The 61,222-nt window shown below is 39.6% G+C and overlaps 2 long non-coding RNA genes across 2 annotated transcripts; both read left to right on the forward strand.

The window, feature by feature from the left end:
• Positions 1 to 14,134: 14,134 nt before the first annotated feature.
• LOC124169189 lies at positions 14,135 to 17,026 on the forward strand. The gene is made up of 2 exons (XR_006867050.1): positions 14,135 to 14,271; positions 14,756 to 17,026. It is a non-coding gene; the product is annotated as an uncharacterized LOC124169189 (long non-coding RNA).
• Positions 17,027 to 27,901: 10,875 nt separating this feature from the next.
• Positions 27,902 to 28,627, forward strand: LOC124169141. Its single transcript, XR_006867037.1, has 2 exons — positions 27,902 to 28,153; positions 28,300 to 28,627. It is a non-coding gene; the product is annotated as an uncharacterized LOC124169141 (long non-coding RNA).
• Positions 28,628 to 61,222: the final 32,595 nt, after the last annotated feature.

Here is a 61,222-nt window from a genome sequence, read left to right on the forward strand (position 1 = left end):
TCTCTTTCCCAGGAGAAAATACCAGAATAACAGTTACAGGAGAGACATACTTTTTAAGGAAAAAAGGTCCTTGCCAAAGAGGTTCCAGTTTCGCCATTTTCTTTTCACCTTTAGAACTGACAGGATGGTTTTTGCAGAGAACAAGATCTCCCACACAGAAAGTGATTTGGGAGTGAGATTTATCATAGGTTTCTTTTTGCCTGTTTCTAGCCTTTTTTAAATTAGCAATAACATGATTCAGGCAGGCTTGTCTGTCATTATGGTTGAGATCATTCTCGAATAAAGATTTTGGAATGTCCCACTGATTAATAAACGGATGCTTAAGTTCTCTGCCTAAAATTATTTTTGCAAGAGAATAACCACTGCTCTCACGAGATGCAGTATTCAGGGCAAAATTTAAGCCAGCCAACATAGTGTCCCAAGTATGGTGAGCATTATTGCAGAAAATGGCAAGTGCAGATTTTAGATTTCTATGCAATCTCTCTACCTGATTAGAACAGGGATAGTATGGAGAAACAAAAATTTGCTTAAGCCCCAGTTGCAAACACATCTTAACTGCATGAGATTTAAAAATGGATCCACCCAGGCCACGCAAGTTAACATCATCCAGGGCAAATATTCATGGCGTGAAGAGGCTATTGCTCAATCATTTAATATTAATGTTAAATATCATAAACCTACTCCCACAGATAATTCTAATGAATACCTCATTGTCCAAAAGGCAACAAAATTTGTGTTAACCATTTGGAACAGATGCAGATACTTATTAGAAAGCATGAAGAGGAAATTGAAAATCTTCTGTTTGAAATATGATCACTTCCGAACGTGATAATAAATGTGGACTGTATATTGTTTAAATCAATGTCGAGCCGGGCCTGTGGCATACCACTCACCACTGCTGTTGTTCCCGTCAGGGGTGCGACATGGCTCCTTCTCCTGGGGTTGCTCATACGCTTGCGAAGTTCACTGGACGACTGCCTATTCACTCCTATTCTCGGAGTGACAAACCAAAAACAAAACCAAAACGAAAACCCGACAATTCGTGGTATCGCCAACAGGTGGCGAGGCTCGACTTTTTCTGGGAAATTCACAACCAAACATTCCCCCGCCCTTGGAACAACGTTCCAAAGCAAAAAAAAAAACCAAAAGTAATTATCAATTAGATTAATATCGAATAGATAAACAATCATATATTACTTCACCTTTCGAATGTGATCATATAGTCCAACTTTAACTAAACTAACCTCAACTTTGGGTAAGGAGAGGGAAAGACAAAACAAAAAGGAAAGGATTGCTTATTCTTCACTCCAAGGGGGCCATCAAGGAGACTTAATAGGAATGGGTAGCCCTCGGAAAGGTTCACAAATACGAAACACTAAATTATCTACTACAGAACTAAACCTAACATTACAAAAAAAAACAAAACGAAATCCTGACCTCAAACGTTAATTACCCGATAGAGGTAATGGACACAAATCTTTTACTGACCATCTAAACACTCCCTGCTCGGTTTTAACCTCAGCAACCCTAACCAAGCCATCTGTCCCCAAGAAGCAACGGTTTATTCGGCCAAGTCTCCACCTACATGGGCTACGATTCGGTTCCTTCAATATAACTAAGTCACCCTCCTTGATATTACCACTTTTTGAGGTCCATTTTCCTCTCCTCTACAGAGTCATTAAGTACTCATTTTGCCATCGCTTCCAGAATGTCCCTACTACTTGTTGCAGCAAACTCCATCGTCTCCCCAATCCACTATTACTATGCTCCAGTTCTTCAGGAAGTGCGTAAATTGGTTCTTGTAGGAGAAAGTGGCCAGGAGTTAAAGCCTCAAAATCGTTAGGATCCGAACTAACTGGAGTAATAGGCCTTGAGTTTAATACAGCTTCTACCTGTACTAACACCGTGTAAAATTCTTCGTACGTCAGCACTTGACCGCCGAGTGATGCTCCCAAATGCCTTTTCACCGATTTTACCCCGGCTTCCCATAGTCCTCCCATATGAGGACTGCCCGGTGGTATGAATTTCCATGTGATTCCTCTTCCACCCAGATATCGTTCGGCTCTGTCATTGAAGTCAGTTGATGACGTTACTTTCCTCCAATTCGCCATCCTTCTCTGAGCCCCTACAAAATTAGTACCATTATCACTATGGATTTCTGTCACAGCGCCTCTACGAGCGATAAACCGCTTTAGCGCGGCTAAGAAGCAGTCTGTGCTTAAATCCGAAACAAGCTCTAAATGTATTGCCTTTGTTGCAAAGCAAACGAACAAGCAAATATATCCATTTAATATCTTAGAATTTCGGATTTTAGCCATTTTTAGAGCAAATGGCCCGCCATAGTCAACACCCGATATGCTGAAAGCATTCATTTTTTTCAATCTAGAGGGCGGTAGATTGCCCATAAACTGCTCTTTCGGTTTGGGGTTTGCACGAAAACATTTAATGCAGTGCAAAATTCTTCGACGAACAACGTCTCTAGCATTAATGATCCAAAATTTCGACTGGATAAGGCAGTGCAAATGAAGTGACCCAGGGTGTAGGTAGGTCTCATGATAATAATCGATAATCAAAGCCGTTAAATGATGAGAACTTGGAAGCAACATTGGATGCTTCTGGCTGAATGCAATTTTGGCATGCTTCAATCTGCCTCCAACCCTTAAGACACCTTCCTCATCGATGAATGGGTTCAATTTTCTTAAGCGACTTGGCACTTCTTTCCGTAATAAATCTAATTCCTTTTGAAACTCAATTCGCTGCACTAAGATTACCAACCGCACCTCAGCCTGGTCCAACTCTCCAGTAGTGAGATAACCAATATGTTTCTCGTTAGGGTGCTTACAATTATGAATGAATCGCAGCAAATATGCTGCTATCCTCTTCAGTCGTGAAAATGAGGAAAACATCAACAACCAAGTCAGCGTGTTTTCCTCTAGTGCCGTATGGAGATTAATTGTTCGAGCTTCCACTTCAAGGGCATCACGATCCGTTTGGCGAGATAGGCTGGGAGCCCTCGGCCATGCCTCCGATTGTTCACTTAGCCATAACGGGCCCGTCACCCAACCTGCGTCCTCGATCAATTGATGAGGAAGGGCTCCTCTCGATGCTATGTCACTAGGGTTAGAGTCTGATGGAACATACCGAAATTTGTTCGGAGATAATTTCTCTTGCACCATAGTGACTCTGTTTGCGATGAATGATTTCCAGCGGTGAGGAGATGACTTGATCCACTGAAGAGCAACCATTGAATCACTCCATACGACAACATCAGAAATTACGCAGTGAGGGAGCAATATATCTCTTGCGTAATCAATAAGGTTAGTAGCCAAAACCACACCTAATAATTCTAATCGAGGTAATGATATCCGCTTGATCGGTGCCACCTTAGACTTAGCTATCAGTAATGACGTGGCAACCGTCTGGTCGGAATTCACAATTCGTAAATAAACCACCGCCGCATATCCCCTCTCCGAACTATCCGCAAAGGCGTGCAACTGAAGGTCGATTGCCGAGTCTACTTTCAAGCAACGACATAATTCAAATTTCGAAATGAGTGGTAACTCAAGTCGGAATTGTTTCCATTTGACAACCACTTCTTCGGGAGGAGTGTCATCCCACTCAAGTCCGCAATGCCAAAGGTGCTGGATGAGCCATTTTCCATAAAATGTGACAGGGCTAATAAATCCATGTGGATCAAATAAGCGAGCCACCTTCGACAATATGGTTCTTTTCGTGATGACACCAAATCCAGCCTCAAACTTATACGAAAATTTATCCTTCCTAGGATTCCATGCCAAACCCAAAATTTCAGCGGCAGGTTGGTTTTCATGCTGAAAAGTAAAACACTCTGGCTTCAGAATGCAAAATTCTGAGGGTACATTCTCTAGCAGTTCCAACTGGTTACTCAACCATTTGCGCAACTCAAATCCTCCACGATCTAAAAGCTTCTTTAATTGGCTCTGCAATACTAATGCTTCGTCAATGGTTCGAACTGAAGAAACTATGTCGTCCATGTAAGTATTTTCTCGAATTATTCGAGATGCAAGCAGAAATTCTGCGCCTTCATCGCATACCAACTGATGAAGTGTCCGAATTGCCAAAAATGGAGCTGATTTCATTCCATAATTCACAGTGGTCAAGCAATATTCTTGGAGCTCTTCCTCGGGACTAAATCTCCAAAATATTCGTTGCATATCATAATCGGCCGGGTGCTCGACTTTTTCTGGGAAATTCACAACCAAAAAGCTTTCATTAATCATTACTATATTTTCTCATATGTATTCATGTTTTTCGGGGACATTAACTTAATTCACAGTTGGTGTTTTTATATTTTATTTAAATTATTAGTATTATGATTTAACCTTGTCATTGTTTTTCATGTTTACTGAAATTTTAATGGAAAAATCCTCATTATTTCCTTTCCCATGATTACTGATGATTTCCTACATTTTTCACCTTGCAAAGCAATCATCATGAGTCATAGCTATGATCACATGGGCCGTGAGTAAAATTTGAAGTTGAAGTGTGTATGGTAACTTTAGTAAAGTGCACTAAGCTTGGTCATGAAGCTGAAGATTATCGTCATACCTTTCCGATATTGCATACCAAAACATGACCATAACTGTAATATGATATTAATGTTCTCCAGCACAGTGAGAATGGTACCCTGTGGAACTTGAGACTCAGTCCTTGACTCCATCGCCGTGATGCTGTCAACAGAATGTATTTTTTATGATCATTATAAGCACTTCTCTAATCAAATATGAAGTTTCTTCATTTGCCTTTTACAGCTACATAAGAACAAGAGAAAGACTACCATATAAAATGCCTCCCTCCCCCTACCTCAGTCACCCTCAACTACCATTCCGAGGTCGATGCTGGAAGAGACGAAGGCCCTTTACGAAGGGCGGATTGAGGAATTGGAGGCAAAGCTCCAAGCTACACCACTGTCTGATGAACTTAAGGCCTTTCTCAATGATATGGAGGAGAGGATTGTTGCTCGGGTGATGTCAGCGATTGAAGAATCAAAAGGGAAGTGGAAGTGTTTCATAAAATTATTTCTGACGTTGCGATAACATATATTCTATGATTACTGAGTGAGATACATATGGGGTAAAGTTTTAAGCAGGGTGGTAAATGAGTACCTACATAATTGTGCTAGGGATTGAAGCATTTGAAAACAATCAATGAGATATATAGAAGACATTTTGCCCACGTTGATGTTATTAGTTAGTTTGCCTCTCATTGCTACATGGAAGTATTTTTTTATTCTCAGATTTTTCCTCCTAAAAACCATTTACAAATCATCATAGCTCTAATTCTTTGTATGTTCTTAGGTGATCGGTGGAACTGATGGGTCGAGTTTTACATTTTGCACTAAAATATATCTTTCATGTTACAATAGTATAAAACATCTGATCTTTACCTAACCTTTCATTTTTGAATGTCAATTTTTGCAGAAACATCAAAGGAGCCTGCCACCACGAGTGGAGGTGTAACAGCAGGCACATCTGAGCACACACCGGGGAAGAAGAGGTCCAAGGTAAGAAATCTATCATTGTAGGTCCACCATTGGCCACATCCTTAGAGCATTTGTATGAATTGGTGCACAATAATGTTGCACGAAATGAAAAACCTACTGCCTTTGTCAATCTTTAGAAATGGATTGGCTAATCCCATGCCTCAGACCTAGTGTATCAACGATAAGAGATTATTTTAATCCTACAGCTAGGGATATCGCAATAAGGTTTATTGTACTCTCAGAATATTATTGAATAAAAACAATGCACTATGGCATTACTACATATTTTCCAACATAAATGATAGAGTTTTGAATTTTGCCTATAAACATAACTTTAACTGCTTCAAAATACTTTATAAGCATTTGTATGAATTGGTACAAATTTATGTTGCACGAAATGAAATAACTTCCATTGCGTAAGTACTGGCAAGGTTTATATTGTAAGGATTGACATCAGGGCATCTATTAATATATCTGTTCACATTTAATCTTTTATTTACTTGTCGAAGGGCACCAGATATAACATTGAAGAGGGCAGCATTGCTGCCATGAATGAAACAAGTAAAAAGGCCAAATGGGCAAATGCCCTTCTAATTGGGACGCATGGGGAAGAAAAGGCCAAGAATTTGTCATTGTACCCACGCAGTGTAGGTAAAAAGAAAATGTCAAAGACGTTCATCGCATTTGCCAAAGGTAGCTGCTGCAGAGGAAGAAAAGCTGACCTGTGTAAACATGTCATGCTTAGTTCTCACTGGTGTTTTTACTTTTAGGATGAATATAGAAAATTCTTGTCGCGAAATGGCAGGGATATTAAATCTGAGGAAAGCAGGAAAGAACTAAGCTCTCTCCCGAGATACATGGCCGATAGGTCTTATGTCTTGGGAGGGACAGGCGCAGGAAAACAAGTCTAGAAAATACCTAGTCATACACAGCCACCTGGGGCCTTATTCAGGAACAAATCGGATATGTTGCCTTGACAATGATAAGCCGTCGAGGCGACAATGTCGAGGATCAGGAAATCGTGTTCTGTGCTATTCACGAAGCGAAAATTGAGGACTCGATGAATTCAGAAGGTGGGCGAAATTCACGCTTGTGACATCATGGATAATCGAGGGATTGATATTCGATGCTCTTCTTTTTCCCAAGACTTCTCGCTCGAACGTCAATTAGATTCTTAAAAGAGAAGTAAGTTTGAATGTTTTTTTCGCTGTGATTCAATGATTAGGGAAACCAATTGAAACACATTTTCATAGATTTTGGGTAAATGGTTAATTGTTTCAAATAAAATAAATTGGGTAGTTATTTTAAACTAGTATCGACATACATTTTTTCTAATATAATAAAATGATGCGTGTTATTCAACAATCTCACCCCAATGCTTGATAATTATTGCGAACTTAACCATAACATGGTGTATTACAAGCATAAAATTTTTCCTCAAATGCAAAGTAATATAGTAAGTTCTTCCAGCTTGAAGAGCTACATGCTGATTGCGACAATATGAAAGTTCATATTTGTCGGGCGATGAAGGTCGCAACTCAAAACAAAAAGCCACACTAAACACAGTAGGCAGTCTTAAGATCAGCTCATCAATTCAATCTCTCAGCCCTCGATAGAATATTGAACTCACTGCAAAATCACGACACTAACACTGTCAAGAATCACTAACTGTGAGAATGTCCAAAAGTCTTGGTGGAGGAAAGGTGACACAGAACACAATTGAATCTTAATAACTGGGGCCACCTCCACAGCTTATCTGGAAACGAGCCATCTCGGGGATTAATCCCCAGTTATCCTCCCGTCCTCTCCCTCCAAACACCCATAAATCCTCCACCTTATCCCATCTCACAACAACACAGCACACCAACACAAAATAACGTGAGTGATCAAAGCAGTAAGAAAAAGCATGTACAATACAATATTTCAGAATAAGTTTCAGATTACAAGCATAGAAATAGTTATTATTCATTATTCATAACAATATTATTAGGAATCAAATAGAAATACAACACCGAATCAAGCATCAAATAGTTTTTGAGAAAGCAAACATTAACATTCATTGAGAATAAAAAAATTAAAAAAAAAACCAATGATATTTCTCTCCTTTTAATTACTGGAATTAGGAATGTCACTATGATATGCCTTTAAATGAGAAACATGGCAGATTTTCTCTTTCCCAGGAGACAATACCAGAATAACAGTTACAGGAGAGACATACTTTTTAAGGAAAAAAGGTCCTTGCCAAAGAGGTTCCAGTTTCGCCATTTTCTGTTCACCTTTAGAACTGACAGGATGGTTTTTGCAGAGAACAAGAACTCCCACACAGAAAGTGATTTAGGAGTGAGATTTATCATAGGTTTCTTTTTGCCTGTTTCTAGACTTTTTTAAATTAGCAATAACATGATTCAGGCAGGCTTGTCTGTCATTATCGTTGAGATCATTCTCGAATAAAGATTTTGGAATGTCCGACTGATTAATAAACGGATGCTTAAGTTCTCTGCCGAAAATTATTTTGGCAGGAGAATAACCACTGCTCTCTTGAGATGCAGTGTTCAGGGTGAAATTTAAGTCAGCCAACATAGTGTCCCAAGTATGGTGAGCATTATTGCATAAAATAGCAAGTGCAGATTTTAGATTTCTATGCAATCTCTCCACCTAATTAGAACAGGGATAGTATGGAGAAACAAAAATTAGCTTGAACCCCAGTTGCAAACACATCTCCTTTACGGCATGAGATTTAAAAACTTGTGCATTATCAGAAACCAAATATTTTGGAAAACCGAATTTGCTGAACACTCTTTGAGTGAGTATTGAAACAACCGAACCAGCAGTAGCCTTACGAACTGGCTCAAGAAAACAGTATTTAGAAAAACCATCAGTAAGAGAAAGTACATATTGGTGTCCACCTTTAGTCAAAGGTAAAGGTCCCACAAAGTCAATATAAAGTCTTTCCCAAACTTCAGAAGGATTGTGCTAGGATAGCATGCCAGGAGGTGAAGCATTTCTGGGTTTACAAGTTTGATACAGATGGCATTTTCTGACCATGTCATAAACCTCTCTTTTCATGTCCTTCCACCAAAAATGTCTGCTAATCTTATCATAAGTTTTAGCCATGCCCAAGCGAGCAGATAGACTGGAGCAGTGAAAATATTGAAAAATTATAGGCCTCAAGACAGTAGGCAAAACAGCTCTTCCTCGCTTAGTTTTACAATTCCCATACCATAATAGCTGTCCTTTCAGAAAATAATTTTTGTCGTTCAAGGAATTATTATTCATCTGATTGAAAATATCCTTTAGAACGAGATCAGTTTGTTGGTGTTTTCTAATGTTGACAAATGACAAAGGCAATTTATGTAACACACAAGAATAAGGGACAGCTGATTCCTTATGAGTGTTTGATTCCACATCTGATTGACTATTTGTAGATGAGGATGGCTCAATGCCAGAAAGACAATCAGCCACAGAATTAGATGATCCTCGAACATGATGCACAGTGAATTTATAAGAGGATAATTTAAGCACCATCCTGCCTAATTTGCCCAACTGCTTAGGATGAGAGAAAAGCCAAGTCAAGGCACCATTACCAGAGTACAAGTGAAATGGTTTTATTTGTAAGTAAACACTGAATTTTTGAATTCCAAAATGAATTGAATGAGAAACTCCAATTCATAAGAAGAAAATTTACGTTCATGTTCCAAGAGTGCCATACTAGCAAAAGCCACAGGGACAAAATCACCATTTACTTTGAGATTCAGGACAGCACCAACAGCCAGATTACTGGCATCGACAAATAAATGAAATTACTCGTCAAATCGAGGGAAAGATAATACTGATGGATTGGTGAGAGCTTTCTTCAATTGACAGAAAGCCTCATTTTCAACAGCTGTCCATTGAAAAGGAACATTTTTACGTTTCAAGCGATTCAGTGGCATAGAAATTTCAGAATACCTTGGAATAAACTTGCAGTAAAACCCACAAAGTCCAATGAATCTGGCCACTTCCTTCACATTTCTGGGAACTGGGAATTGTTCAATTGGTCTCACTCTTTCAGGATCAACTTGCAACGTTCCATTTGTGATGAGATGGCCCAGAAAAGTGAGTGATTCCACACCAAGCTTAACCTTGTCGTCGCACACCGTCAAACCGGCACTGCGTAGTTTGTTGAGGACAGCATTAACATGAGATACATGGTCTTCAGCAGACTTGGAATAGATGCACAAGTCATCAATATATGGATAGACACAGGAATATTTCAAATCGCCCAATACTTCATTAATGAGACGAGTGAATATTTGAGGATAATTTACAAAACCAAATGGCAATCTATTATACTGACACACTCCGAACGGCGTCACAAAAGCAGTTAATTTCTTAGAATTCTCAGATAATGGTATTTGATGAAAGGCAGAATTGAGATAAATAACAGTGAAATATTTTGCACCAGCAAGATATTGGAATGCATGTTCAACAGAAGGTGTACGATAACAGTCTGATTTAACAACTTTGTTTAACTTACGGTAATCAACCACTAGTCTTTCAGATCCATCCCTTTTAGGCACTAGAAAAGCTGGCGAACACCAGTTTGAATTGGAAACCTCAATCACTTTCTTATCAAGTAGAGATTAGATGTGTTTCTTCATTAAATTTGCCTTTGGAGGTGACAACGAATAACGATGGGATCGAATCGGAGTTGAATCTAGCAGTTCCATTTCGTACGTCATAACAGATGTGACCCCCAATTCTTGAGAAATCACAGCAGGAAACTTTGACAATAAACCCTTCAACTTATCACACAACGTATTTTCAGTGGACAATAGCACATGTGATTCGGACGAGTTACTAACTGGCGCCGATTTAAACGCTTCGCAATTGTCCGTAAAAGAAAAAAACAAATTCGGGGCATTTTCAAAACTGACATTCGTCGCACGAATGATCATCTTTGAATTACAAATGAAATCCACACCCAGTAACACGGGAAACGGGATTTTAGCCAGATAAAACACGTGGTTCCAAGAAAACTTGCCTATTTGAACCTTGAGTGAGACAGAGGAATTAATATGAAAAGGCTGCCCCGACACCGTGATTAAATCGACGTCAACATTTTTACGAAAAATTTTCTCCGGCAACATTTCAGAGAAGCAAAGAAATCTTCATCACACAGTGAAACTGAACAGCCAGTGTCAATTAAAGCCTGGCATGGCATAGAATGAAGATTAATAGATAATATTGGCAATCGAGTCGAACACTTGTCACGGACACTCATCAAACTCACGGCAGGCTGAGAAAATCGTCGTCTTTTGCGACACTCGTTCACTTTGTGGCCAGGTTTATGACAGTAAGAACAATTTATAGGAAAAGAAACTTCCCTAGACGCACTGGAAGAGGCAACAGAAGACGTGTTCCTAGAGATACGATGGAAAGTGTTGGAATATTCAGCACAGTCCATTAAATGTTTAGAAGCCTGCGTGATAACCGAGTCCAATTCTTCAAAATTGTAGGGCTGATTTGAGAACATAATTGCAGATTTTGATAAAGGATTTAACCCTTGAATAATGAGTCGCACAATAGAAGACTCGGAATGCCGCAAACCCAACACCTGAGTGGCATTACGCACAGAACACACGAAATCGTGCGGCGTTTCGCGTGGAAATTGAAATCTCTTAACTTTCGTAGTGATCAAGCGATCAAACTCTCTGTCACTAACAATTCTAGCCCAAACTTTTTCTGTGATTTGAGGCCATGCGAGATTCAAGTTTAACATAGACAACCAAAAATGACGAGAGCTGGCAGGAAGTTTAGATACTACGAGGTACAATAACGTTGACAGAGGAACCAAAGACAAAGAAACGATTTCATTAACTTTTAACATGAAATCAAACCAATTCTTACTCCAGGCAAATTCAACTGCTGCGCCACTGCCCCTGAAGAACGGCCGCTCCGCAAAACATCATTCCCTGGTTTTGAGACAACAGCATACCAGCCAGAATTTTCCCCTCAACTTCTGGGTTGGAGACATCAGTCGAATCAGAGGGATATTCATTGGAACACATGGAGGGGAAGGAGATACTGGGGTGAGGTGTTGGAGGGAGAGAGAGTTGTGATAGGACAATGGTAAAACTTCTCACTCCAAAGTGCAATACTAAGGCCTTAGCACCGATTTCCCCTTGCTTGCCAAGGAGTAAGTATTCCTCCGCAGTAGTCCTATATAAGTCTTGCATTGCAGGTAGTGATGAGCGGAACTGTGATTTTCGGATCACTTCGTTACCTGTGACTGCTACTCATCAGTAACGGTGATTCTTAACTGTGATTGCGATCACCGAGGTGAATCACTCTTTAAAGTCATCGGTGATTTGTGGCGCTGCTATTCCTGCTACTTTGTCCAATTCCAAGGAATGAGCTCTTCTCAATAGGAACAAATAAACTTATAGAAAGTTGTAAAATTAGACAAAATATTTTTTTGAGGGAATAGTTCTGATTCCGAGTTTATATTACAACAATAAAGTAAATTTGATGTGGTAGAAGAATTGATAAGGGGCAATCATTTTTTGTACGTATTTATAATCAAACCATCATAATTCAAAGCTTCAGCTGTATATTTCGCACAGAATGTCTTATTTATCATTAAATATGAATAAGACGTCGTTATTTTACTGTTGGTAGCATCATGGTAGCTGCCGAAGCTAACTTCACCGTATTCACAGTCGCAGTGATTTCGAGTATTTGGTGATTTAGTCACCGGCAGTGATTTCGAGCATTCGGTGATTCAATCACCGGCAGTGATCGGCTACTTCTATTCAATCACAGGTGGCGATATATCGCATATCACTTGTTAGTAGCCAGCGCTATCATCACCGAATCCAGTGATTGAATCACCGAATCACCGATCACGGTGATTTCGAATATTGAATCACCGACAGTGACTGCTACTTTTCAGTAACGGTGATTCAATCACAGTTAGCGATATATCGCTCATCACTAATTGCAGGTAGGTTGGTTCGGGGCTGTTTCAGAGGCTGATTCCAGCGGCTGAGTTTCCAGAGGCAGGGTTTCCAGAGACAGGATTTTGCAGAGACAGGATTTTGCGAGAAAGGGCATTTTGCTACAGGGGCCTTTTGCGCGAAAAATCCTTTGCGCGAAAAGTTCTGCGGATAAGTTCGGAGGAAGTTCGAGGAATTTCTGGGGGGGGGGTACCAGAAATTTTGGGGGGGGGGGGGGGAGAACACTAAAAAAATGCCACACAACGACGGGAAATTGGTCGCCAACTAAAGACCTGTGAATTGAAATTTCAGACGATTGATCTTGGTCTACCTGAACCTGAACTAAATTCATCTCTCATCAGCAAATACCAAAATTATTCGCTGGACATGGCTCGTGGTAATTCCAGGGGATACATTCCACAAGAGCTGGCTGATCGCGACAATGGGGAAATGAATAACAGCAGATGGGGAAAGACGGGCAACAGAGTGATCCGCGTTTACATAGAAACAAGACGACCAACAGTGGCTTTAAATTCAATAACCGAGACTATGATGAAACCGAGACTATGATGTGGTTCACAATAAAGAAAAATTGGAAGATTACAGAAGCAGAACATATCTGGGAAATGCTTAAGAGAATAAGACAATTCCGTAAAAAGTACAGTTCTTGAGAAATTCATCCAGAGCAAAGCGTTCTTCGCTCATCCAGAAAACATCCTCATTGGTGAATGATGAAAGGGCCGAAGTGCGAAGAGTAGCCTTCCAAAGGATATTGCAGGCAAGAAAGACCCATTCGTCAGATGAAGGCATCAGGGCTTTTCACATCCCTGAGCAGTGCATTTATATCAGTTCATAGGCGGGCCATAGGGAGATGAGGAGATCCTTACTCTAGGATGGGAGAGGGGAAAATGTTGTTCTGTATAAACGGTAGGGTCATATTAGCGCGATCATGCCCATACGAGTACACTAAATTAAAATATATACCATTAATTAAGAAAATTTCAAAGTTTTTTACGTTTCTTTGCATTTTAATACCGGTGATTGTATTAAAAACGTGATTATTCGACCTATGTTGCTTACCTCGACTGTTTCATACATGACAGGTGCAGAATCGGCTGAAAAAACCATTAAAATCACGACATTTATCGCCGAAATAGCGTAAAAAGAGGGAATGTGTTGCGGGTTGCCTACACTCAACATAAACGGCCCTGGTGCAACCGTAGGATGTCAATCTACATGAACAAAATTTTTTCTCAGTTCATTTGGTACCTCGGGCTACATTTTGCAATATGTCGAACTTTGACTTTCGAAAAAAGTTGTTTGATGACCGACCCTAATATGGGGTAAAGTTTTAAGCAGGGTGGAAAATGAGTACATACATAATTGTGTTAGGGATTGAAGCATTTGGAAACAATCAATGAGATATATAGAAGACATTTTGCCCACGTTGATATTATTAGTTAGTTTGCCACTAATTGCTACATGAAAGTATTTTTTTATTCTCAGATTTTTCCTCCTAAAAACCATTCACAAATCAACATAGCTCTAATTCTTTGTATGTTCTAAGGTGATCGGTGGAACTGATGGGTCGAGTTTTACATTTTGCACTTAAATATATCTTTTATATTACAATAGTATAAAACATCTGATCTTTACCTAACCTTTCATTTTTGAATGTCAATTTTTGCAGAAACATCAAAGGAGCCTGCCACCACGAGTGGAGGTGTAACAGCAGGCACATCTGAGCACACACCGGGGAAGAAGAGGTCCAAGGTAAGAAATCTATCATTGTAGGTCCACCATTGGCCACATCCTTAGAGCATTTGTATGAATTGGTGCACAATAATGTTGCACGAAATGAAAAACCTACTTCCTTTGTCAATCTTTAGAAATGGATTGGCTAATCCCATGCCTCAGACCTAGTGTATCAACGATAAGAGATTATTTTAATCCTACAGCTAGGGATATCGCAATAAGGTTTATTGTACTCTCAGAATATTATTGAATAAAAACAATGCACTATGGCATTACTACATATTTTCCAACATAAATGATAGAATTTTGCCTCTAAACATAATTTTAACGGCTTCAAAATACTTTAAAAGCATTTGTATGAATTGGTGCACAATTATGTTGCACGAAATGAAATACCAACTTCCATTGCGTAAATACTGGCAAGGTTTAAATTGTAAGGATTGACACCAGAGCATCTATTAATATATCTGTTCACATTTAATCTTTTATTTACTTGTCGAAGGGCTCCAGATGTAACATTGAAGAGGGCAGCGTTGCTGCTATGAATGAAACAAGTAAAAAGGCCGCATTGGGAAATGCCCTTCTAATTGGGACGTATGAGGAAGAAAAGGCCAAGAATTTGTCATTGTACCCACGCAGTGTAGGTAAAAAGAAAATGTCAAAGACGTCCATCGCATTTGCCAAAGGTAGGTGCTGCAGAGGAAGAAAAGCTGACCTGTGTAAACATGTCATGCTTAGTTCTCAACTGGTGTTTTTACTTTTAGGATGAATATAGAAAATTCTTGTCGCGAAATGGCAGGGATATTAAATCTGAGGAAAGCAGGAAAGAACTAAGCTCTCTCCCGAGATACCTGGCCGATAGGTCTTATGACTTGGGAGGGACAGGCGCAGGAAAACAAGTCATAATAAAGTCAAGAAAATACCTAGTCATACACAGCCACCTGGGGCCTTATTCAGGAACAAATCGGATATGTTGCCTCGACAATGATAAGCCGTCGAGTAAGTAGTAAGTAGAAGTAAGTTTGAATGCTTTTTCACTGATATTCAATGATTAAGGAAACCAATTGAAACACATTTTCATAGATTTTGGGTAAATGGTTAATTGTTTCAAATATAATAAAATGGGTAGTTATTTTAAACTAGTATCGACGTACATTTTTTCTAATACATATAATAAAATGATGCGTGTTATTCAACATTCTCACCCCAAGTCTTGATAATTATTGCGAACTTTACCATAACATGGTGTATTACAAGCATAAAAAAATTTCCTCAAATGCAAAGTAATGTAATAAGTTCTTCCAGAAGGTTTTAGGTATATATGTGGACCTTATTACCAATATATTATACAGAATAAGAAGTAGTGATATCATATGATAGTTGCAACCTAGTTCATTAAAGCTAAAATTAGCTAAACATTTATTAAATGCACATTAATTAATGCATTTTATACGGTAAGAGTCGATCGAGTGACAAGAGTATGAGCCTCCTAAAGGCACTTCTAGCATCAGCAGAGGGAGATACCTCATATGGGAGCACCCAGTTGCAGTTCCAATTAACTCCTTAGAAATATTTGTGGTATCAACTGAATCCCATCAACTTCCTTTCCAAATCCCTGTAAATTTTGAATTCATCCTAAGCCATATATGTATAAGCAGTTGCAAATACAATTACAAAGCACACTGAAATATAACCATTGGCTTCAACCTTAAAAATGTTCCCAGCAGAAGAGAATCATTCCCATACAGCCCCTCCTTACCCAAATCCTCCAAGTGTGATATCAAGGGCCAGAGAAAGGAATTCCTTGCTTAAGGAGCTATCTACACCTTGTAGAAAATATTAATTACAGATATAGTAGGTAAATAGGGGACAAAAATATCCCTAATTACTCGACTGCTATTTCAATAGAAATATAGCCATGTTGCCTTACAACTCATGAACAACCATTAGTTAATATTATCATGTATTCTTGTATCAATGCATAATCCAAGAACAATCCATGATTGAGATATTAGAAAATACATGGCATTATAACGATTTTTTAAGGTACTGGGGGTAATAATTGCATGAAAGATTTCAGATTATTGTAGAACAAGGCTTTTATTTTACAGATGATTTTTCAAATTATAATGGGTTTGACATCAAAGGAAAGGGCACAGCACAGAAAGGCAAAGGTTACAGCTGTTACTAGTTTGGCAGACACGATGAAAGAAATATCAGTATATATTGTAGCCGTTGCCGTTTGGCTAGGTACATGGTGAAGTAAAGAGGCATTTACGAGGTAGAGAAGGCTTGCGTAAATTATGAAGGGTCTAATAAATATTGTAAAGTGTTTTTTTATGTTATGTAAATGATCATGTAATTTTGTGTGAATGTAAAGTGATGAATGAATGACCAGATTTTGTATTTTCCCGTCCCCCATCCCTCCCACAATTCTCCCGTCTACGTAGTGGAAAGTTCCGGTGCCTACGTGATACGTAGCAGGTTTCTCCCCATTTCACTGTGAAGCCGGAACACCTGCGTACGGAGATGATGAAATCCTCCAACCCCGCCCTCCACAGAAACCACCCCTCCTCCCCTACGGAAGAATAGCCAAAAAACCCGATGCCCGGGGTTTTTCCGCTCACCCATCCCCCTCCCAGAAAGTGGCTATATAAGCGAAATGCGGACAACATGCAAGGATCATTCTACTGGACACTACTGGAGATATCGGCCGGAGGCTCTGCTCAACCAACCATCCCATTCTGTAAGGAGAGAGAAAGAGAGAGAGGCAGCCCAGCGTGGAAAAAGACGCGAGTATTAAACGGCGGTGACTTTGGAAAGAGGAGACAAGACGGTATCTTCCGAGCACGCGCAGCAGAAGACGTCAATCCACGGCGCCAACACAGGAGTTCTCTCATCCCACAGCAATACTAGTCGCAGTATCGAGCCAGCCGAGGAAATCTTCTCCACCAGCAGATCAGCGAGAGTGATAAGTACTCTAGCCACCAATATCCCCAAATTTTCAACAGAATCAGAAGAGCCCCACTCACCATTCCCCTCTTCCTTCCGTTCAAGAGAAGAAGAACAGTGATATTTTCCCGTACATTTTTATATATATATTTTTTTGAGTTCCCCCTTGTCCCCGTGTGTGTGTGTGAATGATTAATGGTAGTTTGTACGACAATAAGAGTTTATTTGAAATTGGCGTTTGTCATTTTTCAAGCATTTTTATAATATTTCACGCCAACAATTGTAATCAGGGTTTATTTTATTTTCTGTCATTTGTTAATTAATGTTATTAGGTTCATAACTGGCCAGTAGCAGTAATTTAATTTGTGTTATTCAAAGATTAATTCATTTATGTATTTTGTGAAACATTTTCCAATTGAAGTGCTCATTAAACGTGTTGGAATTGTAAACGGTTACGTAAGCTTTCATTATTTCGTACGCTCCAGCCTCCATTCAGCAAGTGAACCTACCCCAAATATCTTTCCATTTCTTTCCCCATCCCTCCATTTCCCCTAGCCATCGAACCACGGCCCGCTCACCTTGAGCAATCCCTCCAAACCATCCTCCCCCACCCCTCAGAAAGTGAACCCGGACGGACGACGGCAAGGTGGGTTACAATATATTATGATGGCCTGCCGCATAGAATAGGATGTCAGTGACAAGTTTAGGATACTAATTCAATATTGAATGTAATGCATCCAACTTAATAAAATGAAATCCCTCCACCACATTTTGTTCCCATTAAAATAACTATTTTAAAGCATTCCAAGGTAAAAGATTATGCCGGGAGCAGGGTCGAATATAGAATATCAATAAAATCCTCAACAGGGAAGAGAGATTCTGTGAGCAGTGAAATATTTAACTGGGGCCTTGGTGTGGGATGTTGTATATGATACCCTTAGTCCACCATATTTCAACCTCTAGTGAGGAGGTGGGAAGGGACCATCTTTCTTCACTTGAGCTGGGACACTTGCACTTCTCTACAAACTCAGATAGTCAAGCCCAATTGAAGTAATAAGTAGGCATCAAATATGATTCTTCATCACAAATTGCTCCTAGCTTTGGTGAGTGAAGAAGTATGCTATTCTTCTGAGGGGCCCTCACAGTTTTCAACTTGAATTGATGATAGTAACTGAGTGGCCCATAAATAATTAATCTACCAGCACGTGGAAAAAAGATAAATGAGTGTAGAAGATTGTTTAAATATATGTCATTATAAATTCATGTCATAACATTGAAATTTACATTCATCTTTTAATAATGCAAGGCTAAATTATTGATTTTTTTATCACATACATACCCAGAGGAGGGCAAACATGATTTCATTTGTAAATATATCATTTGCTTCAATGAAATATTATTTATGCAAATGGTGTATTGTTAACATTATCAATCCCAATTTCTGCAAATAGATAGCGTCTTAATGATCTAATAATAATGATAGCACCTTACCCTGGTATGACTATTCTGTTACACCCATGTCTCGTATAGCGCAATTTCGATATAGCACAAATTCGCGGGGAAATATTGCAACGCAGTGCAGCCTAATCAAAAATCTTGAACGCTCTCATGATAAAACGTGAACTTGCGCTAAGTACACACGAAATTTCTATCATTTTACGCATATTAATATTATTGCTTGCCTCAAATCTTCTTTTTTGTTTATATATTAATCGAAATCCATTGCTATGCCATGGCCAAAAGTATTACTCGTCATTGGGTCCAGGTAGCCGGCCTACCGAAGTAATTTATCCCGTCTCCTTAACAGAATGATAATAAATAATTTAGATCGTTAATTATGCGAAGGGCTAGTTGAAATGATTTTTTTCAGCAATACGGTTGGAGACGTATATTCTCCGTTACAGGTTATCGGGCGGTTGACTTCCAGGTAGAGGGTCTACGCTAAAGCTTTCAAGGTCATCGGTATTCACGGCGGAGAAATGGAGCGGTGGCCGAGTTGCGCATGAATAGCATCAACACATAAAAGGGTCCGCTATAGTGTCTCAAACACAATGGCTTCGTTCCCTCCCCGCAGTCGTAGGCATTCTGCGTCTCAGGAATACAGTTCAGCAGTGGATAGAGCCATACAGAGTAAAAACCAAGAGAATATGGCAAAAAATAGGAATGCGTGTAGAAAAATCAAGAATTTATCAGAAACTATAAACCTAGAAGAGGAATTGAAAGAGGTCAATAGCTTTGAAAATGGAGAGCGTCAAAGCGATATTGCGCGGAAATTTAAACGCACGATGCCTTATTCTGAATAAAGACGAAGTTAAAACATCAGTGACCTCAGCCGCACCAACTTCAACCAAGCGGTCTACACATACGGAAAGTTCATGGTGAATCAGTACAAAAAGACGAGAGTGGTAATCGCTCCGAGACATTAAGTGAAAGCTCCGGTTGGTTCCAGAATTTAAACGGCAAGCAGGTATTTTCAGTGCGGCGATATCAGGTGTTAATCTAAGTGTGGATAGCGCAGTCACCGCAACATTTTCTGATGAACTCCAAGCTGTAATTGAAAGTGGCTCCTTTCCCCCTTAACCAGTTTTTAGTGTTGACGAGACGATATTGTTTTGGAAAAGAATGCAATCTCGTTCATTCATTTTCAGGGAAGGAAAACCTGGGTCAGGTTTCAAGGCATTTAAAGACTGTTTCACTTAGCTGCTAATGACTCAGAGGACTTCAAATTAAAATGATTTATCATTCATAAACTCCGCTAGCTATGAAATGGCATTCAAAGTAGCATTTTCCTGTCATTTCGATGAGCGACAAAAGGGCCTGGGTGACGCAATAGTTGTTTTTAGACTAGTTTGAAAAATCGTCAACTGCCGGCAACGCATTACGATCCCCTGAGATAGCAGATGTTAGCCCACCCGCACGACAGGAGGGAATTTCAAAAGCACGTAAGAATTTTTTTTAACGTGAATAAAAGTCTTCGAATGCGTGCATACTATATTTAAAGATGTTTTAAACTATAAAAATTTATATAAATAATGTTTTATATGGCTTTTTATGGGAATTAGATGTTTTAGAGGAAATTCAATACTCGAGACCTATGCTACCAGGAACGCATCCCTATCTTCCCAATGTTAAAATGCTCTCGTATAACGCAAATTCGTATAGCGCAAAGACCCCAAGGAACGCATCCCTTGCGCTACACGAGACATGGGTGTAGTTTTATGACTTCATCAGCATACCTGTATATTACAAGTATTTCTCAAAAGTGTTTTCTAAACCCTTTGGTAAGTTTTCATAATTACATGATGGCATATTTTAATGGCTATAGGGGCATCAGGCTCAAGATTTCATGAAATAAACTTTATAGTAATTTTCTTATATGTGTCTATTGTCCTAAAGAAAACTATGTAAATGCAATGCATGAAAAACTAATAAATATCCCTTGTAAAATATTGTTAAGTATGGTTTAACTAACAATCCACAATATTATTCTCTTCCACCCATTGTGCCTCATGAATTAACTCTATTTCTTGGATAACAGGAGGATAAGGAGTAGGGAGGGGTTTATCGTGTTCCTGTATATGCTGAGGGAAAGATACACCTCCTCTCACACATTTGTTATGTAGTATGCAAGATGCTGTTATTATTCTACCAACCTTAGAGTAGAGCTATAGTGCAAATTATGGTGTTTTAAAAGACATCTAAAGCGATTTTGAATTGCTCCAATACACCTCTCAACAGTGGATCGAGCTTTGCAGAGTCGACCTTTGTGTTCTTGATGCAAAATTAACTTCATCCTTTACAAAAGGCGGTACTAAAAGCAGCAATTTAATAGTTGTCTGTCCATAGTACTGTTAGAACTATATCACTCTTATTATTTTTATGTATGAATTGGTTGAAATAATCATTTATTATCAAGACTTAATCAATTGATATTACTGACCTAACACCGCTCTCCAATAGCCTTCTCATTTCATCCCGAGCTTCACTATGGCCCCAGACATATGAATCATGAGAGCTTCAAGAGAATCTTGAGACACAATTTAGTATCATGAAGTCTATATCACATATTTATAGAAAGGTGAACACTCATTTTATTCAAGTGAAAAAAATTATCTATATAATGAATTAATCCAGTAATGAACTAGGCATACAAAGATTAACTAAATGTTTTCAATCAGGTTATTTATTGAATGGTATCCCCTTCTATTTACATATGTGTCAGTATGTAGAAGGAGCTCTTATAGAAATACTAGTTCCATCAACAAAGCCAAATACTCCAGGGAACCTAGATACTCTATAATTTCTGTAAAAAAAGTGTGGCACACAAAATTTATCATGGTGTTATTTTTTTCAAATCTAGATAGAGGAAGGAGTTAACATAATTTTCAAAGTATGAATTGTTAAAGGCAAATTTTATGAGACTACTTTAATCTACTCAACATAAATTACATTAACATGCTTTAACAGCAGTTTCTACCTCCTTACACTTTGAAAACATGTATCTCATATGACTTTACACTGGCACAATGATCCTGGTTAATTTGCTCATTAAATAATTTTTACAAGATCATCAAAGTATTTGAACTAACTCTCAACTCATCTCCCTTCTTTCCTCTGACTCTCAGTAAGAAAGGTAGCCAATTGGCAACCATATTAAAGAAGTTAATAGCTTCAGTCAACTCATACATAAAGCATCTTAACGAACTTTGGCTCCAACCTAAATAACTGTCACTGCCAGCTGACTTTTGATATGAAGTGGCCACGAAAGTGGAAAGTGCAAAGTACCTACTTCATAAAGAATATTGATTTGCTTACATTAAAAAATGTAGTTGCATCAGAAATTAAAAAGAAGCTTAAAATTTCTTTGATAGTATATACATCCACATAAAAGCTTCATCAGGCATTTCAAAAGGTACATATACTAGAGATGTGCGAATAGTATCCGCGAATACTCGAATACCTCGAATATTAGAAAGTATTCGATATTCGAGGTTTCGAATAGTTATGCGAAAAGTACCGCCTCGAATACTTTGAATTTCGCGTCATACACTGTCGCACGCACGTCGTTGGTAGTTGACTCGGAAAAATGTAGAGAACTGTAGTCATTTTTATTGCTCGCAGCGCCGTTTTACGCAAGTAGACGAATTACATCAAATTCGTGGATTTTAGCGGTGAAAAGAGTTCGACGAGGGGAACCGAAAATGGTCGGGTGAAAATATCCGAAAATCCCCGATTCCCCCCACCAGGAGAACCTCAGTGCCGTGGGATAACAACCTTAGGGCATTTCCCACGATCCGCTATCCCCCTTCATCCAGAACTTGCCTCACCCACTCTGACGCTTTCCTCTTCTCCGAAATCAAACAAAAGGTCCCAGATCGCGCAGGGATCGCATTACGAAGACCCCTGCTTCGAAAAAAATATCGAGTTACGAGAACAATAAAAACGTGTTTCACACCCTCTCCCCTTTTCTCACCCACTGACCTTTTTCTGGCTACCTGCTTCGAAGTTCCCCATTTCTGGAGGTCAACAGCTGTGTGAGTACCGTGGGATACTTACATTAGCGCATTTCCCAAGATCCGGTATCCCTCTCCATTCAGCACTAGCCCCCCCTCTGAGGCTTTCCTCTTCTTCGAAATAAAAAAAGGTCACAGCTCGCGCAGGGATCATATTACGAAGACCTTAGCTTCGAAAAAATACCAAGTTACACGAGAACAATAGAAACGTCTTTCGGGCACTCCCTTTTCTCCCCCACTGACCTTTTTTTCCTACCAGCTTCGAAGTTCCCCATTTCTGTGGAGGTCAACCGCTGCATGACTCATCTATTAGCACAAAAGGTGTCTAAGAATGACTTTCGTCAATTGATGTTACACCTTTATTGAATTAAAATATTAGTAATGTGCGCGTAATTTAAAAAAGAATAAGACCAAACACGACGTATTTCTGAGTTTATTTAAGCATTTTACGCAAAGAAATAAATGTCAAAAAACGACGGAGACTTAGCATTCTGGCGAAACTCGATATGAGCAGCAGAGCTTCTCGGAAGTTGATACGGTATTTTTTTCCGAAAACATATATCAAGTTACATTTTATAAGTGGTGCTATAAATCTTTATTGGTACAGTCCCAGACAAAGGGATATTTTCTCAGAATATTTGGTTTCTCCCTGATAGCAATTCCAATTCATATTCTTATCTCGTGAGAACTCCCAAAGATGGACTGAAAATAATTGAAGAAAATCCGGTGGAAAAGAGCTTGTATTTTGCAAAATGCCTCAGATTGTCAGCTAGCACTTGGCAGCAGGAGTGAGGGTAAAGCGATGTTAGTTGAATTAATTATATGCCCAATTGTTTCCATAAAATTAAAATATTCATTAATCAGCTAAATTCCTGTTCGAATCATTTAAAGGAAATCAAAATTACTTCCCAAAATCTTGTGTTGCCTGCTGCATAGGCAACCGAGTCAAACATACCAGCATTCATCATTTAGTATTCGAGGTATTCGAATATTCGAGCAATGATTTAATATTCGAATTCGATAATCGAATTCGAGAAATTTGCTATTCGACCCATCTCTAACATATACCCATCTATTCCTTAAATTTCTTCTCTTCCTTAGCTAAATTAAGGTTTTATCATCATCCATTATTTGCTACAGAGGTTCATGAAGGGTGGTTATAAATGTTTAATCAACTTTGAATGTATCATCATTACTTTTAGCCTTCTCATAGGCGGATCCAGGGGGGGGCACGTGCCCCCCCCCCCAAACCCTTGAAAATATGCTAGATTTTTAATACGGCCCCATTATCATTTCGTTCGTTTTGTATAACAAGGTATCCTTGTGCCCCCCCTGAATAAAATCCTGGATACGGTCTTGCTTGTGCCCCTCCCAGAAAGAAATCCTGGATCCGCCCCTGAGCCTTCTCATAAGTTTGCAATAGATAGGAGCATGAAAAAATTATCAATATGCATGTCATGCAAGAACACTTATCATTTAGAACAAAAACTTATTATTCATAATTGACTATCAATTTATCATCTAAGCATTCAAAAACAAATAAAACCATCACTTATATTACATGATGTCACCCAAACAATATTCTTACTTGGCTATTGATGCATCCTGTAACCTATCCCTCTTACATAGTGCTTCAATATCTTTGTTTTTCTTGTGCTAAATCTAAGTTCTGATTCTAATGATAAGTCAGATCATATACCATTCAAAACAAAGCTCATATTTATATATTAAATGCACCGAGTGCATTGATTACATTCTTATCAAATAAAATATTCATTAAAAACCTGTGCTAACATTTATACTGTATAATGATTTCTGTTTCATAATTCAAAAGAGTGGTACTTACTCTCTAATCTTGCGAATCTTAATCTTTAGTAAAAACCTCTTAGTATGTAAGGGTATTCGTATCAATAACACTCCAGCGAAATTAATATAAAGCCTTAGAAATACCTACGGGTGACGCAAAAATATCTCACGATTATCGTCCCTTAATAGCTTAGGAAAGTGTCAGTGAAACGTAAACACTATAAGTAGGATTTATCATATGGTACACGGTCATAAAAAATGCAACATCGGGAAATTGATACACAATGAAAACAATAATTTATAGTCCACACGGTATCACAAGATAGTACCAATGAAATGAAAGGCTATGCACAATATCATGAACAAATATTATGAACACAATTTGTAAAATTATGATATCATACTACCCATATATACGTATAACGTGCTTGGTACTCCATAAATCATGAAGTTCGAAGAGAATAACCACGCACTGTTAAATACAAACACATTCATTTACATCTAAAAGTTGCTCCGATGTTGGCGAGCAAGCGTGTAGGTAAAAAAATAAGCCTCAATTAAGTAGTTCATTTTCTTAATTATACAACAGAGATTTTCCTCTTTTCCAGCATAGCTACATAAATCACCGACAGCAGAAAACAGAGCTAACATACAACAGAATGAAGAACACGATCCCTAATAATAATCACAGAATCAACACGAGCGAACACAACCCAAAATCAGTCACCAGGAGTTCATGAGTATTGCCTATCCTCAAAAATTTAGGGGCTCTGAAATCCGCTATAAAATATAGTTCTATTGTGACTCGTGGTGGCGAATATTTAACCACGATTCTTCATAGAAAATCACTGGAAGGCTAGTTCACAGGTGATAGCTCACGAAACAACCGTTTGAAGCTTCGGTTTTTGTAATAATCATATTATAAAATTATACAACTATACGTATAATTATACCTATTTTACCTTCTTAAATATATGAAATAAGACCGTGATCACCGTCGTACGTACGTCAACTATTGAACTACGAACTTCTAAATATGCCAGCTGCAGTTGCACTCGTTGTAAATCGAGGATCAACAAGACTCGAAATAATTGTCGACGCCTACGTCGCCTCGAAATTTTTTCCGTCTGGCGCGGCCTCGAAACGGCGACAATAAGCTTCGTGAATTGCAACTTACGGAAACGTCGAGGCTTGAACGTCACCGTCTCGACATTGTTGAGGATTCGACAAAATCGAGGCCTTCGTGAATAAGGCCCCAGTTGTAACACCAACAAACTTCGAATTTCACTATCACTCTCACCGTAACCAAGATATGACCAAAACAAACAACAACGCAACGAAATGCGTGAAATGTAAACACTGCCAAAAGCTCACAATCTCACAACGAATTGGGAATTGGTAATAAATGCAATACGTAATAAAATCAAACAGAACTTAGAAGCGAACAAACGGATGAACATTAACAGGCGTTCGATGAATCCCTAAAGTACAACTAGTTCAAATATGAAACATATCCCCTTCGCAATAGTTACATACCTTTCATCGAAATGTATACGGTTGATTCGTAGCCTAAGTTATATACGTACGAAATAATTTCGTCGAAGATGTTACATTCACAACACACTTCACTCTTTACTTCATCGTCTATATGCAATCAATTCACTAAGGGGTACACTAAGGACACAAATTTTGTTCAATTATACTAGAGGCACAATGAAAGTTCACTGCACATAGTTTCCTTGCAAATGCAGCCACACAAAAATTTCTATTCTTGTCACTAATTACACTACATACGTTGCCTGCCTAACTTGAAGAATGCATTTTCGTGTTCTATTTTGGCACAAATACGTAAAAAATATATAAGAGTATGCTAATAGAACCGCAGTACGATCATCCGCAACGGTCCGCCATTGCTATTTTCCTCGTTTCCTCCTAGGAAGAAAATGAATCGGTGGGTCCCGGGCGGGTGACTCCGAAGCACCCGTCCAGGGTGCGTCAGTTTCTCCAAATCGCGTTAAGGACTTCAGTCGGGAGAAAGATACTCTCCAGGAGAAACACTTTCTCCGTTACTGGGAGAAAGTTTTCTCCGTTACCGGGAGAAACGAGTTACGGACTTCAGTTGGATGAAACTGGTGCTTCACGAGTCTATTTTCTCCCAACTCGGGAGAAAACGAAGTTACAGGCCTCAGATAATGGAATTTTTCAATGTCAGCTAATTTAATGTTTAGGTGAACAAGACTACTGAACACATCAAAAAACTGCTTGAAATTCTCAATTTTCCCATCGAAGGAAGGCAGCGTAATTTTGGGTAAATGTACCGTTCTATCGTCGGATTCATTCGAAGAGGCTCTATTTGACGCTGCAGGTACCTCCCGAATCAGAACATGTCTTGCCACAGCTCGTATTTCGTGGTAGTAGCCTTCTACCTTATCGAATGCCTTTAACTGTGGTGCCTCTTCCTTTTCTACCTCTAATTCAATTGTCATTTCCCGCAATTGATCCGATAATTCAACTTATACTGATCATCGAGTAGCAAAAACCTACTCTCAAAAAGGTCTTCATCTACCGCGTTGCCTTCGACCGTCATGGATATTTCGTGTAACTTTTCAATGACACGTATGTTCTCTTCAAATTTAGATTTAGTTAATCGAAATCTCCTCAGAAGCCTATTACTCTTCTCTTTATCGGACATGATAAATCAACTTCACTCAAATGAATATGAAACAATGCTACACAAATGGAAATGCCTGACATAAATCCAAAGAAAACTACCAAATAATAGCAAAAATACCAATAAAACAAAAAGGAACAAATATTTCCCCAAGCACTCGCCACGACAAATAATGATTTCAATTATGATAACCAACAAAATGATTACGTTGTGGATTCACCTAATGGGTCCACCCAACAAATATGCGATTCGGTAAGTCTAAATCCGGACCGAAGGACCAAAAAATGTTTAATACTCAAGGGTGAATAGTGGACTGTATCAAATTTATAATGCCGCCGAATGGTACTTACGGATATTCGGAGGCTTCATTGCCTTGGCGAGCTGGCGCGTGGCCTCCAAGGCAGGTTCTCCTCGATATTCGAAGCACCCACACCCGTTCCGTCTTACTACTTGCTGCTGCTACTTGCCGCTACTTGCTAACAACCACTAACAACCACTAACAACCTAACATGACCCAACATGACCTAACAACTATCCTCGTCTCGAGGATCAAAAAAAGGAACATTTTGCCCTCTTACGGCGAACACAAAAAAAAAACAAAAGAAAAACAAAATGCACCACTCGGCGGCAATACGAAAGATAAGTTTACCGAACAACGCGTGACGTCATATATGCCGTTCCGTGGCATGGTAACCAGGCATAACAAAGTGTTTATCAGTTCGAGACGCTGGAAAGTGGATTTACCTTGAGATAAACATCTCCTGCGCTGTAGTACAAGTTTAAAGAAGTACGCTATCTGTTTTTATTTTACACTTAAGATAATTATCGGCATGGAAGCTGGATATATTCGTGCGGAGTCCGGAAATCTGCCCGAAGTAGATTCTCTCATCATGATGGAGTACCTCATGAGCTGTGACAAGTAAACATCGGCTGAAATACGAAATGTAAAGGCTTTGAGGTAAGTATTTTATGTTATTTACATGATAAATGAATACATAAATTGTTTTCATGTGAATTCTGTTGCAATAGGTCGTCATTATTAGCAAAGTTGTGATAATACATGTGACCTTTTCGCAATGTTTACATTATAAATCTCTATTTCAGATCTATGAGAAAAGAATACATTGAGAGGGCGACTTGACGTGTGCGATTACAAAGATCTAATAATTTATGCCGGGTGAAGTGTTTTTTGTTAGCAGAGCGTGATTCTTGGTATAAACTCGCCCAATATATTACCAGAAATGCACTCCTGGGACAGGGAATCAGTAAAAATAAATACACCACCTTTGCTTGACAAGAGCACAACCAACAATGCTTTATTTATATTTACCTCTCTACAAAAGTAAATAGATACCAGTAGCGACTATGCAATTCCTATACTTGCCGCTAGATGGTGTACCCATCGGTATAATCGCAGCTGATATCATATGATCGCAACTTCCAACACCTCCCCTCAATCATTTAAATCAGCTGATAAATTACATACAGTAATTGAACAAAATTTACACGTTAAAAAAAAAACAGTACATTCAAATCACAGTCAAAGTACAGTCACAAACAAAAATATTCAAATCAAACCCAATCTCTGAGTGAGCATCTTAGTCCTCACACCCGATAATATTTTTGTCAAGAGATCAGCTAAATTATTTGACGACTGAACATACTCCAAAATTATTGTCCCTTCTTGTACTAATTCCTTCACATAATGGAACTTAGGTCTAAAGTGCTTCGTTATTTCAGAGACATTAGTTCCTTCAGCTAACTTTATTGCTCCCATGTTATCAACACAAATTTTTATTGGACTCTCTACAAACTCTCCCACTCCTAATTCCTGGAAAAAATACTTTAACCATGCAACTTCTGTACATGCTTCATACAAAGCCATGTATTCTGAGTGAGTTGTAGAGGTTCCGGTACAGCTCTGCTTGTGGCTCCTCCAAGATATTGCTGCACCTGCAAATATGACTACATAACCTGTGATGCAAATTCCATCTTGAGAATTATTAAAATCTGCATCCACATATACCTTAATTTTTTCTCCAGTTCTTACATAATTTAACTTATAATTCCTAGTACTCTTTAAGTAGGTACCTCAGTACATGTAAAACATTTTGCCAATCCTTATGGCTAGCTTTCTCACAATATTGACTTAACTTTGAAATGGCAAATGAAATATCTGGTCTAGTTCCTCCTGCTAGATACAAAATACATCCAATCCCTTTGCGATACACGTAGTTATCAAAAATTTCCTCCTCACTTGGCTCCTCTCTGTCCTTTGCATTTTGGTCCAAAGGACTCGCCACTGGCCTACAGTCACCCATACCAAACTCGTGGAGTATCTCATCTACATACAAACTTTGGTCCAGTGTTAGCCCACTTTCCTCTTTCTTTGCTGAAAAGGACAGAATTTTTGTCACTTCCCCTAAATCTCTTATTTCTATCAGTTCTGATAATTCAGCTTTAAATTTAAGAACAGCCAGTTTTTCACCAATGACTAATATGTCATCCACATGAATACCTAAAATTACAGTTTCCCTCCTATACACACACTGGTCATATTTGCATTGATAGAATTTCAGATCTAAAAGAATTCGATGTAGGAAATGGTTCCAATTTCTACCCGACTGCTTGAGACCATACAGGCTCTTTTCTAGTTTACAAACAAAATTTTTAGGACGTTTCCCTTCCATCAAATGCATTTCTGGCTGCTCCATATACACAGGGATGTTTAATGGGCTGTTCAGGTAAGCTGATATTACATCAACTTGATGTATTACCCACTGTTTCTCAATTGCTATAGCCATTAGTAATCTAAGACATCTTCTCCTCATGACTGGGCTAAATGTCTCCCAAAAATCAACCCCTGCAATTTGCCTAAACCCCTGTGCAACAAGTCTTGCTTTGAATTTTATAATTTCCCCATGGATATTCTTTTTAAGGGCAAATACCCACTTACTGCCAATTACATTTCCCGCCTCAGATCGTTTATCTAAACTCCAGGTGTTCATCTTCTTGAGGATAGACAGCTCCTCCTCCATGGCTGCCCTCCATTCAGCAGCCTGTGGGCCACTCAAGGCCTCACCTATGGAAGTTGGCACGTCAATGAGGGTCCCTTTCCGCTCTCCTTTGGTGATCATGCAACATGGTAGGCGGCATGGTACTCTTGGGTTGTGCTTCCTCCTCGCTTGTCCCCCAAGGGCTGGATTGCCACCATCGTTTTCGTTTACCTTGGCACCCTCCTGGTCATGCTCGTTCCCGGGTTGTTGCTCTATTTCTCCCCTGAGCAGTGCCCCCCTGGATCCGGCGCCTCCCCGGATGGTGTCTCTCCTTCATCATCCTCTCCTTGGCCTCCCATTAGTGGTGCCTCCCCTGGATACACCACCTCTCCATCATCATCCCCTGCTCGGCCTCCCCTGAGTGGCGTCTCCCTTAGATTCGGTGTCTCCCTATGTCCAAACCTTGGTTCACTATCCACTTGGTCTGTTCCATCTTTCTGCATTTCAAACATTTGTGGAGGCTCAACTGGGTGATGCTCCATCTCCTGTGGCCTCATAGGAAAAACTGCTTCCCTGAAAATTACATCTCGTGCCACAATAACTCTTTTCTCCTTTAATACCCAGAGTCTATACCCCTTTACATCGTCTTCATACCCCATCATCATACATTCGACTGCCCTGGCTCCAAACTTCCCTTCTTGGCTCAGTTTAGGAATCCATGCCCACGCCCGACACCCAAACACCCGCAAGTATGAAAAATCAGTTTCTCTCAGTGCTCTCCCTTTCCATATCTCCAAAGGTGTCTTGAACCCCAGAGGTTTAGATGGGCATCGATTTCTCACATGACAAGCAGTCTTCAAAGCCTCCGCCCAAAATGCACCAGGCACCCCCGCCAGGATCAGCATGCACCTGATAGTGTTGCACAGTGACAAGTTCATCCGCTCGGCCAATCCATTTTGTTGAGGTGTATAGGCCACTGTCCTACGATGCGTGATGCCACATTTCTCCAGAAAAGTTTGGAATTCTTTGCTGGTCAGCTCTCCTGCACCATCAGATTGGATTTGCTTTATTTTCCTGTCATGCTGCAATTCCACTTTGGCCTTGAATTTCATTAATTCTTCCAAAGCTTCACTCTTTCTTCTGATGGCTGTGGCAGAAACATACCTGGTCGCTTCATCAATGAATGTGATGATAAATTTCTTTTGTCCCAATGAGGCTGGTGTGATTGGTCCCATGATGTCTGTGTGAACCCTGTCTAGCACATTCTTCACTCTGTCATCCTTTGCAGTAGGAAAACTCTCTCTCCTCATCTTTCCTTGGATACATGCAGAGCAGTCCTCATCCATTTTCTTCTTACTAGTTAAAGAGGTCAATACTTGTAATTTCTTCATAGCATCCAAATTTGGGTGCCCCAACCTACCATGCCAAGTAGTGAAAGTCACTTTACACGCCCTCTTGTCATGATAAGCACCTCTTATATCTGCAATGCTAGAGCTCCCAACTGTTGATAAATAATTCAACCTGTTAATTCTGTGGGCCTTAAACAATGTCCTTTCTCCCTTAGATGCCACCTGCTTGCCCCCTTCTGTCACAAATTTAACGCCCTTCTCCTCCAATTGTCCTACAGATATCAAATTATGCCCCATGTTTGGGACATACAGTACATTTGAAAGAGTAATATCAATATTACCACACTCATCAGAAAGATGGATACAAATAGCTCCCTCTCCTTCAATCTGTACAGGCGCATCATCCCCCATAGCAACAGTCCCTTTTAATTCTGTGAAACTAGTAAACAAATCCCTCCTGTTACTCATGTGATCACCCGCCCCACAATCAACCACCCAAATTCCATCATCTTTCTTTTCAGTTCTCTGCGCACAAAATGCTACATGTTCTCTGGTCACTACTCCTGCGGTTGCTTGTTTTTCTTTCTTCCTCTCCTCAATTTTTAAAGGACAGAACCTTGCAATATGATCATTCTTTTGACCACAAGCATAACAGCAGTAAACTTTAGCTTCGCCTTCTTTTCTCATTTCCTGTTTTCTTATCTCCTGGTGTTCCCTTTTACTCCCAAAGTCGCCGCTAGCGTTGTTCCTGGGCTTGTAGAACTTTTTCTTCTGCACTTTCAACGCTTCGTGAGAAACTCCAAGATCCATTTGCTCCTCTTCCTCGATTAACAATTGTTTAACTACGGACATGGTGAGGTTTTCTTTTTGGGCAATTAATGTTTTTACTGTTATTTCGTACTCTTTCGGCAATCCGGTAAGACAAACTGCGGCCAATTGTCTATCCGTGAGACCCAATTCGTTCCGTGTTAAACATCGGTTCATGTCCATCATACTGTTGCAATAATCTTGAATAGACATACCTGGTGTCTTCCTGAAACTTGCGAGTTCTCTAAATTTCATTGCGGCTCCGTATTCGGTGTTTTGGCAACAAACCCTTTCCAGATGATTCCAGGCCTCCCTCGCTACTTCATAATCGGCGATGTCGTTTATAAGTTCGTCTCCGACAGTTCGCATTAAAATGGCTAGTGCGATAAGATTTGCCTTTGTTCTTCTTTTCCTTGCATCGCTCGTCGTACTCTGCTTAGTCACATTACTGTCTTCATCTCCGTATCCTATAATCGCCTCCCATGCCTCCTTCGCCAAAAGTTCCGCTTTCACCCTTGCCTTCCATGCATTCCAGTTCCTTCTATTTAAACGTGGAATGGTATTTTGCGATATTACTTCCATCTTTAGTTTTCGCCTTCACAGTATTTCACTAGGTAGTGTATGTTGTTTTTTTTTTTTCTTTTTTTTTCAAATAAATATTACTTTTCACTATACGTCCCTGAGTCTGGGCCCATAACCTGTTAGCAGAGCGTGATTCTTGGTATAAACTCGCCCAATATATTACCAGAAATGCACTCCTGGGACAGGGAATCAGTAAAAATAAATACACCACCTTTGCTTGACAAGAGCACAACCAACAATGCTTTATTTATATTTACCTCTCTACAAAAGTAAATAGATACCAGTAGCGACTATGCAATTCCTATACTTGCCGCTAGATGGTGTACCCATCGGTATAATCGCAGCTGATATCATATGATCGCAACTTCCAACATTTTTCTGGAACGTAAAGTTACGGCCAAAAATTATAATTCCACCATGGTGTTCGACGAAGCGTCGAAGACGATTTTGAGCATTGCCTGTCACGATTGCACATCGTCGTCGGGTAATTATAATGCTTCGGCGTAATGATTAATTAGTACTAGTTATTAACTAATTCATGCATATCTTTATTAGTAGCTGAGACGACAGTTAATGGCTTTATAATTGTCTTTATGTTATGGTGTTTATTTGTAATGGTTTCAAGTAACTCTTAAATTTATTGTAATTTAATCAAAGTTTAGACGCATACGGACGTTTTTATAGACGAAATATGCCAGTAGAATAGATGGTAATATGTAAAATAATAATTTGTAAAAAATAAAATGTGATGTGAATTATTTTTCTGGAAGATGACTAATTATGCAATGTTTACCACTTCATGTTTTAAGGGGGATGCAAGCATGCCTTCCTTGGCTTTCCTAGTGTGGCTCCACAACAAGAGCTTAGAGCCTTCCCCAAATGAAGTTGAGTGCCATTGGCGCAAACCACCTTTATCTGGTGCGAGAAACCAACTCCTAATGGCCACTGCTCTAGGAAATTTGAAGCCTGTGGACCCAATTCTTGGAATTGGTGATGCCAAGGACCGGGTATAGATGGACTGCAGGGAAAATAACGATCAATGTGTTCTGTTGGCTTACAACTCTCCCTCTCACCCCCTTGAGCATTTGGACTTATTTCATTTGGGCATTTTATTTAAAACTCAAAATTTGACCCATAAGCTCTATGAGGATTCAGCTGACAGGTTTTCGGAGTTACTACCGCGTAGATTCATCTCTGCCGACGACAGTTTCACCGGCATTACAGCAGGCTTCTTCAGGTCAATGAAGTGGAGATCCGTGGTATCGCCCGTCTCTTAAACACCCCGTCGGAGGCCAGTGCAAGAAGCCTGCTGCAATGCCGGCGAAACTGTCGTCTGTAGAGGTGAATCTACGCGGTAGTAACTCCATAAACCTGTCTGCTGAATCCTCACCACACCGCGAAAGCCTACACAAGGAGATCTATGAGGACTTCATTCAATTTGCTAAGTCAAAAATGACCCTGCCCCTTTGTTTACAAGCATCATTATTGACTGTTGGGCAGGCATCATGTCACCTGTGACATAAGTTGAGGTATGCACGGTTGGGTGCCTCAATGATTTATACAGAGGTTAACTGTAAGATGGATGGTGGTAGTGCCCTGGCAGAGCAGCTGTTGGGTACTCGACCCTTTAAAATCACAGGGCCAATGAAGAGGGGGAAAGACCTAGAAGGTGATGTAATTAAGTCATTAAGACGAGAGTTGGGTGTTAGTTATGAAAATACAGGACTTTTATTGAAAGCTGAACTCCCTGAATTTGTGGCATTGCCTGATTAGTTCTGAATATGTGGTAAAGGTGAAGTGTCCCACATCTGAAACATGCAAGAATTATATTAACAAATGTGGGAAAGTGGGCGGTAGATGCCATGCACAAGTGCAACTCCAAATGTTGTTTTATGGGAAGGAAAAAGGAATATTGTGCGTTGCTGACCATAAGTACGAAGTCATTTCCAAAATTGAAATTAAAATTGTCAATTATGATACAAATTTAGCGAAGACACTGGTTGACTGGGCCAGAGAACTATGAAGAAAAAATATATTCCCACTGTTAATAAAAGCCCTTTGATTTCAATAAAATGTTTTAATGGATTTTACTTTACAATTTCTTTTAAACCTTAATCCATTTAAATTTCATCAGAAGTCACGTGTCTATGTTAACAACCTATCTCTGTATTCCATAATGGGGAACATGCACAATTTTTTTAAAGTACTGGAATAAGAAGGTCTCTACCTTAAATGTACTCGCCGAAAATTTCACGTATGAATAATGCTTTTCAACTAAGTTATGAGTCTTTAAAAATTGATCTTCATCGGCTGCTTGAAAACATGACGTCATCGGAGCGTGACGTCACGGCACGGTATCACGGTATCCACCGATGACAGAGTGTGGAAGGGGATAGAAAATCGATCTACGAGGGCTCAAATGCAAATTTGGAGCAAATAATTGCTGTTGTAACGACAAAATTCAGACTGTGGATGTTTTGGGTTGCCAAGGCGTTGTTGAAATAAATAAACGGGATTGTTTGGGGAGATTAGGAAAGAAAAAAAATCAGCCGCCATAAGGAAATCGAGCTAAAGTAAGCTGAGGTATTTTGCGTATATTGCTTTCTTTAATCTCTATTAAGTCAATTTTTCCTATTAGGAACTACCCTAGCTCGACGAAGATTTATACTTCGATATCTTGCATTCAAGGCTCTACCACTCGACTCTCTTCAGCGAAGTATATGGTGTACCGTGCGATGACGTCAGGAGGCGTTTCAGGTCACGTGACTTCAAGCGATATTTGAGCATTTTTAATTAGCATTTATTGACGTTTGTGGAGTACTAGGAGAGTTTTGGCTTATATATTTGGACTCGTGAGAAAATTTTCTATTCAATGAGACTAACTAGCATGATGAACAAATTTCATGCATGTTCCCCATTGGAATGGTTGGATTCTGGATGGCAAAATGTAAGTAATGTGAATATGAAAATATGAGTTACCTGAGAAAATATGAGGTGCTTCTAAAATTATGGTAAAATACTGATTTCAGAGGTTTGTAGAATGTTTTTAATGATTTTATTTACAAGTATTGCTATAATAATGGACAAGCTCTCACTGACTCATTAAATTTCAATAACTAATCACACTTCTTAATTATCTTATTTTCTAAATTTAACAATCCTGCAGCTATTTTATTGACAAATTTTACGCAATTTTTCTGACAATTTGCCATTTAAGTTACATTTCATTACCATATAAGGGTCCGCTGCCCTCCCCAAAACTCCGCCCGTGCGCCTTTTCCCCGTTAGTGCCGCCCAGAGTCCCGGAGGAAGCGGCCGGAACGGCGGCCCCCGCTGCAGTACTACCTCAGAGTACTCGGAACGGCATATATGACGTCAGACCCTTGGAAACAACCACGCCCCCTTTCGAACGCCGTTTTCCGCGCCATTAGATTTTCGACAACTTTGAGAATTTTTATCTCGGGAACGAAGCGTTACCTAGCCCTCGGGTTTTTAGCGTAGCGCAAGGTTCAACGTCCTCTATCTCCTCTATTTTTTTTTCAAAAAAATGTGCAAGTCCTCCATAGGAAACCTCAATCACTTTCTTATCAAGTAAAGACTGGATGTGTTTCTTCATTAAAGTAGCCTTTGGAGGTGACAACAAATATGGGTGAGAGCGAATCGGAGTGGAATCTAGCAGTTCAATTTCGTAGGTCATAACAGACGTGACCCCCAATTCATGAGAAATGACATCAGGAAACTATGACAATAAACCCTTCAACTTATCACACAACGTATTTTCAGTGGACAATAGAACATGTGATTCGGACGAGTTACTATCTGGCGCCGATTTAAACGCTTCGCAATTGTCCGTAAAAGAAAAAAGAGAATTCGGGGCATTTTCAAAACTGACATTCATCGCACGAATGATCATGTTTGAATTACAAACGAAATCCACACCCAGTAACACGGGAAATGGGATTTTGGCTAGATAAAACACGTTGTTCCAAGAAAAATTGCCTATTTGAACCTTAAGTGAGACAGAGGAATTAATATGAAAGGCCTGCCCCGACACCGTAATTAAATCGACGTCAACATTTTTACGAAAAAATTTTCTCCGGCAACATTTCAGAGAAGCAAAGAAATCTTCATCACACAGAGAAACTGAACAGCCAGTGTCAATTAAAGCCTGGCATGGCATAGAATGAAGATTAATAGATAATATTGGCAATCGAGTCGAACACTTGTCACGGACACTCATCAAACTCACGGCAGGCTGAGAAAATCGTCGTCTTTTGCGACACTCGTTCACTTTGTGGCCAGGTTTATGACAGTAAGAACAATTCATAGGAAAAGAAACGTCCCTAGACGCACTGGAAGAGGCAACAGAAGATGCGTTCCTAGGGATCTACATCTACAAATTACCCTGCGAGCCACCTCTAGGGTGTTTGGCAGGGGGTGATCAATCACCAGCATGCAGCATGCATTTGGACTCCCACATGCACACCACACCGTCCAAGAAACGTCCCGTATAATAACAAACTATACTACTATATGCAGTTAGAAATAGAATATAGAATAGAAATTCAGAAACATGCATTAAGTTTTACATAGGTTAGTAGGCTACACTACAAGTCATGCAATCTATTTACGCGTTCTATTGCTGCCGTTATAATCTCTTATTGATCGTGGAAAAAATGACATTCGGAATCTGTCTGTTCTGCAATCTATCTCTCTTATTTTATTTATATGATCTGATCTTCCGTAGTACGTTGGCGTCCGTAAGATATGGTTAACTTCGTCAGAAAAGACACTGCTCTTGAATTTATCTAAAAGGTTTAGTCTATTTTTCAATCTACGGTCCGACAGAGATTCCCATCCGAGTTTATCTAAGAGGTCAGTTACACTAACAAGACTATCGTAACGACCTTTCACATACCTGGCAGCTCCTCTTTGCACGCGTTCTAACTCTGTTATTAAGCCTTTTTCATGAGGGTCCCAAACACTGGAAGCGTATTCCAGATGTGGCCTAACGAGGGAAAAGTAGGTAATTTCTCTCACTTAGTCGTCGCACTTTCCTAATATTCTTTTAACAAAACCCATTTTACGATTAGCTTGACCGGTTATTTCTCGAATATGTTTATTCCACGATAGATCATTATTGAGTCTAACCCCTAGATATTTCACAGATTCAACTGCCTTTAACTGCGTGCCCCGAATGACATAGTTACGCTGTAGGGAGTTATTCTTCTTCCAGAAATTAATTACGACGCATTTTTCCAAATTTAATTCTAACTGCAAAGATACGATGGAAAGTGTTGGAATATCAGCGTTTCAGGTATTACATTTAAGCACGAAAAGCGTCAGTCGAGCAATACGTTCAAAGGCAGTCAAGGCTCAAGTCATTTTGATAGTGAGACAATAAGACATGCATTTCCATTTATCAGCGGTATAGAGCCTGTGAATAGTCTATTCGACAAAAGCAAATCCGAATTATTCCCGAATCGCAATAATACTGCTTCCGAAGTTTTAATCGTGGCTGTGGTTAATTGCCGTATTTTAAGAAATAAGATTCCCGAATTCCACCATTTAATTCATAGTACGAAGTGTAACGTCATTTTTGGAACAGAAAGTTGACTAACAGATGATGATTCAGACAATGAGATCTTCCCAAAATCGTTCACTGTTTATCGGAAAGATAGAATTAATCGAGTTGGGGGCGGAGTTTTTATAGCTGTAAAGAATTCAATCGTCAGCCAAGCGATAACCGTAACTGAGACCAGCGTTGAATCTTTGTGGTGTTTAATTAAATGTCCAAAATTCAAAACTATTTTATTATGTTCGTATTACAGACCGCCCAACTCAGATATAACGTCAATGTTGGATTTTCAAAATCAAATAAACAGCGTAGCATCCAAGTATCCTGAAAGAAACTTGATTGTGGGTGGAGATATCAACGTACCTTCTATAGATTGGGAGACTTATAGCTTCATTCCTGAAGGGAGGGATAAAGTGATCTGCGAGGCTTTATTAGACACTTTTACATCTAATTCATTGTTTCAAATAGCATCCGCACCAAACAGAGGAGAAAATATTCTTGATTTATTAGCGACAAATATACCACATCAGGTAATAAACGTTGGAACTGTCGAAGGAATAAGTGACCACAGGGTAGTAACTGCAAAGTTTTCTCTAAATACCGCTGTAAACTTAAAAAAAGAGCGTAAAGTATTCATTTTTAAAAGAGCTGATTTTGATGGGTTTAAGAGTCATCTGAAAAATGCTTTCCCCGAGTTTCAAGAATCAGTATTAAAGTTAAATGTAGAGAATACTTGGAAAGCTTTTCTTTCGCTCGTAACTTCGGGAATAAATAGCTACATCCCTAGTAAAACAGTAAAAGAAGGCATCGAACCGAGATGGTACGACGCGGAAGTGAGAAAATCATTGAGGCGACAGAGAGCGTGTCATGCTAAAATGAAAAAAGTCAGCACGGATTTATCCGCTAATGAACGCGAGCTAATAATTAAAAAATATAGGATGCCTAAAGCCGCCACGAAGGAAGCGTTCAGAAATGCGTTCACGAATTTTAAAAGAAAAACACTAGTAGAGCATTTACAGGATAACCCAAAAGCATTTTGGTCATATGTTAGGGAAGTTCAAGGTAAACGATCTACCGTATGTTCGCTGAGAAACGACAATGGAGATGTGTTGACAAGCAGTTACGATAAAGCCAATTTATTAAATTCCTACTTCAAGAGCGTGTTCACGGAGCCTTCCGAAAACTCACCCGAGACCGATGACAATCCCTGTATACATAAGATGCCAGCTATTGACATTTGTGCGCTCGGAATAGAAAATATATTGAAATCGCTTAGTCCAAATAAATCACCTGGTCCAGACGAAATCCCTTCTCGCGTATATAAAGAACTAGCCTCAGAAATTGACCCTTACTTGCAGTTAATATTCAGTAAATCCATCAAGCAACACGAAGTACCTAATGACTGGAAAATCGGCAATATTTAAAAGTGGAGACAAGGAACAGCCATCTAATTACAGGCCGATATCTTTAACGTCCATCTCTTGCAAAGTCCTTGAACACATCGTAGTCAGCTCGGTAATGAAACACCTAGACGCGCAAAACTTATTAATGGGAACTCAACATGGATTCAGGAAAAGCAGATCGTGCGAAACTCAGTTAGCGCTCTTCGCCCACGATATTTTAGTCTCCGGGGAAGAAAACATTCCAGTAGACGCGATTTTTCTTGATTTCAAAAAGGCATTTGATAAAGTACCCCACGGAAAGTTAATAATAAAACTGAAATCTTATGGTCTAGACGAAGATGTCATTTCCTGGATTAGAGAATTTCTGAGTGACCGCGTCCAAAGAGTAGTATTAGACGGTTCAGTCTCCAATGGGGTTAGAGTCACTTCTGGCGTTCCTCAGGGTAGTGTCATTGGCCCACTCCTATTCCTTCTTTATATAAACGACATTGGCGAAGTAGTGCAGAGTAAGTTACGATTATTTGCAGACGACGCTGTAATTTACAGAGAAATCCGTTCCAGCAAAGATATAGATAAACTAACGAATGACCTTGCTGCTATCCAAGCTTGGTGCGATGCTTGGCAGTAAAAATTAAATTTGGAAAAATGCGTCGTAATGAATTTCTGGAAGATGAATAACTCCCTACAGTGTAACTATATCATTCGGGGCACCCAGTTAAAGGCAGTTGAATCCGTGAAATATCTAGGCGTTATACTCAATAATGATCTATCGTGGAATAAACATATTCGAGAAATAACCGGTCAAGCTAATCGTAAAATGGGTTTTGTTAAAAGAATATTGGGTAAGTGCGACGACAAAGTGAGAGAAATTAGCTACTTTTCCCTCGTTAGACCACATTCGGAATACGCTGCCAGTGTTTGGGACCCTCATGAAAAAGGCTTAATAACAGAGTTAGAACGCGTGCAAAGAAGAACTGCCAGGTACGTGAAAGGTCGTTACGATAGTCTTGTTAGTGTAACTGATCTCTTAGATAAACTCGGATGGGAATCTCTGTCGGACCGTAGATTGAAAAATAGACTAAACCTTTTAGATAAATTCAAGAGCAGTGTCTTTTCTGACGAAGTTAACCATATCTTGCGGACGCCAACGTACTACGGAAGAGCAGATCATATAAATAAAATAAGAGAGATAGATTGCAGAACAGACAGATTCCGAATGTCATTTTTTCCACGATCAATAAGAGATTATAACGGCAGCAATAGAACTCGTAAATAGATTGCATGACTTGTAGTGTAGCCTACTAACCTATGTAAAACTTAATGCATGTTTCTGAATTTCTATTCTATATTCTATTTCTAACTGCATATAGTAGTATAGTTTGTTATTATACGGGACGTTTCTTGGACGGTGTGGTGTGCATGTGGGAGCCCAAATGCATGCTGCATGCTGGTGATTGATCACCCCCTGCGAAACACCGTAGAGGTGGCTCGCAGGGTATTATGTAGATGTAGATGAATATTCAGCACAGTCCATCAAGTGTTTAGAAGCCTGCGTGATAACAGAGTCCAATTCTTCAAACGTGTTGGGCTGATTTGAGAACATAATTGCAGATTTTGTTAAAGGATTTAACCCTTGAATAATGAGTCGCACAATAGAAGCCTCTGAATACTGCAAACCCAACACCTGAATGGCATTACGCACAGAACACACGAAATCGTGGGGAGTTTCACGAGGGAACTGAAATCTCTTTACTTTCGTAGTGATCAAGCGATCAAACTCTCTGTCACTAACAATTCTAGCCCAAACTTTTTCTGTGATTTGAGACCATGCGAGATTCAAGTTTAACATTGACGTGTATGTTTTAATGTAATAGAAAACCCTTAATAACTCGTTAGTCGTAAATTAGTCGTCATGGAAAAGAACCAATAATGGGGAGTTGTTTATGTTTGTTTTAGGGGGAGAACACGAAAATTTATGTAATCTTTTGTGTGAAGGAAAAGAGGAAGAATAAATAAGTTAAAGAAAAAGAGTAAGTAGTGATAAGCAAGTTAATTCTATCGCTACAAGTACGTTAATTGGCGACCGTGACAGGACACAAGCGCAAGGAGTTGGCGCTCGGAGAAGAAATAGAATCATGAAGATTGCTGAAATGAAGATCGCTCAGCTGAGGACGGTGCTGGTCCAGCGGGGACTTCTTACGACGGAAATAAAGGAGATCTGGAAATGCGGCTTCGGCAGGATCTCATTGAATCCGGAGAAGATCACGAAAACTACGAGGTAGGACAAGAAATAAGTGTAATGTTCATGAAATTAACGGAACAAATGAAGGTTCAATCCAGAAACATTAAATTACAAATCGAAGAAATGAAATCAGATTTAAAAGAAGATGTTAAATTTCAAATTGAATCGCAATCCAAAATAATAGAATCAAGGATTGAAGAACTAAGTGAAAAATTTAGTGCTAGATTTGAAAATCTGGATGAGAGGATTACCGATATTAATCAGAGAGTTGCTAACTTAGAAATTAATGAACTTAACCTTTACACCGACCTTGAAAAGAAAACATCGCGATTAGATGGCTTACAACAAGTTGTATCTAAAAGATTATCAAAATTAGAGAATTAAGTCTTAAAAATGGTGATTTCCGAAGCAAATATTCCATCAGCTACTTCGGTAGGGCTGCTGCCCGTTGATCCTAAAGTAATTAGGGAAAGCCTACCAGAGTATCGCGGTAGATTAGAAGAAGACCCGAAGGTATTTTTGATCAATTCCGATTCCTTACTTAAACGGACGAATGTGCCGGAAAATATTTATGTGCATTTGGTGGCACAACAACTGAAGGGACCAGCGGCAACATGGTGGAAAAACATAAAGGGCCTGGGCCTGAATTGGAATGATTTTGGTAAGGAATTATGCCTCAGATTCAATTCTGATGGCGTAAGGTCTGCTGTTAATAGGAAATTCTTAACCGAAACGCAGCCTACTGGCATGAGGGCTGGCGCATTTATAATACAGAAATACCAACTTTTTAAAAGATTGAATCCTCAAAAGGACAGTGGTACTGCTTTACCCAACATCATTGAATTACTCAATGATAAAATGAGACCGTTAGTGAGAGTGGCTAATCCGAAGACATTTGATGAATTAAGGGAAGTCATTAGGAAACTAGAGGAGGATTACACGAAGATTAAGACTTCAACAGAAGAGAACGCTACTCCTCGAGAGACTGGATCTCAGAGGAGATGTTTTGGTTGTGGGAAAACTGGTCACATACGAGACAATTGCCCGGAAAACTACTAAGGGGCCATTCTGTCCTGGTGGAGGATGTCCCTGGATTCAACGTCACAAAGCCCCAGGTTCCAAGAAGTACAAAAATTAAACACTGGATCACTAAGAATACAATTGGACAGAATGGGATTGACCAGGACAGTTCCCGACCAGCCATAACGATCTGCATCAAAAATAAAACTTATAAAGCTATTTTAGATTCCCAAGCAAGTAACACATTAATCTCGCATAGAATAATGAACGATTTTGATGACATTGAAATTTCTCCTGGCAACAGAGTTATGGGTGCCGCAAATGATGTACTTTACATAGTACAAGGCCGAACATTCCTTAGAGCAAAGTGTTCCAATATAGACATTGATATTCCTGCATTAATTATTAAGGATTTGATCAGCGATGTGATCCTTGGCCATGACTTCTTAACTAAATATGGAGCTGTTTTAGATTATAATACTAATGAGATATTCTTATGGAAAGGTACCAGGACTAGACTAGCTTGGAGAAACGGAAATTTTTCTAAAAGTACAAACGATTGTGGAATCAATCTGGATGAGTTGAAAGTTGGTCCATTAGCACCCGAACAGAAACAAGTATTGATGAATATTTTAAACCAGTTTCCAGAGGTCATTACAGAGAGCATTGGTTATACTTCCACCGTAAAACATGCAATTATTTGCAAGAGTAATGAACCCATTAAACAGAGACCATATCCCATGAATCCTGACAAGAGAGCATTTATATACAAGAAAATACAGGAAATGGAGAGCGAAGGATTAATTGAACCATCAACTTCTCATTGGGTTTCGCCGGTTGTGCTGCCAAAGAAGAGAAACGGGGATTACAGGCTTTGTGTTGACTTTAGAAAGCTTAATTTTCAGACTGTGAGTGATGCCTATCCCATGCCTGATTTGAAGGACTTGTTGAAGAAAGTTAGTGGTGCTAAGATATTCAGTACTCTCAACTTAAATTCAGGGTTTTGGCAGGTGGAGATGGAAGAAGGCTCAAGAGAAATGACTGCCTTTTCTACTCCTCGTGGTCTCTACCAATTCCGGGTCATGCCATTTGGATTGAAAAATGCTCCCGCCACTTTTATGAGGTTAATGGATGAAGTACTCTCTGGATATATAGGTGATTTTTGTCAAGTTTACCTTGATGACATTCTTGTCTATAGTAGAAACGGATTTGAAGAACATCTGATGCATTTATCTAAAGTACTGGAAAGACTGAAGATTCATGGACTAACTTGCCAGTTGAAGAAATGCCACTTTGTTAACCCCAAGGTGGAATACCTCGGACATGTTTTAACTCCTGAAGGTTTAGAAAGGCAACCAGAAAAGAATAAGGCCATTGAGGAATACAATCAACCAAAAACTAAGAAGCAAGTCCGTCAGTTTTTGGGACTTTGCGGTTGGTACAGTAGTTTTGTACCTCATTTTGAAGTAAAAGCTGCTCCACTGTCTGATTTACTCAATAAGACAGCTCCCTTCAAATGGACTGAACGTGAACAAAGAGCCTTTGAACAAATCAAGGAAAGCATTTGTAATGCTCCAAGGTTGGCACACCCAGACCCTCGCAGGAAATTAAATCTACAGACCGATGCTAGCGATCTTGGTCTTGGAGCTGTACTATTTTAAGAGACTGAACAAGGTGAGAGGAGGGTTATCGAGTATGCTAGCCGGAAGATGTCACCAACGGAGAGGAATTACTGCACAGCTGAGAAGGAGGCTTTAGCAGTGGTCTCGGCTGTTGGGAAATTTCGAGGCTATCTTGAAGGGAGGAAATTCCAACTCTACACTGACAACTCATCTCTTAAATGGCTAAATGAAGTGGCTGGAACAAAATCGAAATTAATGCGTTGGTCATTGATACTAGCGGACTTTGACTTTGACATTTGTCATGTCCCTGGATCAAGTAACCAAGCAGCAGATAGCCTATCAAGAAATCCTGTGACTGAACCAAATTCAGACAGGGAATTAGTGGAGAGGGAAGTTCCGGAGTTAAGAAAAAGGAAAGAAGACTTACCTGTTCTTTTGGCTGCTACTTGCGGAAGGAAACCTTTCGATATGGACATTATTAGGAGATGGCAGAATAATGATAGGGCCTGTAAGAAGATGAAATCTTGGATTGGCCAACGTTGTGCTGATAGCAGAAGTGTTCCTGCTACTTTCAAGATGTGTTATAAGAATCTTCGTCTCGAGAACGATGTTCTTTTATATGTCTCCCATAATTCGGACCAGCCACCGGTGCCTTTGGTTCCAAGATCTGAAGCTAGGACCATATTAGAGAAGTTCCATGATGAGCCGGAAGCTGGGCATCCAGGACAGGAGGAAACATTTTTATCAATTCGTCGGCGATTCTTCTGGGTGCATTTGCGCCAAGACGTAAAGAGGTATGTACAAGAGTGTCCAGTATGTGCATGGCACCAAGGCGAGCAACCAGAAGGCCAGTACCAGTTCAAGAGGAAGACGTCCATATCAACCCTGGGAAGTATTGGCTTTAGACCTGATGGGACCTTATCCTCGGACGGCACGTGGGAAGACTGGTATCCTGGTTGTCACAGATTTGTTCACTAGGTGGGTAGAAGCCTTTGCTATTTCCGAGGCAACGTCAGAACGAATACTCTACCTTCTGAAGACGGAAGTATTCAGTCGGTATGGTTATCCCAGATGTCTTTTCACCGACAACGGGTCTCAGTTCACTTCAAGGCGATGGTCTCAAGCATTAGAGGCATGGGGAATCGAACACTGGACTACACCTGTTTATCATCCTCAGGCAAACCCAACTGAGAGAAGGAACCAGGAATTGAAGAAGATATTGCGGATACACCTCTTGAACGAGAAACATAACAGATGGGACCAGCACCTGCATGAGTCTCTTTTTGCCATTAGACAGCGAGTCAACCGCGTCACTGGCTACACTCCGGCAGAGTTATTCTTGGGAAGACCGATTCGATGCACTGGCGACTGGGGAATCGAAGCTGTTGAAGATGAAGAGGATATCCCCTATATGGCTTGGGTTGAGAATCATCAGGGAAAAGTTCACCAGATGTACAAAGAAGCAACCATACGCTCTAAAAAGGAAGCTGAAACAGTAGACCAGGTTACTGAAGAAGACTTGCAGCCGGGACAGCTAGTACTGTGGAGGAACCACCAACCTAGCATCAAGCTTCTGGGGTACCATGCTGGTTTAGCTCCAAAATGGATCGGACCTTTCCAGGTTGACTGGGAAATGGAGTCTATTTGATAGGGACAGACCCTCCATCCAAGGTTCACCGATCAGAACTGAAGTTAATACCCCGACAACTACGGAGGGAAGATGGAGTTCCTGAAGAGGTCCAACAAACAATACCTACAGTCATGGCGACGGTCGAACCTAGATATAACTTAAGGCCTAGGGTTGGCCATTTGTTATTGAGGGTTTTGGGGGGGATGATTGACGTGTATGTTTTAATGTAATAGAAAACCCTTAATAACTCGTTAGTCGTAAATTAGTCGTCATGGAAAAGAACCAATAATGGGGAGTTGTTTATGTTTGTTTTAGGGGGAGAACACGAAAATTTATGTAATCTTTTGTGTGAAGGAAAAGAGGAAGAATAAATAAGTTAAAGAAAAAGAGTAAGTAGTGATAAGCAAGTTAATTCTATCGCTACAAGTACGTTAACATAGACAACCAAAAATGACGAGAGCTGGACGGAAGTTTAGATACTACAAGATACAATAACGTTGACAGAGGAACCAAAGACAAAGAAACGATTTCATTAATTTTTAACATGAAATCAAACCAATTCTTACTGTTTGACACTTCAAATGGCGGAAAATCACTGAGTAATTGTTTGACAATTACTAACGCTTCAGAAACTGGCAATGTCTGAGAAGCTGACATTTCGTGAGATACGTGCGTCTCATTTCTTTCCTCGTGCGTTGGACGAGGTGGAACCACTTCTAAAGAAGATTCCCGTTCATTATTAGAATCTTCACTTCCTACGGACACAATAGCCATAATCCTAGCCTTACGATCCACGCCCGTGGTTAAATAAGTTTTTGCGCACTGGTTATCACCCAGACGGCACAGGAAGTTTTCGTACCTAAATACGAGGGTGGACAATCAAGATACAAAAATCGCGCTTAAGAAGTTACTTAGAAGGTTTTGTTTCTTTATTTCCTTTAATGACGAATAAAGATGCAAGAGGACTGGCAAATTCATATGCATCGATAAAATTGTATCTCATCGATAAAACTGTATTCGGTCTGGGACTATTTTCTTACGCGGGTGGTGCCATCTGGTGCCATCGTGCCATATCCTCCTAGAAAGATCACATGTCTTCACAAGCTAGCACAAGGCGTTGGAGATCGCGTCGTTTACGTAACGTCTTACCACATTTCAGGGATTTTTGTGGTTAAGTTTGTGAAAAATAGAGTGTCTGGTAATAGTGAAGTTTCCCTTATTCTTTAATTTCATTCACTGGGCTTCAGAAACGTGTTTGTGAGATATTTTTGTTAAAAATGCCTTTCGTGTGTTTATTGTCGGGATGACGTAATGGAAACTCCGGGACATGGTTCAAGGTTTTAGCTTTCCAAAAGATCCTGAGTTGAAGAAGAAGTGCATTTGGGCGATAAGAAGAAAACATTTCACCCCTACGAAAAGCTGTGAGGTATGTACTCTTTCTCGCTGTAATTATTTGGATGTAATTTTAAGTTAGAAGTGGCTTCGGGATGTTGATGCATCAACATCCCGAACTATTCAGTACTGAAGTACTATAGTACTATTCAGTACTAAAAATGGTGATTCAAAATATTGTAGCAGCAATTCTTTTGAAAATTCTTGCATTTTAGTTGTCTTTTTTGTATTAATTCATTCGGTAAACGTGTGGTTAAAGGAGAAACTAGGAATAAGCTGCCAAGTTTATAGGTTCGAATATTGCTTCTTAGCTTGCCCTATGGTGTATTACACGTCGGCTTTCATCATTTCAAATTATCTTATGCTATAGTTTAAAACAATAAAAATATCAGGCATAAAAATATTTACTATATTTACGAGCCTAGTAATTTGATTTCTCATGCAGAAATACCAAAAATTGGAAATGATTTGACCTAATAAGTTACATGGTATTTTATTATTTATTAATTTTAGGTGTCTGAGCTTCACATCGCACCTTGTGATATCAGAAAATAATCTGTGGCCTTGGACGAGAAGACGAGGAGAAAATTCTTGCTGAATTGGAGGTGCCCAGATTGGAGGAAGGTACCATTGCTTCACTGTTACCTGTCGCCAAGAAGACAGACATTGTGGCAGAAGTGACATATTTGTGGATGTGGATTTGATTTGTGCAAGTTGGTGCAGTGATAGTGGACGTTCATCGGAGAAAGTATTGACGATAGTTATTTGTATGTATCGACCAGTCCTCTTTTAAATAATTTTCTATTCGAAAGAGAAAAAGAGTAATTGTTTCGCTAAATTAGATGTGGGATAGAAGAGAAAATTGGAAATATTATTGTGGTTGACAATAGAAAATACATAATATATGTATTGTATTTCTGTGGGTTTTTTCTTTCCTGCCTCTTTAAAATTTCTTGCGGTGGTGACTTCATGCAAAGTAAGTATAAAATCGGAGGTGTGATCTAAGAGATAACATGTTTTATTTTACAAGTGTTTATGCTGGTGATTTGGCAGGACTTTCATATTTTTAATAGGGTGATACATTTACTGCAGTGACCTAGGGACTTTTACTCATCCCAAATAATTTTTCAAATACTTTAGCGCCTGATATGGGTAAGTTTTAGTAGCTGAGACTGAACTATACGTTAATTTTTGCTTGCATTTTGATGAATTCGATCATACTAATAGCAGATGTGTCAGCAATCCTGTTTCATCGGCAATTTTTATTTAAAAATTTTATTTCGTCAGGCTTTAGGGTAAGCTTTTTAATGCTCGTGGGCTATGTGATGTCTTATTTAGTGTCAAAATTAATAAGAATTTACTCTCATTAACATCTCAAGGTTTCCAAGTAAGTACGAGCCACTTAACAATGCTGGATGCTGGGGGTGCGTGAATTAGCCATGAGAATCTCATTTTTCGCAGAGTTATTTAAGTGGCCGAGTAAGTTTTGTAAGTTCTCAATGGGTAAATAATACTATATCATGAATTCTAATTACCATGAAAAACTCACAACCGACAAAACTTTGTCGGTCGTGAGTCTTTCATGGTAATTAGAATTCATGATATGGTGTTATTTACCTATTGAGAACTTACAATTCATAATGATTCGTATCAAGGTTCTCGCTACGGTCGGTAGCTATCGATTGTGTTGCGTTCGATACATTTTTCGATCGTGCGAGTTACGATATATCTAATGTCGACCTAATCGATTGAGATTAGCCTGAGTGCCGTGTTCCTGCGCGCTTCGTATCCAATCGTACGTGCTTAGTAGCGGACATTCACATGCTGCGTACGCGCTTCGTCGACAGGCCGCGAACGGAAATTATCCATTGACGAAAAGCGACGAAGCGGCATAGTATCCCCTTAGTCAATGGGTACTATGTACATACGAATTAGATACGGAGGGTTCTGTGCCGTCTGGGCAGTACCACCAGGCATTACGAAAAGTGAAGTGATGAGAACGAGAAATAGTGAGAAAGAGAAAATAAACTGCCTCTCCTTACTTGAAGAGTCACATAAAACTAGGGTACTAATAGTGGGTGAATAACAACCTATCTATAAAGAACATTACGAAAAATTTCATAATAAATAATCTTAGCAACCGGAGAAATGTCAAATGGCATATTACCACGAGGAAATGTTACGACCACCAGTCACGTAATCCCACACGGACCAAAAAGTACTTAATGGAACATAAAAGAACTCACTTTTAAGAGGAGAAACAACCAAAGTGGAGAAAATAGAGGAGAATTGTCACCATTGTCCAACACTTGGAGACATCGACGAAAGGACAGGAAATCGGACCACAGTCTCTGCTACCAAAAATGTGGCGTTACGTCGTAAATCTGCTTGATTGTTCACTTAAGCCCAGACATAGGGAAAAACTCCAACCGTCGGTCACAAGCTGGATCAGGGAAAAAGACTCCACACACAAATAAATTCAGCTAACAAGAAAATTGCCAAACATTTACGAGTTATTATCGTTCGATATCTATTCAATGTAGAGTATTCAAATCAGAAGTATTACATAAAACAATGATGATAAGTAATGATCCCATGGCAAACATTACCAAAAACTAATACCAGCAGTGTAATTTTTTCTAAGTTCGGCCAATGTCCCACTAGCCATCCATTCACCACCAGCGCCCAGAGAGAAGAGACACGGCGAGACAGGATTTTAGGGGAGGGATTTTTCCAGGGAGTGGAGGGGTAAACAGGGCGAAATCTTGACTGCTGCGTTGACCGGCTGCTCCGCAAAACATCATCCCCTGGGTTTGAGTCAACAGCATACCACCCAGAATTTTCCCCTCAAACTTCTGGGTTGGAGACATCAGTCGAATCAGAGGGATATTCATTGGAACACATGGAGGGGAAAGGCATAGTGGTATGAAGTGTTGGAGGGAGAGAGAGAGTTGTGATAGGACTATGGTAAAACTTCTCACTCCAAAGTGCAGTACTAAGGACTTAGCACCGATTTCCCCTTGATTGCCAAGGAGTAAGTATTCCTCCGCAGTAGTCCTAAATAAGTCTTGGATTGCAGGTGGGCTGGTTTAGGGGCTGGTTTCGGGTGCTGCTTTCGGGTGCTGCTTTCCGGAGGCAGGATTTTCCGGAGACAGGATTTTGCGAGACAGGGTCTTTTGCTACAGGGCCTTTGCGCGAAAATTCTTTGCGCGAAAAACCTTAGCGCGAAAAGTCCTTAGCGGGAGAAGTTCTGCGGATAAATTCGGAGGAAGTTCGAGGAATTTCTGGGGGCTGGGTACCAGAAATTTTGGGTAGGGGGGGGGAACACTAAATAATGCCACAGTGAAATGCGGAGATTATAGAACTATCAGCCTAATATCGCATGCGGCGAAGGTGGTACTGAGGATATTGAACAGACGAATGGAGGCAAGGGCAAACGTGTATTTGGGCGAAGATCAATTTGGTTTCAGAAAAGGGAAATCAACTCGTGATGCAATAGCAGTAATTAGACACCCTTGCTCAACAGTCAGCTCTGTTTGCCTTCGAAAAAATGGTTTTAGTTCATCAATCGCTTTGCTTGGCCACCCTAACATGCAAAAATCAATTACCTTTCCCAAAATTTTATCTTTTCTAAAATGTTTGGCAATTTCTTTTGAGGTCACAGGAAGAAACTCCTTTTCTCCCAAGTCCAGGTATGAAATTTCCTCTATTAAGTCCCCTTCCTGATTTAAAGGAAGTCTAGACAGCCCATCTGCCACTTTATTCTTTTCTGCCTTCGCATACTCCAGCTTGTAATCGTACCCTTGAAGAATCACAGCCCAACGCTGCAAGCGACTTGCTGCAATTTGGGGTAGACCCTTATTTTCCCCCAAGATGTGGAGGAGTGGTTTATGGTCAGTCCTCAGAACAAAGTGCCTCCCATAGAGGTACTGGCTGAATCTTTTGACACCAAATACAATCGCTAAAGCCTCTCGATCCACTTGAGAATAATTTCTCTCAGCTTTTGGTAATGAGCGGGAAGCGAAGGCAATAAGTCTCGACAATCCATTTGGATACTCATGCAACAACACCCCACCTAACCCATATGGAGATGCATCACACTCCAATATGACAGGCATCGATGGATCATAGTGGGCCAGTACTTGCCCTGACGTAATTGCTGACTTAACCAATCTAAAGGCTTCCTCACACTTACCATTCCAATACCATTTCACATCCTTTTTTAGTAAATTGTGCATCGGATCAAGCATTGTTGCTAGGCGTGGAATAAATTTGGAATAATATTCCACCATACCCAAAAAGGCTCGGAGCTGGGATACGTCTTGTGGTGGGGGTGACTAACGATAGCATTAATTTTTCCTGCTGTCGCATGCTAGCCCTGCTTGTCTATTTTATGGCCCAAGAATTCCACTGATGCACGTAATAAGTCGCACTTCTTTGGATTAACCTTAAACCCAAATTTTTGTAACCTTTCTAAGACTGCCTGTAAATTCTTAACATGCTCCCCCTCATTTATCCCTGTTACAATGATATCGTCTTGGAAACATGCAACCCCTGTCAATCCTTGTAACACTTGTTCCATCGTTCTCTGAAATATTGCTGGAGCTGAGGAGACTCCAAATAGCAAGCGAGCATACCTGAAAAGCCCTCTATGTGTGTTTATTGTGCAAAGTCTCTGTGCTTCTTTTGTTAAAACCATTTGCTGGAATGCCTGTGACAAATCAATTGTGGAAAAAATTTGTCTCCCTTGCAGCTTTGAGAAAAGTTCTTCCACTCGGGGGAGTGGATATCTTTCAACCAATAATTGAGGGTTTACCGTCATTTTGAAATCTCCACAAATACGAATATTGCCATCCCCCTTCACAATTGGAGCAATGGGTGTTGCCCAGTCACTGAAATCAACAGGATACAGTATCCCTAATTCCAGAAGACGATCCAACTCTCTATCAACCTTATCCCGCAAGGCAAATGCTAATGCTCTGGGGGAGCAAAATACAGGTTTTGTCCCTGGCTTGAGATGGAGTGTGGCTTCACTACCTTTGAATGACCCTAAAGTGCCATCCCATAACTCCCTGAAACGATCCCATATTCCCTGAATGTTTATCCCACCTTCCATATTAATCTTGTGCACTGGTGCGGGAAATTTTTAAGTCCGGAATCAGTCCCTTCCAAGAAGTGAAGGTCCCCCATTGGTCACGACAAACAAACTTAGCCTGGCAGTGTGCCCCTTATATGTTGCGGAAACCTCTATAGTTTCCAATGGTTGAATCAGGGTGTTTGAGTAAGACCGCAACCTCACTGACGTGGCCTTCAATTTGAGGTATGAATAGTTTGCTCTATAATATTCCTCTGAGATGGCCGATATAGCCGATCTAGAATCAATTTCCATTTTGACCACCCGAGCATCGACCACTACTCTAGCAAACCACGGCCCCCCATTTACTTCCTCCGTCGAGGACATTACGTTGTATAGTGGCAAATCCCTATCTTTCTTAATTACATAATTCTTAATCACGTTAACATTGCCTCTTGGTTCTCTCTTATCTCCCTGACAACGGCCCTCACTTATGGCCCTCGCTTACGGCCTCCCCTCGTTTGAATCCAGCACGTTTTCGCCGGCTAACTGGACTCTGATGAAACCTGTGCCTTTCGGCAATTACTGACCGGTCTGGGTTAAAGTACTTTGTCAGTTTTCCCGTTATTTCTGAATAGGTGCACTCAGCCGGTTTTTTCGGGGCACACAGGTTCCTCACCACACTATTCGCGTCCTTGCCTATTGAGGACAGCAGGATGGCACGCTTTTTACCTAGTTGAGCTTCCTCACTCCCCAAGTCCAACACAATGAAATATTCTTCCAGTCTTTCCTCGTAGGACTGCCAATCGTCGACCCCCAGCACAAATGTTTCCATAAACTGAGGCATCCTCGTCGCTATGTAATGACTGCACGACGTGTGAGTTCGAGCGTCCCTGTAGTGTGTGGAAACTGCCTTGAAACAACCTTGTAACTGCACAGCATTGCCTTGTCCTCAACAAGAAAAAGAGCACTCAATTGAAACTCTGATGCCATGCTCCCCCCATTTACGTCATTTCAACCGTTCCTGTATTCATTTTTGCAACTCATTGGAACGGATAAATAACCTAACTTCATTTTTATGCATTCGGGATTTTCAAAACAAGTCGAAAAAAAACTGCGTAAAATCAAGATTAGTGGCCTCTTTGGGGCAGGAGTTATGCTGCGCAAAATCGAAAAACTGCGTAAAATCAAGAAAAGATGTAAAATCGAATTTTCACCATTGCAATTCCCTATGTTTTTCGGCCGGACACTTTCCAGACTTCATTCCAGACTTATGAAATTCACTCAGGTTATGAACATATATGTACTTTCAGAGCAGCAAAAAAGGCACGTAAAACTTCTGCTACGAGCAAAGCAAAAGAGTATATGAAACTACTTGTGCTATTTTATTCATTGATAACTATAAAAATTCACTTAAAATCAATTATATTGTTGTTGCCATTTTATTCATCAGATCTCACATATTGTGAAAAATAAACTTATACTGTATAGTGATTTGCTTTCAATGCACAGGGGAATTTAATGCTTATTAACTGAGGTTCAATGTTTGAGGTGCAGTTGCACAGTTTGATAATTTTTTTGTCATAAATGTCATTGCTAACAAGGTAGCATTCGCTGTATAAAAAATATGTATCACCATTAATGGTTATAAATGATGAATTTGGAAGGTTTTCTGTGAATAGATTCTCTAAAAAAATACTTTTCTCTCTACTTTTAAAGTGTGGCATTTTTAATATTCATTCATGTTTACCATGTCTTTTATGGTATTATTAAATAAAAAATCTCATTGTAGACATACTATATTAAGAAGATCGAAGTTCATCTAAAGTTATGTTTTTTTGTTTGATGAGGTGTGTTAATTATTCTGCAATTGTTTGCTAATAGGGTACGTTTCTTGAAAAATAAATGTTAATATGCATGTAATATGTATGTTAAATTAAGAATGTAAACCCCTGCTGCTTATAGAATGAAATTATTGCGACATGCCGTCACTGAAGAAATTTTTTTTCCCAGGGTGTACTCTGAAGCAGGGACCTGGAGCACCAGGGGGCGGAGCAAATTTTCGTTGTTGCTTCTGGGTGCTCCACTCAGCTCCGGCCGTAGTCGGAGGATGTTGGAACGGAGCACTCGGGTGGAGTGGCATGATTGTTCAAACGTCACAACTTTGTAACAATATTGCCTAAACATTGTCACAACTTTGTAACAATATTGCCTCATTGTCACAATATTGTTTTCTGATGATTTTCTGATGATTTCAATATTGTTTTCTGTTTGTTAATGACTCAATAAAACAACATAACAAAAAGAAATCTTTTCTATCCATTTTTCACAGGCGCACCACCATTTTGAGAAATATTTTAATAGAGAAATTATTTAATTGAACGTTATAATGCAAACTTTGCTTAATTGGCAGCAAATGAGATGTTAGTAGCAAGTATATCATGACAGGCGTGCAAACTTGTTGCGTCAACTCTGCTGCACACATACTTGCTGGGTTATATCACGCACCACTCATACTTGTCATGTTATTCCTGCTGCTAAAATGTCTCATTATGCACAGAAAAGCTAGTTTCTCACCCAATATTTATGTAATGACTCTTGCTTAGGAAAAAAGTCTTAAATTTTCTTCTACTGTATCATGTAATGACCGGGAATAATCTCAATTTACAACAACTGAAACTGAAAAATTCTCTTGTGTAAGAGGTGACTGTCATCCTCCTTTCCTCATTTCCCTTCCCAAACAAACTCAGTGATAACTCCTTTCCTTTCGGCTCCCATGATTCCCCAACACCCAACCCCGACAGGAAGTGTAAGGTAAGACATCTTAAGAACGTGAGCTTGTTTCGCACATGAGAATAACAGAAAAACGCTTACCAGAGGGGGATGACAGCACGCGAGGCAGTCGGCGAGTGTACTCGAACAGGGGAAGATTAAAGAATGATTGTTGACGACATGAGTTGTTTCCTTTTTCTGTGCAATTTTCCTGATCAATCCCCAGGCGACGACGACAGGAGGACCTTGGCAACTTACACTTGCCAATTAAATCTTCTCAATTCATTCTTCTTCATTTCACACACATTTCCAGAACATAAGTTTGGCAGATACATTTAGTGCTAAATGTATGTACTGAAATGATGTTCCGCATCTAAAAATCATTCATTCATCCCACAAGTCACGTACATGTTGAGGGTTATAAACACAATAAAACTTATTTTTATAATTTTAGAATGCTGAATAAGAATTAACCCACACATTGTCCAAAATCAGTGGAAAATACATCGGTAATATTTGGTAATTTAAAAAAAATGGGTTGTTTCACATGATGGAAGTATATAAGCAAATCAAACATCAGTTGAATTGCTAATTCACATTCATATACTGTGCATATTTAAGTATTACAAATGATAAGAAATTCACTGGTACATTCCAATATTTAAAGCAAGAAATGGTGACACACTGGATTAACCACTTATTGTGTATGAAAGATGGTAAAGCTAAAAATGTCCTACATTCACACCATCTTTTCTAGTTCACAAAAACTTTTCAAATATATTCAGAGTTCAGAAATGACCTTAGGCTATAAGTTTTTAAGAACTAGTTTGTAATACCAATGAAAACCTGACATAATTTTCTTCATTCAAAATAGCTTTTGAAAGAGTAAAAATAGTGTTATTAATCAGTAAAAAGTAATTGGTCAGTGTGCAGGTATAGGACTTCATAAAAGTTCAAGTGAAGTTGGAACAGGATCACTACCATAAAACAATCGCAAGTGGGCATCAGCTATACAGAGATCACACTTGGATTATCCCTGTTGCATACTCGAGGAATAATGGATATTTTTATCCATTGCCAGAGGTTTACAAATGATATTTGTTTTCACCTATAGTAAGAAAGGACTAAACATTAATCTTCATTGTAGTACAAATGGAAAATGCAAGTACATGTAAAGCCTATAAATATGAAATTGTATGGACTCTACTAAAAAAAGTGGGACATCTTTGACGTAGAGAGTAGGAATGAAAAAAATTTAATACCCCGTTCACACAACATTCTTTTTACGCCGTTTAGCCCTGACCATGGTTAGAAAACAAGGTGTGAATGCAAGTTACCGTTAACCGTGGTTGGGATTCTGACCACCGTTTTCCGACTATGGTTGGCGGTAGTTTATGCATGTGTGAACGCAAGTTGGTTGAAAGCTAGTTAGAAAAAGAAGAAGGCGAAGCAGCAACAAGGTGGGATGAGGTGAATACAATATTTAATAGCATTCTCTTGTTACGAATGAACTACTGGACAGCAGCTTTTGGCAGTCTTCTTTTGTGCATGTCCCCTTCTCTGTCTGTACTGACTGTTAGTTTAGTGGTGACTGACCCTCTCCCATACCCTAACACCCGTGGCTGGCACACAGGGTGATATTTACTGCAAGAGGGAATCATGACATAGCCATTACATCCTCAGTCACTCAGTAACCACTGCCATGACGTAGACGTTATGTCATGAGAATGGAACGTGTTAGTTGAATAGAAAATTTCATTTACAAAAAATTATTAAGGGCCCAACATTGAAATGGCCTATTTCTTTATTCTAAGGTGTTAAATCATCTAAGTCATATGTACAAATATATCATAATCGTAGTTGTTTCCTATTAAAATTCACATTCATTGAGTAAAAATTAATAAAAAAATTATTAATTTGTTACCTTTATATTTTGGTTAAAATGCAGCACATCTAAAAAATTAAAATAACACAGGGCAATATCAACCTCTGTCCATCCTGCCCCACTCTTCAGTGACGTTTTTGCCCGAGCGGCCTTAACCCAAAATCCATTTAGTCACAGCTGTCGGACAATACCGGAATAGAAGTGCATATCCTAAGTTCCCACACCTTCATATCCACTCGAGAGGCGTCTTTGTAGACCGCAGGCTCCTTTCCTGCGTTCGCAGATCTAAAAGTATTTCATCACCTCTCTAAAAGTTGGTAACATCGATTTGTTTAATGCCGACGAGGCGCCAAATAAGGGACAAGTCCTCTCGCTACGCTTCGTTTTTTACCTTTTACCATCTTCCGATTTATATTATCCAAGATGAACGCCCTCCTAGCAGCACTCTCGGGATGAATTTTGCTGTAATCGAGGCGTGGGAGGGGGAGAAGCGAGCGGGGAGGGGAAGGGATCGGCCAGCCGCTCTTGTTTCCGCGACGCTGCGTGGGCGTTGGAATATTTTCTTCGCGGGCGCGGACTCAAATTAGGCATTTTGTGGCTAAACCGTGGCAGATACGTCAAAATGCACGACATGTTAGCCTTAAAGGCAGTAACTCGGCAAAATCTATAGGGAAAGTCCATAAAATATTATATTTTTCGAATTTTGACTCTCCCTCCCCCTAAATTGCATTTGAGCGAGGGTCAGGGGTTCACGCAGAGGTTTCAAAATTTTCAGGCCTTATTTTTGATCGGTCCCACAACTTTTTCTCATTGGGCCAGATAGATGGATTTGAAAAAAAAATTTGCGATCCGCCCTACTGCACATGCTTAAAACACAACTAAATACAACAGATTATCATACTTACTTACCATTCCAAGTTACGTATTTATTTACGTTGCTTGCATTCCAAGGGGGCGAACCCAGGGCAGCAAAGTCGCATCACACCTCCCATTCCTCATCTGCACAGTGCATATTCCACTCACCACACTCTTTAAGGGTTTTCTAGAAAGAGTGGAGGACTTGCCCCGGTATCCAGCAGCCTCATGTCCAACAAACCACAGGAATACCAATATGTGTTTTTGAGGACTGACTGGCTTAAAACCTCCATGACCCACAGTGAAAATATATAGGTAATCACAACAAATGCGCAAGATTTGCACGGATGTTATGAAATAAAATAGAAAAAGCGAACCGCAACCTCGTAAAGAAGTGAAGTCGGGTGACATTTGAAATTTCCCAATTAGGTTTTCCACTATGCTAGGTTTTAATCTGTAATGTGTCACAAATTCAGTGTCACTACATAAAGGAATGATATTTTGCACATAGCCTGGGACGGCATTCCTCTCCTGAGGTTCAATCATATCGATAACAGCGTTAATATGCTGTAAAATACCTGAGAAAATACATAGAGTTATCAATTATTCATTCATGGAAAAATAGTAACGTGTTAGACAAAATGGAAATACCGACGTCATCAAGTGTATTTCGGTTGGTTGTCATTATTTTAAAATGATTTAATGCGTATTTTAAAACATAGAAACTTTAAGAGATAATGCATGACATGAGCTGTATAAATTTGAACCTCAAGAAAACACACAGGACATATATAGCCCGGATGAAATTGACAAATGGGCGCAGGTGAACCTCATCACTTTCAGAATTATAAATGAACAGTTTTGGAATTAATATCATAAGGACCATGTACACCCAGCTTTACCATGATGATGACGATGTCTACACATGCAAAATAAAGTTACCGCTCCGAATCACAATCAAATATTTCTTTCTCTATCACTGTGTGTTTGGCCCGCTTACGCACCCTGTTGAATCAACAAAGCAAAATCGCAATATTCAATATACTTACATGGTTTGACATATAATTTTACTACCTCTCTCCTGTGTCTGAGCTAACGATGGCAATACATTTAGAATGTTATTATTATCATCTTCATCTGAAGAATCCTCCTGAAGTTCTCGGAGCAGAAACCAGATCCGGCCCTAGCAGGTGCGGGGCCCTTCACTTAAAATATTAACCTCTATCTAATAAACTATCGTATAATTTAATTTGTTTTTTTTTCACGAACGCGGGGCCCCCCATAGCGCGGGGCCCGGGGCGGTCGCCCCGCCCGGCCGGCCCTGGTTAAAACTTTCTGCCTTTGTCTGTTCCTCTTGCCCCCGCGGGTGCGGCAGTCGCAGATGGAGCACGCGACATGAATAAAGCTTTGAATAGCTGATTAAACGGTTCAAAATGGACAAACGAAATAGGTGCTGTTTTACACTGTAATTGTGCTTTCTACTACTATGGTAATGCATTTTAATAAATGCATTATCTGTTACCTGCAATAAGAAATCGTGATTTTCGATCGTAGCATTTGGACAGGGAAAATGGATACCACAAGTGAAATGTTTTGCTTTAGGGCCCCCGCGCACTGGCAACTTTAATCACAGGCAACTAAACATTTTACTCACGCAAGAGTTGCTCGCTACCGAGCTCTGGCGATTAATTAGCTGCCTCTCAGTTCAGTTTACAATGGATCTCGTGGAAGCTAGTGGTATTTTTCGCTCATTCTGAGACAGCAAAAAAATAAGCAAAGGGATAAAAAGGTTTTGGGTACATTATTTGTCCTTGTGAACTATCCCTTTTTGGAGGAATTTACATAAGATATACTGTATGTGAAATTGGTCGGAGAAGTTCATAGAACTTTAGTTTAACCTAAAATGTTGTTGCCTTTATAACCAACTAATTATGAAGCTACTTAAAAATGATCACAAATTTAAGCACATTAATAGCTCAAAATTTGGTTTATATAGGTACCAGGAATGATCATCAATAGCGTTTAGCGCAAGCTGGGCACCAGAGAAGCTGTAAAAATAGTGGAGTGGGTATTTAATATGGGACCAGGTATCTGTTTAAATTAAAATTTTTAGCGCCAAAATGATGTATAATGTACATCGAGGCATGTCATTTTTCAAAACTTTTCCCGCCCCAGGCCACCCCATCCCCCTCCCAAAGCATATTCCTAGTTACTCAACTGGCTTCAGTATGGCAATCATAGGATTGCAATACTGTAATTGAATCTTTGGGGATACATATTGTTTTCTTGTTTTTGGTAATCCTCTGTTCAGAATCACTAACTTATCTTTGACATGTAAATACGATTCCTCTATTATATCCGTGAATAATAGGAAGGAATTGTATATGCTTTCCGCCTTTTATTGATTGTAATTTGCTTCGCTCAAATTATTCTATAATGCTCACCAATTAAAAAAATGCGCAATTGATAAGAACCTGAAAACAGCCTGAACCAGAAAACAAAGATGATGGTTAGGATAATATTTCAGCATTAAATTTTAAACGATATATTACGAAAAAAGTGGTTCTGTGGACTATCCCACACCTGAGCAGATTTTCTCCAAATTCAATTTAATAACGATTGGTGCCGCCTAAGTCGAACTTACGAAGCGATTTTCAACATGGACTGCGAATCTTCCCGTAAGGGTATACGACCGTTAGTTGTGCATTTATGGCTTTCAAATACGATCCAGAGCTTGTTCAACAAATTAAAGTACCACAAATTATCCCAAAAAGTAATGGGGCCAGAGCAAAATTTGCAGTAACATTGAAAATTAAGAAG

Source organism: Ischnura elegans, chromosome 12 (genome assembly GCF_921293095.1).
Source record: "Ischnura elegans chromosome 12, ioIscEleg1.1, whole genome shotgun sequence".
NCBI lineage: Eukaryota > Metazoa > Arthropoda > Insecta > Odonata > Coenagrionidae > Ischnura > Ischnura elegans.